We start from the raw sequence: 72089 nt of genomic DNA on the forward strand, positions 1-72089 counted from the left end.
TAGTACTTCCAGTGCAGTTCAACACATACAAACCCATTCTGTGAATAACACCAATTCAATCACACACTCTGAGAAGATAAATCTGAGAGTTCATTTTAGACGGTTTCTACTTGTCCACCCCCACTAGAGCAAGCATGTGCAGAAAACCATTTTTAGCACGCTTCATTTTTGCATGTCTTTCATTCATGTTTGACAGGCGGCACAGACACCATTTCTGCATCCTTCATGTTTACGGTCTAATTACAGCATCTTCTGGAAAGACTGTCCTGCTGCTAGTGAATTCCACATGATACGTTGTACAAAACAGTCGAGGAATAGCACACTGACAATTATCAGCTATAGATTATTACTGATATATCAATGGCCAATGTATCATCCACTGAAAAGAGCAGACTATTAAGAGTGAACGGCTAGGAAGACTGTCATTATTACTGAGATCAAGAACAGGCTAGTGAGATATTTGGAATATGAGTAACCCAATCTGCTTCAGAAAATCTCATAGTTTAAGGCAACCGCACTGTTGAGTCACTGTGATCTTTAGCCTTATGAAGGTCTAGAATTTAGGTCTATAACTAATCAGTTTTGCCAACCAGTCTCCTCAGGGAATATGAAAAACTGTGATTGTTTCAGCGCCTTCTCAACTTGGAATCAAAGCCAGATGAAAAGTGTCTCCATGGCTGCCATTAAAACAAACATTTTGGAAGTGCGTCCCCACCTTCCAAGATTCCATTAGGATTCAGAGCGGACCACTCATCTCACATCATCCAAACATGGATCCAATTACAACTGGGACTCTCCTCAGCAAGTGATAATTGAAACAAGCTGGAACAACCTGGAATGGATACAATAGCCCACCACAACCACAATCCTTACATACATGAAAAACTCCCCCCAGGCTTGTCAGCTCCATCTTTCTCTCTATAGTCCAAGCACTGACACTTCAGGACTACAGCAATCACTGGTGTTCACTGACATGCATGCCTAGAAAGCTTGCTTGAGGGAATAAAAGAAAGAAAGATGATTTGCCTGATAAAGATAAGCAACTGATGTGATGAAACCAAACAGTCTGACATCTCTTTAATTAACAGAGCTGATAATCTATACATAGCATTTTTAGGCATTAGGGCATTAAATATGACTTGGAAAGGATATTTACCCAAATATGAAAATTCTTCATACAACGGACCAAAAATACACTGTTTACTGACAAGCTGCGTAAAACATGTACAAAATATGATCGTGGTTTTGCACAGCTTGTCAGTAAACAACGGCTCTGTGTAGTTAATTCTGCTCCATGTGAAAATGCGCAGGTGATGGAGATTTACTGCTGATTACAGAACCGGCTTTACTGACAAGACGCACATTAAATATTGCATGCTATTTATCGTGCAGCCCTAATTCAAATAGAAAATATAGATTTTTTTTCACAATATTAATGTTTTAACTGTATTTCAAATAAATACATTCTTGGTAAGCACATTTTATGCTTTTTAAGAGAATCACATGATTAAAACTACTGAAGTCAGTTGCGAGAACAAATTTTAAATCGCTCAGTGTATGCTGAACTATTACTATTATTTGACTAGAAATGACACTTTAACCCTACTATTTCCAAGATTTCCATGATCGTGGAAGCCCTGACACTGAGAACAATTACCTGTTTTACCTCCATTTGAGACAATATGATTACCAGTGCAGATACTAAATACTATGTGAATAAATTGTAGTGTGTTATACATACCGTATTTAATTGAAAAAAATGTCAATTATTTTTTATTACTTTTGACCAAACTCATTTATTACATTGATTAAATGGGATAATCTCATATAAAATACAAATAGAAAGAGGTTTACAGTTGTCGCTTTTTACTTAATAAATATAGGTGAAGGAGAATCTGCTGAGAAAAAAGTTTGTGAATCCCTGCATTACCTGTAAATAAGAAATGTGAATTTGTGCATTTTAACGTGCAATTAAAATAAATCTGATTATGAGTATTTTAAAATGTAATATAATCAAATTACAAGTAGGCTACTTATTTTTTTAAAATCTGATTAGGTTATCCGGATATATATTATATTATATATTATATTATATATATATATATGCATGCTTTATATTAATCATAGTTCCCCTGCTACAATATTGACATCCATCCATCTAAACCTAGAAAGACTGGAAATGGGTGTTCAAGCACAATTAAAATCCTTCAAATTGAGGCTTATGCACTGACTTAAAAAAAAGAAAAGAAAACTACTTTACTGAAAATCAGAGTTAAAGAACGCTCTATAGACACATGACACGAGTTTGGAAGAATTCCAGTAAGCCTCCAGCAGGCTGTTGGACACTTGTTTGCCCTCTCGATCGGATCACGAGTACCAGAAAGTGTCATCTTTCCACAAATGTGATAAAACAAAAGGTGAGCTGATTTGGACTGTATTGTCAGTTGTTTTACAACATGGAAAAACAGTTCAAAGTTTCCCATTGCGCGCGATTATCGTGTAACGTTAATCACTGTTATCCACGCGCTACAATCACTGCAAATCTGAGCGGATCTCCTGCGACGTGGCCTTCTCTTAGTTTACAGCTTCACCTACGAATACTTTAAACTTTTATGGTATATCTCAACGAGGGGAAGCCGCAGTCGCGTCCATGCATTTAGTAGTTGGTGCTCGGCTTCAACAGATGATCAACAGCCACCGCACAGACACTCACAGCTCCTTCCCCACACATCAACTCCAGAAACAGCGCGCACGGGCACTGCTTCGCCACGCTTCGTCCGCTCACCTGTACATAGTTACTCTCGCAGTATTCGGCGACTCTTTCAAGGTTGGTGAAACTGTCCAGTAACGCTCTGCGACCCGCTGGGATTTCCTCCTCCAGCAGCATCTGCAGCTCCGCCATCTTTACATCCCTCCACTCGACCGCCTCGCGCAACTACAGACAGGAAGTAGAGCGGCTTCACCTCCCGCGGAGTTTGAGGAAAAGCCAGGGAAGCGCGTTCACGTTTCGTACTACGGTGAATGAGTTCGCGTATTAGTGATATTACGAAATATAATATAATATAATATAATATAATATAATATAATATAATATAATATAATATAATATAATATAATATAATATAATATAATACTACTGGTTAAAAGTTTAAAATAATGTGAAATATTATTACAGTTTAAAATAACGGTTTATACTTTAAGATATTTTAACATTTGAATTATTCATATGATATCAGTGTCTTCAAGGTTTTTTTTTTGTTTTTTTTGTAGAGACTGTGATGAAAGTTCAGAAGAACGACATGTAATGGAATTGAAATGGAAATATTTTGCAACAAATGTCTTTATTGTCACTCTTGAACAAATAAAATAAACAAAATCTTACCTCAAACTTTTGAATGGTAGCGTATCTTAGTTTCCACAAAAATATTTAGCAGCATTTTATTTCTCAGAATTTATAATAAAAATGTTTATTGAGTTTATTAATATTTTAAAACGTATATAAATATAAAAGAGTTATTTTAAATTGCAATAATACCTCACAGTATGAAATGATTAATATTGATCAGTCCTGGTAAGCAAGAGACGACTTCTTTCAAAAACAAAAACTTTTGTGGCATGTATGAAAGAGTTCCACAATATTTATTTATTTTTGTTGTTGCCGTTAATGATTTAAGCATTACAGTAAAGGCTTTAATATAAAAAAATGCTAACTTTATTAACCTAAATTATCTGAGCATGAAGCAACAGATAAAAAAAAAACCTTCATCATATCTTCCTCTCATTCCCGTTAGTTTTGAATTTATTACTCTTCATCACGTCTAGATGCACTTTCTGTCTCGCATTCCTTTGGAAATTGCGCCCCCTGTGATGTCATCAAATCAGACTTTATTCGCCAAGTGTGTGCGAACTCGAAGCTCTTGGTAACATTCAGTATTTATTGTGTATACAGATGTAGAAATAAAAATATGTCTATTTGTAACATAATACTTGAGAGAGAGACAATAATTAGTTATTAAGAAATGAAATTTTAGACAGGTGGTGATATCTGTTTAAGCTGGATATGGCATAGGAGGAAAGATGTTCTAATGCACAGAGATCTGTAACGTCTGGGTTTGTGAGAGGGGTCTGATATGATGTAACCTGTCCGCTTCTTCACTCTGGAGATGTACAAGTCCTGAAGGTTATCCTTTCAGCTGTCTGTTGCAGTCTTCTATCTTACATCGTCAGGAATTATTTCACTCCTTTAATCTCTAGTTAGAAATGACAGTATTAAAAATCAAATTTGTGCTGTTATTTCTATATGTACTCTTTAGTGCTGTGTTTAGTTGTAAATGGGTATTTGACATGAAACATCAAAACGTGCTGGAAAATGCATTGTTCTTCACCAAACTGTTGTTGGAATGTTGGGAGAAGTTGCTGTTGGAGGGTGTTTTGGTACCATTCTTTATTCATGGCTGTGTTTTTGGGCAGAATTGTGAGTGAGCCCACTCCCTTGGATGAGAAGCAACCCCACACATGAATGGTGTCAGGATGCTTTACTGTTGGCATGACACAGGACTGATGGTAGCGCTCACCTTTTCTTCTCCGGACAAGCCTTTTTCCAGATGTCCCAAACAATTGGAAAGGGGCTTCATCGGAGAATATGACTTTGCCCCAGTCCTCAGCAGTCCATTCACTATACTTTCTGCAGAAGATCAATCTGTCCCGGATGTTTTTTTGGGAGAGAAGTGGCTTCTTTGCTGCCCTTCTTGACACCAGGCCATCTTCCAAAAGTCTTCGCCTCACTGTGCGTGCAGATGCGCTCACACCTGCCTGCTGCCATTCCTGAGCAAGCTCTGCACTGGTGGCACTCCGATCCCACAGCTGAATCCTCTTTAGGAAACGATCCTGGCGCTTGCTGGACTTTCTTGGATGCCCCTGAAGCCTTCTTTACAAGAATTGAACCTCTTTCCTTGAAGTTCTTGATGATCCTATAAATTGTTGATTTAGGTGCAATCTTAGTAGCCACAATATCCTTGACTGTGAAGCCATTTTTATGCAACGCAATGATGGATGCACGTGTTTCTTTGCAGGTCAACATGGTTAACAATGGAAGAACAATGACTTCAAGCATCACCCTCCTTTTAACATGTCAAGTCTGCCATTCTAACCCAATCAGCCTGAAATAATGATCTCCAGCCCTGTGCTTGTCAACATTCTCACCTGAGTTAACAAGGCGATTACTGAAATGATCTCAGCAGGTCCTTGAATGACAGCAATGAAATGCAGTGGAAAAGTTTTTTTGGGATTAAGTTAATTTTCATGGCAAGGAAGGACTATGCAATTCATCTGATCACTCTTCATAACATTCTGTAGTAAATGCAAATTGTAATTTATTGTATTATAAAAACTTAAGCAGCAACTTTTTCCAATTTCCAATATTTATGTAATTCTCAAAACTTTTGGCCACGACTGTATATGCAACACAATTCTTCTGATAAAAGTACTTAAAATAACAGTTTTCTAATTGTTGATTAATTCTATTATAAATACAGTTCCTATATGAATCCACAGATATGAAATTCAACACATCACAGGACTATTTAAGTGGACTACACTTATAGAGGATCAGTAAAAAGAGTGAAACAGGAAACTTAACAAAAGAGTTTATTCATATGTTTACACAGTTATTATCTACAGTACACAGTATAACAAGCTCAATAACAAAGGAATATACAAAATGTTTACTTCAAAACATTTAGCACAAAACAGTGTTCATTTCTGATCATTGATAAATGTAAATAATGTATCAGTGTCAGGCATGTGATTTAGTGAAGTACACAACCCTGCGCTACAGATCAATTCCACTTACAGAACGATACAGTGATTGTTGCAGTAATGTTTTAAGGATATTATGCTGGATTACATTACGCCTAGATTGACCAACTCACCAAAGTGTTTCATTGGCTGTGGGGTGTAGATATATATGATCACTGGTCATCTGCTGGCTCAGGGACAGGATGAGGGCAGCGAAGTATACTAGCACAAAAAAAAACAGAAGGTTTACTCAAAAAAGCATGTCTACCTTTGTGTTGTCAGAGGCAGTGTTATTGTAGTATTGAGATTAAAATGAGAAACACTTCCTTGATTTGCATATGTTTCTTTCTTTCTTTTTATTGTTTTTAGTTTTAGTATTATAACTATAATAACTCTGGTAAGAGGTAAGTGTTGTGTTGATACAGTTTATTGATTTTCACTTACAGAGGGAAGCAATACAGGGTACAGGGTACACTCTGAACATGAATCACATTTTCAAACACTCAGATCAAGAAATTATACATCAGTTAGGTTTTGAAACATTCTCTTATCAGTTGTCTTATAAGTCGGGGATTAGATTTTAGTGCAGGTTTTCCCAAACTGGGGTCTGCAAACACATGGTGGTTCATGAGTTGATGAAAAAACTGAATAAATAATGAAATAATGAAAATGTAAATGAACACTTCAAAATAAAAACAATCAAACCAAAACACTTACTAAAAAAATAAAAAAACTTTGTTTAACCGCATATCATGTGACCATTAATCAACATCAGAGAGCCATAAACATGCAAATGTGTTGTTAAAGTATTAATTAATATAAACACTATAATAATGTAATATTAAATCTCTATGTTAAAGGGTATCGGCTGACAAAATGTATGGGTAATCCCTGGTGGAAGGACTTATTTATTCATTTGGAATCAATAAATTTGCTCATTGATATACAATTTGAAATTGCTTGGAGTATGATCATGTATTGTTTGTACTGTTGTTGCTTGTGCTGACACTTGTGTTCACACTCCTGTCACAGACAGACACGGTGCTGATGGCCAGCAGCAGGTAGAGCAGAGACTGTGCAGGGTACGACAGACTGTGATACTGCTGGAGAAGGTTAGGTAGAGTGGTCATCTGCTCTCCAACTAACACATACACTACAATGATGTTCCACACCATATATCCTGACAGAAACCCATGAGAGAACAGTCCAATGATCCTACACAGAGAACAATAAACATTTTAGCACATAACCAGTCATCAAGCTCCAACAAGAAAACCACATGAAAAGGACATGGCCATGAAGAGTACTGGACAAACTCATGAAACCCTGTTCTGAAACTGAAGCACATTAGAGTTTATAAGAGCTATTAGACAATTTGAGACCATCTCACAACCAAACCCACCTGAAGCCGCTGTGGACCCTCATTTGCCACATCTTGTGTATTACACATGGGTCAGACCTTCTTGTGCTCCTCCGGTCACGGGATAAATCCAAATGATCAGTCGCCTGGAAGCGGCCTAGGCCAGAGATCACACGGGATTTTATTAGCTTTATTTTATTTTCCTATTTTATTGGCTACATTTACATATTCTTCACATTATACTGTATAAGTATTTAACACACACACACAGTCTTTTTTTTAGAGAAGTAACTCATTTCTTAATGAATGTAATAACTAACATTGATAGCATACAGTATATAGATGTATAATGAAAGTATCATTACATGTACAGTCGTGGCCAAAAGTTTTGAGAAATACATAAAAATTGGAAATGGGAAAAGTTGCTGCTTAAGTTTTATAATAGCAATTTGCATATACTCCAGAATGTTATGAAGAGTGATCAGATGAATTGCATAGTCCTTCTTTGTCATGAAAATTAACTTAATCCCAAAAAACCTTTCCACTGCATTTCATTGCTGTCATCGGAGTGCCACCAGTGCAGAGCTTGCTCAGGAATGGCAGCAGGCAGGTGTGAGCGCATCTGCACGCACAGTGAGGCCAAGACTTTTGGAAGATGGCCTGGTGTCAAGAAGGGCAGCAAAGAAGCCACTTCTCTCCAAAAAAAACATCAGGGACAGATTGATCTTCTGCAGAAAGTATAGTGAATGGACTGCTGAGGACTGGGGCAAAGTCATATTCTCCGATGAAGTCCCTTTCCGATTGTTTGGGGCATCTGGAAAAAGGCTTGTCCGGAGAAGAAAAGGTGAGCGCTACCATCAGTCCTGTGTCATGCCAACAGTAAAGCATCCTGACACCATTCATGTGTGGGGTTGCTTCTCATCCAAGGGAGTGGGCTTACTTGAACGAGTCTAAGCTAGTGCCGTACATGTGTCCATTATGCATTACAAACTCAAGAAATCTGAATATAGTTAAAAAGACACACACACAAAACAAATCTAAAGTAAGCTGAATCACAAAAACAGATCATCAATTAAACAGTAAGAAAATTAAACAAACAAAAATATTACTTGTGATTAAACACCATGTATGCAAACACTTCCTTGGTCACAAAGTGATATTCCCACAGGTTCTTTTCACCCATTTTTTGGGACCTTGTTGTGTCTAGAGCAAAACAAGAGACATGCTGTAACATCAGACTGTTTTGATAAATAATGTTAGATGCTGTTAACAATTTCAGACGTTTTGTTAACTTCAAAGTCACTCTTTAAGATCTAGACGTCCAAACAAAATTTCAGTGCCTTGTTTGAAACAGTTATTACTCTTTGTACTTCTACATATTGTAGAAAGTTTCAGTGATATACAGTAGGAGGGCAAGCGGGACATTTTTATTCCAGAAATTATTCCAAAAATAAAAACGAGAGCATCTTCAAGTCAGAGGTTAAAGGAATCATATAGACAACATACGAGATATTGGTCCCTGGTATGTATTTTGATTAGCCTCCTCCGTAGTTCATTTACACCAACTCCTGATGGACCTGTGGAAAAGTATCGAGGCTTTAATGGGACAAATTTAAATCAGCCAATGAGACAAATGATTGTTAGTTATTGTCAGTTCATGTTTGTATATGATAACCCTGCACATAGAGGAACATACCAATGAGCACAATGAGACGGGTGGGATCATCTATGTGGCGCTGGTAGTGGAGTGGAGGTGTTATGACAGCTGCTGACCACACAGGAATAACACGACGGCTTTCGTTTGCTGTATGATTTCCTCCTCCACAGGAGCAGACTGTGTCGGAACCCCACTGATTCAAACAACTGAACATTTCACTTTGATATGCATATGTGCTCATACGAGCCTAAATTTAAATTTATCATTAACATTTATCATTCAGATGTCATACCTATATATAATCCCTGCATGTGTTCACCATCCTCACCCTCCTCTGACACTGGACAAAAGTTTGAGTTTATTAGTTTATAATAACGTGGACAATCCCTTTTAACGAAAAGAGCAGCTTTAGCCTCTACGGCTAATTTCCAGCTTTAGTCCCCGGCCAGTTGTTAAAAGTCATACAACAAATAAAAAACAATACAATTATATTTACAACAGGGATAAGCAAGATGGAATAAGACATACAAACATGTGGCACACAAATGAGACAAGCACAAACAAACAAGCAGAAATTGCAAAGGCATATAAGCAGTTCATGCATTAAAACAGTACAAAGCAACATACACGATAATAACACAGACAAAACCTAACATTGAAACAGACAGCAGAAAAATCTAATGGCAGCAGCATGACCATGTCACATCAAATACACATCACAACTTTCAGATTAATGCATGCAGTTATAATTGTCAGACAGCCAGTTTTTAAGGTGTGTAGCAAAGGTGGAATATGTATGTATGTCTTTAATTATAGTGGGCAGTGAGTTCCAGTTTTGTATTGCTGTAACAGAAAACGATAATTGACCAAATGTGCTTTTCCTGAATGGGATTAGAAGGTCACCTCTTCTAGTGATCTGAATGCCATTATTACGTCGGATTACAAATGAATTAAACGGAGCAGGAGCGGTATTATGCAAAATTTTGTAGACCAGGCAGATGTTTTTATATTTGATAACATCTTCCCAGCTTAACAGTTTATGGTTTTTAAGAATAATGCAATGATGTGAACTGTTAGGCTTCTGGTCCAGAACTTTGAGAGTTTTTTTTATAAAGAATAGCTAATGGCTTTAGTGATAAACTGTTAGTTTGTCCCCAGCTTGTCAGACAATATGTTAGATGTGACATAATCATGGCATCCATAAATAATTTGGCAGCATTAAAAGTAAGTGCATTTCTAATATATCTAAAATTAGCTAAGCTGAACTTGACCCTATTGCATACTTTCTTAGTATGTGCTTTAAAAGAGAGATTAGAGTCAATAATGACGCCCAAATACTTAAATTGTGTCACAATACTAATGTTTTGACCTAAAATCATTATATTTGGCACAATGTTACATTGTCTCTTTGTAAAAAACATTCCCACAGTTTTGTCTAGATTTAGTTGAAGGCATGAACAATTTAGCCAATTGGTGATCTTATCCATAGCTATGGTCAGTTTGGCAGCAGCCAGATGTTTTGTCTTGGCATGCGCATAAATTACAGTGTCGTCTGCATACATTAATGTATTGATATCAAGGCAAACTGATGGCAGATCATTGATATATAGACTAAACAAAAGTGGGCCAAGTATCGATCCTTGTGGTACCCCTGTGCATAGATTAAGAGCTAATGAACAATGGTTGTTCACAGAAACATATTGAGTTCTACCAGTTAAATATGACTCAAACCATTTAATTGCAGAAGTGGAGAAATTAAAAGTAGAGAGTTTGGCAATAAGGACCTGATGGTTGACGGTGTCAAAAGCTTTACGAAGGTCTAAAAACACAACGCCAACAACACCTGCCTTGTCAACCATTGCTCGTACATTCTCTAAAAATAAACAGTTTGCTGTTTCTGCAGAGTGATGGGCCCTGAAGCCAAACTGCATCGGATAAAGAGTAAATGGACTATTATTTAAAAAAGAAACAAGCTGCTCTGATACACATTTTTCAACAACCTTCGAAACCACAGGTAGAAGACTGATTGGACGGTAGTTAACTATGTTCAAAGGGTCATTTGACTTAAATATGGGAGTTACAATTGCAGTCTTCCAGGTAGTTGGAAATATCCCCTGTAGAACTGACTGGTTAAAAATTTGTGTAATAGGGTAGGATAGATGTTCATTCAGGGATTTAAGCATTTTAGAATCCATTCCATAAATATCTTTTGATGTTGAAATTTTAAGAGAATTAATAATTGCCTGGGTTTTAATTTCAGAGATAGGTTGAATACTAAAAGAAGGCTTACTTTCATCAAAACAAAGAGTTGCTCAAAGTAAAGAGCATTGCCATAGGTTTTAACAACTAATCTTTAAATCAGCAAATCTATATAAAATCTAAATTATTCTCCCATTCAGTGAAATGCTCTTTCCTCAGAAAAGACTTACCTACCGAACTCAAAATCTTCTACATCTGTAAAAACAAATAAATGAATTAAACATTGTGCTAAAACTCTTCATACAACCCAATCTACTACTATGGAAGCCTGTTTCAGCAATGGAATTAAACAATTAAAAAGGCAATTATCACTTTTTTGATCTTATAATTCTGACTTTTCTGAGTTTATATCTTGCAATTCAGAGTTTCTTTCTCAGAATTGTGAGAGATAAATGCAAAATTGAGAGACATATACTCGCATTTCTGAGAAAAAAAAAATCTAAATCGCAAGATGTTAATTAAAAATGGCTAAATATAAACTCAGAATGGCAAGAAATGAAGTTGAATTTTAAGATTATAAGTCGTTATATTTTTTCTTTTATATATTTCCACACAGAATAATATTGTAAATAAATGAAGACATTAATTCCTTGGGATAATCACCTGTTTCAATGCATTTGTTCTCATCCATGATCTCCTCTTCTCCTTTAGAAAAAAAAGAGTTACACTCAATACACACACCCAGCACTATGCCAATATGATCAACATGGAATCAAAATAGGCCCCATTTACTTCATGCACACCCATTACAATAAATTCTAATAGACAAAAACAAGTTGCACCATACATTTTTTTTCTCTTTGCATATTCTTTTATAAACTCATCACATTATGAAACAGTGAGCAGTGATGTACACTGTGTACTCAATAGTGAAGATTTTATGAAAGCAATAACTGTGGCATATGCACCACATTGCAAAGAGCATAAAATATATTACAAATAGGACACATGGACTAAACTCTTTAATTATAATGAAAACAGTATAAACATAAACACAAAAATCACAGAGAAAGACAAACGAAGATACATACCAATATCTGCTGCACTCACTTTGGATTTCAAAGCAAAGAAAATGACAAAGAATTAGACTAGCAATCAATAGATATTAAATATTAATAATATTAATGTAACATTGTGGGTCATCATATGAACAAACTGCAATTACATCATAAGTGGACACAGCATTCTATCATACTATTTCTTATGGGGTAAGCTTGTTATTCCACATGTAAAGATGACTTTTTATGTAAAAATGACTATGACCTTGAAGCTGTTTCTGCTACTGCGATTTTAAATTATGTTTAAAATTTCATGTCTTGAGCTGCAGGATTGTTGTGACAAGTGTTATATAGTTTTAACTGTTTCATCCTTCAATAATAGCTTCTACGCATTACCTGCATTACACTGAGCAATCTATCGTAAAGGAAGGATCATGCCAAGAACAGTTACTATCAAGCTTCTTTAAAGTAATTAGATCAGGATTGAGACAGGGCAGGGTTAAGAGGCTTATGATGCCAACTAACATCTTAAAGAGTGCACAGAAGTTCATACATCTGTGTGTGTGTTATAACATACCAGGTGCGAGCTTGATAAGGTTGGGACCACCACAACTCCCTTTGCTTACTGCAAGATAAGGAAATAAACATCAGCCTTGCTCCAAAATTTATCAATGGCATAATTTTGAAAAAAATAAATAAACTTAGCATAATTCAAAACTGACCATCTGAATTGGATAGTGGAGGGTATGAGGCCACAACACAATGAGGCACTATGGAGTTTCCTGGCCTGCCACCATCTGATGTCCCTCTGGTCTACAATCTCCAGCAAGTCTCCTTTACTGAAAGCCATGCCTGCATGTGGGCAGGGGATTGCAGGGTCCTGCAGAGGACTTCAATTTCAAGATTAAACCTATCAGAACACTTGACAAGTGCGAGCTCAAAGAACAAAAAGTATATAAAAGAAGTATATATATGGTTACTTACCACTGTGGTCTGCAAGTCCTCCATGTATTACCCTTGCGATAAAGATGTTCCCCGTTCTTTCATTCTTCCTAATAGTTGCCCCCTAAAATTGTGAAAACAGACAAGAATGGTCAATCAGTTGGTTGTCAATGTTAACAGGCATCACATGGTGATTCCCACAGAAGATCATGCTCCTGCACATGAGTGGAGGAAGGCTGTGGTTGCAGTGGACATCATGTCATGATGAAATATTAGGAAGATGAACACTGCGGTAATGAGATTGCGGAATCCAGTCATCTCAAACAGAAACATGCCTGACTTGACCTACTGTAAACTAAAATTGTGACAGAGGTCAAAGAGGAACTTAAAGTTTGGGAACACATAGGGTTGATGAATGGGTTGATAAATGAGCTTCAGATGAAGAATGCAGTGTTTTTATTTGAAGGCACAAGCACCAATCAATGAACCGTTCCATGGATCTTGGTTGTGGATGGGATGAAGAGGAGATACAAATAAGAAAAATATCAAGTAATTGCCTCTTTGTAGTGTAGTTCCATTGTAGTGAACATCACAGCATTCGGTAAAATCAAAACCAGCAATTTCAGCAAAGAGTAAATTGAGGACAGAGAAGTGGGAACACAGTCACTCTTATTTCCTCATCTTCAATTTTTTTTCTTCTTGCTAGAGAGGTAGTAGTGGATGTCATCAAACTGTTAGATAGGGAAGTCTGTCCACTCTTACTTCATGGTGTGGCAGACCTGTTTCTGCTCTGGCATGATGAAGACTTGTATGAGTTCTATTGGGTGTGAAAAAAATCCATGTTACAGCTTAAAGAGGAGGATGAAAATGGCGATGTGGTTGAAGATGAAGACGATGAGATGGAGGATGAGACATGAGGAGTGTCGCTGAAAGATTTCTTGGCTGGCGCAATCGGCTGGCCAGGCAAATTGGGCACATTTGCCATTTTTTAGATGTGTTGGGATCTGGAAGTCACTCCTGGAGACTTGCTGGAAATAATAAGACCCTGCAGTTTGTCCACCACTTCCACCAACAGACTCAATGCCTGGGCATTTTCCTTTACACTGTCTGTCATTCTCTCTGTTACAGCTACCATCTTCTGCCTGAGATCTCCAGCGTCACTGGTGCTCTGGTCCATTCTGCTGGCAACGGTATGGATGGCTGACCTCAGTTCATCCAGGCTGTTTTGCTTTCTGAACACCAGAGGTGGATGAGAGCAGGTGACCTCTATGGAGTGGTGCCGTTGAAGCTGAGGGCTGGAGGGGGCTGTCTTGGAATGGAGGCCACATCCAGGTGGGCAGCATGAACACGGGTATGCTAGAGATGAGGTGTTGCAAGCTGTGCATGTATGGTGTTGATCTTCGACTTCGGTTTCTACACCATCTGCACAGTTCTCTTCAATTATAATAGACAAAACAGGATAGATTAATTTGGTTTCAGAATTAAACACTGTAAGACAGTGCTTGGCCTTGTCATGCCAACAGATGTCTTTTGGACATGATGAGCCTTACCCATAATCACAGAGTCATAAGCTGAGAGGTTCAGACCTCCTCCCGAGAGATGGGCAGTTTGGCAGCACAGGTTACAGCTACCGGTGGACTGATACCTAGGGAGCGAGTGTGGCTGTTCTGAGGGTATGGAGGACAACAGACTGGTGGAGGACGACAAACCGCTTGCAGACCCCAGGAGACTCTGTTCCCCTGAGCCAAAACGCCTGGCTAAAGCCAGTTTCTCCACTGTGAGTCGCCTAAGGCTGTTCCAGTAACTGGGCTCTCCCTCTTTGACAGACTTGGAAGTGAGAAAACAGGTTGAGCATGTTAACCAACAAACATTAGACCATGAAAAAGCTTGGGTATCTTGCAATATGGCATAAAATTCATATGGGGGTCATATGATCCAATTTAAATTTTTCCTTTCTCTCTGGAGTGTTACAAGCTATTGGTGCATGAAGAAGATCTGTAAAGTTGCAAAGACTAAATTCTCAAATCCAAAGAGATATTCTTTATCAAAGTTAAGACTCTGCCACGCCTCCCTAAAACGGTTTGTTCAAACACGCCCCCACATGTCTACATCACTGTGTAAAATTTGCATTATGCTGCCCAAAAGTTCACTCAAAGAAAGAAGGCGTGGTTTCAGTAACACAGTTAGTGTTGAAGCAGCATGTCAGGAAGATGCTGTGTTTATCTAGGTGAGAGCAAAAGCACTTTATTTGGCCTTCGGAATGTAGATGCATTTAGGAATCTTTAAGATTTCTTACAACAGAAGAGCAACTCATTTTAAGGATGACCATTTTGTGAACCCAGGAGAGGAGGTCATTCTGACTTTGCTACGATAACCTGGAAACAGTATGTACATTTATTTTGAAAGAAGAAGCTCGCAATTATGGAAAGAGGTGTTATATTTCCAATGAGTGCTTGCGGTGTTCAGCCAATCACAATGCACTGGGTCAGTTTGGCCATCAGAGCAGACTGCGCTTGTTGGAAGGAGGGACTTTGTAGAAAACAACTCGTTTGAGAGAGGCGGAGCATAGAGGAAATACAATCATATACAGTATTTGAAAAATAATGTTTTTTTGCACATTAAAGCATGTCAACATATTTTATTACACCAAATACACTATATAATGAAATTAAAAAAAAAAAATCATCATATGACCCCTTTAAATAAGACTCAAACATCTGATTTCAGTAGGTTTTAAAACCTGTTATTACGTAACCATACAGCTCTTACCATTGATCAGAAAAATATTTAATGCCATATACCCTTTACATGATATTGTACTGTAGTCCTACAAGGGACAATTTAGTGGGATTACAGATAAGCTGTTCACTAACATATCTGAAATTGCAGTGCTATTTATATTGTGATGCTCACTAGAGGCTGTTTATTCTTCACAAGGCAAACAATCCTCATGGCCTCCTCATTGTCAGGCAGTTTGTCAGGAAGAAGCACTGGACCGTAGTCCCTCTGGGCCACAGAATCATGAGCAGAGAGCAAAGCCTAGGGAGAAATACATAATTAATGGTAATAAGACAAATAAAACAAGACTGATTTAACTTTTATTTACATACATGTACAACAATGAAATGATTAAACAAGCAAATTAGACTCTTACCTGCACATGAGGGCATTTCAGTAAAATATAAAGCTCTTGTGCCTCAGAGGAAGGAGCAGCCAGTCCTCGCACACTGGCCATAATCTGTAGGAGAGTAGAAGACAGACAATAAAAAGAAAATAGAAACTGATAGGATTACTTCAACCTTTACTCAACCTCAAGTATGGCTTTAGAAGACTTGGAATATACTTAAAATGAATTATACACTGTAAAACCAAATGAGTTAATGTAACATTGAAACATGAAACATTGCATTAAATGAAATAAATTCACTGAACTTATAACTATTGTTTTTTAAATGCTTTAAATGGTTTTGTGTATCCACAAAAATAGAGCTCTCTTAATATTATATTAAAACATAAATACATAAAAATACTTTGTACTTAGCGCAAGCACACATCCATGTGCTAATGTAATTATAGAGACCATCACTCTTATGTAATGAGTAGTCAATGCTTTTTAAATAAAGCAACATACTTTATGTATGTATGTATGTATATATATATATATATATATATATATATATATATATTACAATGTATACACAGATTGTTAAAGGAGACTAAACTGTTAAATTTATTAAATGAAATCTGTTGAGTCAGTTCCAGCTTAATATAATCAGTGAGTTCATGTAACTTTATTCTATTAAATACAGTTTTATAGTATAGTATTTGAGTAACATGAACATGTTTCAATGATTATATTATATTATATTATATTATATTATATTATATTATATTATATTATATTATATATGACATGAGAGTTTCATAAGATTGATGACTGATCACTGTGAAAAAGCCCTTCAAAGCAAAGTCAGTAATAAAATCCATTAACTGACCTCGTGAGACAGTCTTGAGGAATAAGGCAGGTATGGGCTTGGGGCATCTCGACCGTGCTGCACCAGACACTCGTATACCTGCAGGAAATATCAAATCCTTTACGTGCAAGACAACGCCAAACTTTTTTCACACTCGGTGTCCAATGACCTGTCCCTGGGATAATGTCAAAACTAGATAGTCACTGGTGTAAGTATTGAATGAACATGTCTTACCCTGAGAAGAGAGTAAAACCAAGGAGCACTGAGGAGATTGTACAGAAGATCAGCACCATTAGTCTCTCTGTCTATGGAGAGTCTCACTTCCTCAATTACTTCTGCCAAGATCTGAGCCAAACCTACACATGTGAAAGAGAACAAGGCTCAAATTACTGTAGTATTTGATTTGCTGCTATACCATTGTGCATGTCAAGGCACAACATCACTGTTCTATGTACAGTATTTGCAAATACACACCATTGTCATCTTGTCCAGGTTGTGTCACTGGCTCCTCGTCCATTTATTGTCGCATGATAAACTTCTCTATTCAGATCACTGCAGTCCTAGAAAACAAATCAATGTCGAGAGTACAAGGGCACAATCTACATCTCTGCTGCAGAATTATATATCATACATCTTCAGTGCAAAACCGGCTGAACCACTGCACGTTTAGTTGGCTACAACATTTTAAAGAAACAATAATGTTTTGCTTATATATATATATATATATATATATATATATATATATATATATATATATATATATATATATATATGTAGCTTTAACTGGTCATTTTGACTCTGTATTCATAACATCTTCAAGTGCCTGGGAAATAGAAAATTACCCATGTATAAAAATATTAGAAAACTAATAATAACCTAAAGAGAAAGATGCAGAATTATAAAATAATGTTGGAATAAATAATTCACCTGCTATAAAACAAATCAATGTAAAAAAATAAGACCATAATTTGCATTTCTAGTGCATAATTATAAATCATGAATTATGAGTGCAAAACTGACAGGAATGTTACACATTTAGCTGATTACTTGTTTTAAAGAACAAATTGTAATAGTTTGAACTAGTCATTCTTATTCATTATTCCTAACACTTTAAAAATGACAAATCTTTAACATATTTAAAAATATATATTTATTTATTTGTATTTAAGACAAAAAATGTTAGAATGAAAAATAAAAATGGTCATAAACAAACCTAGTTACTTTATAACCTTGAACCTGGAGATATAAACAATATGATGGTCAGCTAGTGTCATCTATTACAAAGATCATCTACATCTACACAATTAATGCATGTCAAATTGAAGTAATCTGAAAATTGTTCAATTCATTTTAAGAATGAAACTGCACATCGATTGTGATCTCTGAACTCCGTTACGAAAGCAGGTCAAGAGTCCGTCATGTGAAGATTAGATTACGATGCCGCACTTACCTCCTTCCGTGTCCTCCTCCAAACCACACTGATGCTTCTTCGTCCTACGTTTAGACCAGGTAGCTGTGGAGCATCTTGTTAGCTGAGCTTTATTTTAAGGGGATCTGCTTCTACGCTGCCAACATGCATGCGATTTTACTATAAAATGTCTCTGGAAACTCAGATTGTAATCCTTTTCTATCGCATTTAATCCAGCGAGGGGCCGGCCTCTCTCTGGGAGCAATTCCATAGGAACGCCTGCCACTCAAAGCTTCTTACATCCTCCTGCTTTTAGAGCTCAATAGACACAACTGCACTTACACAATACAGCCAACCAACTTTACAGTTAAAATGGAAACGAAGACACATAAAACATCTCATAAATCCAAAAGACTCAGCTGGTGCCACATACTTTTAACTGACATTATTGTTAAACAACAGACAAAGATAAAAATATATCACAATGTCAGAGACTTAACAACTTAAGAATTGCAATCAAATGAATAGATTAGGGAAAACATATTTAAAGAAGCAAATGTGCATTTAAAAAAAAAACAAAAAAAAAACCCAATTAATCCAAAACTGAATATTTGCTGAAAATCTACTCAGGTCATCCAAGATGAATATGAGTTTATTTCTACGTCTGAACAGATCTGCAGAAATTTAGCATTACATCACTTGCTCACTAATGGATCCTCTGCAGTGAATGGGTGCTGTCAGAATGAAAGCAGAAACAAATGATTAAAAACATCCCAATACAACATCACAAAGGTCTTGTGAAGTGAAAAGTTCCTTGTTTGTAATAAATAAATAAATCACTAAGGTGTTTTTAACTTCAAATTACTGCTTCCAGCTAAAATACAAGTCTTTTATATAACTTTAATATTGCTCTCTTCTGTAAAAGTCGTCTTGTCTGAATCAGGAGAGAAATACGCACAAATCAAGAACGGTTTACAAGCAAATACATTCCAAAACAGTTCTAACCAAATATGTTGGTGTATTGTGAAGACAACAGGGGGTGGACTTTTTCCACTGGATGAAGAGTTATTATGGACTTACAGTATATTTTGGTGAAAAGTGATGGTTTAAAGTTGAAAACGTTATAGTAATAAATTTGTTTCTTATGAACAAACAGATTTTCACTTCACAAAATGTTAGTTGATGGACTGGAGTAATGTGGATTACATTCTGGACTATTGTGATGTTTTTATAATTTGTTTCTGCTCTCATTCTGACGGCACCCATTCACTGCAGTGGATCCAGTGGTAAGCATGTACTGCTAAATTTCTCCAAATCTCCAAAAAGACAGATTCTAGAAATTCTCATCTAGATTTTGGATGGCCCGAGGTTGAGTAAATATTCAGCAAATTTTCATTATTGGGTAAACTATCTGTTTAACTGTAATAATGTCAGGACATCACATTGCTGATGGTCACAGGTTACTTGACCAATGCTAATGGTCTTAAATTGAACCTCATTATTTCTATTATCTATATTATTATCAATTCATAACTATATAAGAAAGGTGACAGAGAAGAAAAACACAACATAAATATAATCTAACAGGTATGTAATGTTTATTAAAGTAGTGAAAGCAGTATGCTAGAAAATTGTTTACAAAAACCGTTCAATCACTCCTTTTTTCATGACTTCATCTGTACAAATTGTTGTCAAACTGTGTTTGACTAATTCATTTTCAAGGTGATGGTAACATTTACAGAAGATCAACAATGAGAGTACAAGTAGTTTATAAAAACCAGTAACCTTCTGAAAAATAAAAAGTCAAATAAAATCTGCTATTGTATTTACCAGAAAAAGTGCTGTTGTCTTTACGATCTTCATAAGCAATACTTTAGTAACCAGTCAAGCCAATGACAATGATCTGCGAATAATGGCACCAGCTAACAATTGGCTGGTTTTCAACACTTGGCAATTTTATGATTTTCAAAGATTTTAGTATTTTGCGCAAATTACTGTGTAAAGTTATTGTTTGTTTCATTTCTTATCAGTAAGTCACATACTGTATATAAATGTTGAGCCATCCTGCTCTCTAGATTTTGGAAATCAGTCATTAAAAACCCACATCTGCCATTCAGATCTCATAACAAGCCTGTGTGACATCCGCAAAACTCTTTCAGTGCACGTTCAAATGTACAAAAGATGCATTCAGAGGAAAACACACACACACACACACACATACAGTACTTTGTCACAAGTTCTTGATCGGTTTGATATAAGTGAAATAAGTTCATTCATTAATAAAGGCATTCGTGAAACAAGCAAAATGTAAAGGTTATCACTAGTTTTGCCAGTGCAAAATACTAAATGTTGAGGTCCTTTAGGGGCCCTGCCATTGCAATTATTATTCCTTTATTGCATAGTGTTGAATGCCACATTTTCAGTCAACGGCAAAAATACACTTAAATTCACTCTGGTACAGTCTAGTAAGACTAGATAATATAATTACAACTAAATCAAATTTCAAATAGCGAAAAGCTTCATGTCAGTGTGCTGTCATGCTGAAATGGAAACCTCATATTCTCTCAGAATATCCATGGAGTTATAGTCAGATGGATTATACAGTTACTTTATAAAACACATCATGATTATCTGACTTTAATTAGGAGCTAAATTATTTGTTCACCATTGCAAATTACATTTACATGAAGGGGGTTCAAAAACACCATTAAGTCACAAATCCCTCCTTGCAGTTTATAATACCTACATTGCAAGACTTCAATGTATTTAAAAACACTGCAACCCTGCGTAATGTGCAAAACGACAACAAAACCAGTAACCCAATAAAAAGCTACTTATTACTAGGGATGCAGCTATAGGATTCTTTAGCACTGAAGTTAATAGTAGCGATACTATAAACTTTCAGAAGGGTGACAGTAACTATTTTCAAAGCTTTTGCAGTAACAAGCTACATTATCTAAAAACACGCCACTGCTTTATAACAGTGCAAATTAACTAAATAATAATAATACATGCTCTTCTTGAATGCCATCTCTCTCTTAAGTTCCTTAAGAAGGATCATTTATATACTGTGCAACCGTCCAAGAGTTTGGGATCAGTAAGATGTTTTGAAAGAAATTAAACAATTTTATTCAGCAAGGATGCATTGAAGGGACAGTTCACCTTCAGTTGCTGGTCCATAGATATATACAAATGAAAGTCAATGGGGACCAGCAACTGAAAGTGAACTATCCCTTTAAATTGATTAAGTGACAGTAAAAATGTCAACAGTATGTGCAAAAGATTTATATTTTTAAATAAATGCTGTTCTTTTGAACTTTCTATTCATTAAATCAGTATATTAGAGTGATTTCTGAAGGATCATGTGACACTGAAGAGTAGAGTAATGCTGCTGAAAATTCAGCTTTGCATAACAGAAATGAATAACAGAAATTATTTTAAATTGAAATAATATTGCATTTAATTAATATTACAATTTTTTTATGCATTTTGATCAAACACATGCTGCCTTGCTACACATAAGAGACTTCTTTCAAATCTTACTGACCTCAAATGTTTCAACAGTAGTTTATGTATGATAGCTAAATATTTTAAATACTTCTGTTTATCGCTGTTGCTTATAAAATAAGCGTTGTTTAAGTTTATTAGTTCTATACAGAGAAAATATATTTGGTCAAGTTACTGTAAATCTGAGATAATTCATTCAAAAACCCTCATTGCTTTTGTGCCATATAAGCACTGCTCCGATACAGTTACATCTGATTATTTTTAAATCAGAATATCATCATTACTTTAAGTATAAATATATAAGCCTGAGACAGAATTATACAGAATATAATAAATAGCAATATGAATGTCAGTTATTACTGAAACTGCATGTAATAACCTTGTGACAACCGTTGAGTGCTTATTCTTATATAAAACTGAAAACTTTCTTTTCTGTCCAGGTAATATGAGTGTTGAAATGTACATGTTTCTTCAAGGGGTAACTGTACTGGCAGTCAGATGGTGGTGATGTAAGAGTCTCAATAGTAGTAATCTCTGTAGAACAGTGCTTAAGGGAGATGAGCGGAAAGTGAGCTTATTTTTGAGACCTGAAATAAATGAGCACATCTTGACTTGACCTGTAATTCGGGTCTCTTTAAATGGCTCTGTAAGACGGTGCGCAAGTTGGCAAAGCTGTGGCTGCTCCACTCGCAAACAAACCCTTCCTACGTTGTCTTCTCAAGCTGAATCTGGTTGTAGCAGGCCTAAGGGCAGAGAAAGAGATTCAAGTAAAACATGGAAGAGAATGAAACGGGACTAGTGCCTGCATGTGATGATGAGATTACCCTTAAAATCCATTCAAATCCTTAAAGGCTTTAGCTTTACAAATAAAACTTTTGGTCCATAAAACCAGCCCTCAATATTAAAAGGGGTCATGTCATACATTATTAAGTTTCAAGTTCTTAAATTCACATGAAGTGATCAAACTAAGAATCTGTCAAGAATTTTAAATGAACAAGGTAAAATTGATATTTTAATGCCAACTTTATGATTTTGAAAGTATAATAATGCTACTTGTCCCTGAAGTTGTGTGAAAACAACTCACTTTGACAGTTGTTAACATGAATCCAAGGTGTCCCAGCTGTAGACTGCCGTCTGTTAAGTCCTCTATCAGACTCACTTCAGAGCCCAGGTTTCTGATCCTACACATTCACAAGCGACAGGTTCTTTACACTGGCAGACAAACTGCACATACATTTATGTTTTAACTGAGAACTTCATTGCAATGAGGTCTATATGCAGTGAAAGGTTTATAAAAGTACCGTGCGCGGAGCACCACATAGAGGAAGATTGGAAAGAGGTCATCCATGCACCACAGAAACTCTTTCCCAAGCAGAGCCTGCACATCCTGAGTGACCTCCTCAAAGGTCAGCTGTATCACTTGCAACTTGTCTGAGGGAGTGAATGCTGTGCTGTAGAAGCAGAGAAAAATAAAAAGATTGCTACTAAAATCTTATTGTTGTTGTCTTCTGCCTTTTTTACACACATGACTATCTTCACCTGATCTGTTGCAGGGTTTCAACAGCAGTGGCAAAGCAGGCGTCTTTAGTACTAGGCAAGACCTGTCCATTAAATTCAAATGAACCAATAAAGTTATATATTTTCACAGCAGTGTCATTACTGATTATTTTCTTAGAAATGACAGAAAGCTTCACCTGCTTTTTCTCTCCCAGTACAGAGATAGAAACTGGCCAGAACTTTCTGGAAAACAAAAAGACATTCGACTGAAAACTGTAAAAGCCACCGTCCATATCATAATATGTTATAACCACACTTTTTTTAATTTAGAAGGCATTATGCATGCATTATAATGAAGGATACTCTTTTAAATCCCCATTTAAAAACACTGCATTATAAATACAGTCTTGTGTAGATTGACTACTGTAAATCGTGAAAGTGAATTGAATACTACTAATGCATTTTTGCAATGCCTTCTAATTAATTAACAATATTTTGCTTTCCAGATATAATTTGTCTTCATTTTTCATAATTCATCCATTGTTTATCAACCAAACTTCTTCTCATGATATTTTCATGACATGTTCCATTTGAAAATTGTGTTTGTGCTATACGTTTAACATAAATGCCCGTTTATGTTACGTGTCCAAATACCTTTTAGGGTCAGTATAATTGTATCATCAACATTGTTATAGAATAATATTTCATACTGTTACTTTTGTCACTTACTCTTGAACTGCAAGGAAGGCTAGAAGAGCAAGATCAGGCTGTTTGTTGAGTCTTAACACACAGTTCCAGTACACCTCCTCCTCTCTCTCTTTCTCTAGTGTGTAGAGGGTGAAGAGAGGAGGGTAAAGCCTCGGCAGCAACACCGGCAGGAGAAGACTTGAGCTGCTCACTAAACAACTGCAGCACAAACAACACAAGACTGTTATACTTTCAGAAAGTAACTATATCTGTTTGTATATATCCATCAAATGTAATACTTTTATTCTGCAAGGATCTATTAAAATGATTGAGAGTCACAGTAAAGACATGCACAATGTTACTAAATATTTCTATTGCAAATAAATGCTGTTCCTTTGGACTTTCTATCCATCAAAAAAAACAAAAAAATGTATCATGTTTTCCACAAAAATATTAAGCAGCAAAACAGTTTCAATTTCAATGTTTCTAAAACAGCAAATCTGCATATTAGAATGATTTCTGAAGGATCATGTGCCAATGAAGACTGGAGTAATGTCAGCTGAAAGTAAATAATATTATAAAATATATCAAAATAGAAAACTACTTATTTTAAACTAGTAATATTTAACAATATTACTGTTTTTACTATTTTCTGTTAGATCTGTCTATAAACATACAAATAGATGATAGGTATATAGATCAATATAAGTAAATGCAACTTAAATGAGCAAAAGTCAGAAATAACAAAACAGTGTTTCAGTCATAGTGATGCTGTCTCACCCCTGCTGCGGAGTTTCTGAGTGTGTACTGCTGTTAAGAGAGTCTGTGCCCTCGTCTGAAGAACTGGAGGAATCCAGAATAAAACCTCCGTCCTCAGGGAGACCAGGAAACAGAAACCTGCCGCAAATATTTGTAACCCAAATATTTGAAAAACAATGGCCTTAAAAGGAAAATCAAGTGATATGCAGTGGTCTCTGAGACTGTAATGAAATTAACAGTATGCCTCATTATTACATTTAGCCGAGTTCATTAAGTAATGAAGTTGTTAAGCTAAAATAAAAAAAGAACCTTCACAATGAGTAAAATGCTTCCTATCAGCTTTGAAAAATGCTCTGCTGGCTTTTAAAGCACTATGGTTTCTAGTATCACAGAAAAGCCTGAACTATGACTACCTGACTATTTGAAATATGCGTGTTAGGTATGACTGGATCTCCTCCACTGCCTGCTGTAGGAGGCGTCTGTTGGAGCCCACACCAACATAGGTCATCCTGTACACAGTCACAAGGGTCTCCAGCAGCCAGCCAAGTGGGTGAAGAGAGGTATCACAAGCCTAAAGAGAGTCGATACACCAAGCCCCCCCAAAAAAAGTAGTAAGACATTTTAAAAAAAGTATGAATCTACACTACTATTCAAAAGCTTTGGGTGTTTTTTCGTTTTTTTTTTTTTTAGAAATTAATATTTTTTATTTAGCAAGGATTCATTAATTGATCAAAAGTGACAATAAAAGACATTTATAATGCTACAAAAGATTTCAAATATATAAATTTATTATTACAAATATTTTTAACTTACCAAAAATTATATAATATTATATATATATATATATATATATATATATATATATATATATATATATATATATATATATATATATTGCGGTTTCCACAAAAATATTAAGCAGCACATTTGTTTTGACATTGATAATAATAATAGATGCTTCTTGAGCAGCAAATCAACATATTAGAATGATTTTTGAAAGATCTGAAGACAGGAGTAATGGCTGCTGAAAATACAGCTTTCCCATTATAGGAATAAATTACATTAAACAATTTGATAATAATTAAGAATTACTTTAACTTGCAAAATATCCCAGAATTACGTACTATGATTACATAATGTAAGAAATTACTAAACCAAATTTAACAACATCTAAATCAAGACAAAAACTATTTTAAAGAGACACTTTATGGATGTCGCATGTTAGTGGATCATGTCCACCTGTGGTCACTGTGCTAAGACACCTGTGATATATATATATATATATATATATTTATATATATATATATGTATATGTATGAAGTCAGCTATCTTTAATAGTTTGTTCAAAGTCCTTGCAAAAATGGCTCAGAAAAGTAGATCAGTTCTGAAAAAACTCTAGCAACAGGTGTTTGCAGATGCCACTTGTTTTGATTTTTTCTTTATTTTTTTTTTTATATGATTAAGTTACGTCCTTTATTGTGACCCAAGTGTCCAAATCTTTTTTTGAGGCATCTGTACAGCTGTGCGGACTTGGTGTTAAGCCTTTGGAAGTCTCACCTTCATGAGATATCGCCGGATGTTGTTGTAGGAGTCTGCAGTAACAGGGCTCACATGTTGAGGAATCACCTCAAGACTCTCCAGCATCTTAGTCTGAGATCGGCTCAGCTCCTCTGGACTATAGACAAACATACGTCACTTATGATTTCTTCACGCACTTATTCACGTCTTTTGTGCACCAAAGTTCAAGTTTTGTAAACTATTGAATTAGTATTAATTTATTTATTTTTTTCACTTTAACTATTTGTTGCAGAGTATACAGCATTTTGTATGTTACAAGCCTAGTGCGATCACAACTTTATTGTTCATTCTTCTCTGTGTGTGTGTGTGTGTGTGTGTACACATACCGATCTTTCTGTTGTCTGCGTCTGGCAGTGAGGGCGATGGCGATGTTCTCCCAGGCTTTCTCATGAACTCCTTTACCAGGAGTTTCACAGCCTAATCTGCTCCAGCACTCATCAAACACTGCCTTCCACTTGTCTTCTGCAGGCACTGCGTGTTGACCAGCCAAACTACACACATACACAGACACAGATTAAAAAATACTTATAAATATACAGCAGGCCAAACCATTATTCATGAATCAAGACACACTTACGGAATCTTTCTTTCTCTCCTCAGAGCTTCAAAGGGTTTTGTAAATGTTCCAGCCACTCTCAGACCGTCTCCCCAGTGACCGTCAAAGACCCCCTCCAAAGAGTCACCATTAGGCATGAACAGAACACCCTTCACATCCATAAAACCACAGGAGATTCAAATACACAGAAGGATTAAGATGCACAAATCACAAATAAGGTTTCTACAAATTTACTATGACTGGAAACGGTCACGTTATTTCAAAGACACCTTTCCACACAGAGTCCAGTCTTCTGAAAACTCGCCCTCAAAGACAGTGTCATCATCACAGAGAAGAGTCCCATTGCCCTATATCAGACAAAAGTCATCAGAAGTTGCTCAAATAATAGTACACACTGTATCTAGTGCCCAAACAGCTAAAGAAGTGTATATACTGTATAATATAAGCAAATTACAGGCACTTCAATGCAGGCATATAATAACATCTCAACTTACCATCATCTTGTTATTACAGAAGTTTCCTTCATAATACAATCCAAACTGAGTAATAATGACTCCGTCTCCATGACGCTGATCATCAAGCCACATTCCCATGTATTTCTCTCCTCTGGGAGATAAGAAATGAATGAGTTGTTTATGCAGGAGGATGTTTAAAATCTCAAATTTGGTAACTGTGATGTACATACCTGCTGAAGTCATCGCACACCCCATAGCCCGTTCTCTTCCCTTGAACCCACTGGCCCACAAACACACTACTGGAGGAAGGAGAGGCCAACTTTCCACTCCGTAACATGCCGTGACCGTGACGCATGTTGTCCCTGAATGAGCCCTCGTATACCTCACCTGAAGCATACCTGCAAAGACACAACAGTCAGGCCATGGGTAAGGTACTAGAAGGCGATTCTACCAATTTAAGGTGTTCAGGGTCCCCCATTAACTGATAATGTTTCAAAGAGCTTTTTTTATACACACATTTACTTAACCATTACCAAAATGTGCCAACGCCATGTATTTTCCCCTCCTTCCAGTGACCTTGGTAACGCTCAAACTTGTTGAAGGTCGTGTTGGGCATCATAAAATCTCCAAATCTACAAAGAGAAGAGAAATGGCGAGTATAAAAACATAAATAGTACATTTGGGGTGGATAAGATCTGTAATGTTTTTGAAAAAATGTCCCTTACAATATGTTCATCAAGGCTGCATTTATTTGAACAAAATACAGTGAACACAGTAATTTTGAGAAATATTATTACAATTTTAAAAAACTGTTTACTAAAATTGTTAAAGTTATTTATTCCTGTGGTATCAGGCTAAATTTTCAGCTGTCATTACTCTAATCTTCGGTGTCATTCTAATGTGTTAATTCTGTGCTCAGAGACATTTTATTGAATTACCAATGTTGAAAACAGTTGTGCTGTTTAACATTTTTGTGAAAACAAAATGGTAGTGTATATAACAAAGAATCTGCAAGCAGAGGCATGTTCATCTTACTGACCCATCCTCCAACCCGTTCTTGAATGTGCCGCAGTAAACTGTCCCATCTGGCCACTTCAGGCTCCCTCTGTTTAAAGAGAGGACAACTGACAACATTAATTCAACGAGCACCAGTGGATTCAAAGAAAATGATTTTGGCATGTTAGGCAGTACTACCCCTGGTGTTACCTGAAACATAAAGGCATGACAGCCCTGCTTGTGTGATTGAGAGCAATATTTGAAAGAATGTTTTGTATTGTATAAAGCGTCAAAAAAAATGGGCCATTATGGGCATGTACTTACTTGCCATGAAGTTTGCCTGACAGCCAACGGCCCTCATACGTAGCATCTTTGAGACGACCCTCTTTGCTGAAAATGTAGGTGGAAGTACGTGACACAGAAGGTTCACCTTTCTGGCTGCTTCTAGACAAACATGTCCTCCCATTCGGGCCTACAGTAAGCACGTCCTCAATGGCCTGGTTAATGGCTTTTAGCCACTTCCCCTACCAGAAAGCCAGTGGGCGGCAGAATTAATTCAGAGCAGAAAAACTTCTCAATCAAACTCTGACTGCATCAGTGCATTACCTTTTCCAAAGGGGACACTGCCAGAACAACAAAGCTATCTTCAGGTGTGGTCACTTTAAGGCCATGTCTAGTAATGACAGTCATAGATTAAACTGGGGCAGAAGCTTAATTTGTTGGTTTATGGCAGGGTTGGGCAACTTCGGTCCTGGAGGGCCACTTCCCTGCAGAGTTCAGCTCCAACCCTAATCAAACACACCTAAAAATACTAATCAATGTATTCAAAATCACTAGGAGGCTACAAGCAGGTGTGTTTGATTAGGGTTGGAGCTGAACTCTGCTAGACAGTAGCCCTTCATGACCGATGTTGCCCAACCCTGGTTTATACGGATTTATTATTATTTTTTATTTTTTTTGGTATAGTCACAACAGTGTCATTAAAGCTTCCATACAGCAAGTGCAAGACCATTTCAGACCATTTAACAATTAATGAAATATCATGTGCTAAACTAAACATTACTAAAATGTACTAAAGCAGCAGAAAACTGAATGAAAGATAACAAAATGTTGAGATACTGAAATAACTTACTGGCCCACATTTTCATCTGAGATGGGCTCCACCCACAGTGTAGCAAGTGGATAAATGTAATGAGATGAGAACTGTAGAAACAGAGAGAATTTAATAAGTTACCACTCTCTCATTTACAGTACATTAAGAAGGGAAATGAATAAAACAGGTTTGCCTGAAAGAAAAAAAAAACACATTAGCCATATTAAACACTGTCAGTACCTCAAGGAGCTTCACGCACACCCATGTACAGTACCTACATAAGAAATATAATATGCTGTCTTGAAAAAGGGAATCCACATCCAACAGCCAAACATATTACTACAACTGAGGCATAAATCAGTTAAAAAGATCAATTTTATTTTATGGAAATAAAAAGTATGTAATGAAATAGTATGATATGATGTGATATGATATCGTATATGATGTGCTATGAAATGATATGATAGTATAGGTGAAATAGTGCCCCTCTGATGTGTGTGATCAGTCTGAAATTGTGAAAACTGTTATTAAAAGCTTGTGTAGACAAGGGAGGAATTTAAACTTTTAAATGTTATCGTCATTTTTAAACTGGCAAAATAGACCAAGAAGAAACGCAGACCAAGCAAGCATGCAGAGAAAACAGCAGAGCATACACAGTTCAAGTTTCAAAAACCACAAAGCAATATGAGGCAATATGGCAGCAGTCTTTAAAACAAGCACGCACACACACACACACACACACACACACACACACACACACACACACACACACACACACACACACACACACACACACACACACACACACACACACACACACACACACACACACACACACACACACACACACATTGGGGTTTTGTGTTTTAGGCTGACTCTCCATAGACATAATGATTTTCACATGGTACAAATGCTATATCTTCTATCCAATAACCCTACACCTAAACCTAACAATTACAGAAAACGTGCACTTTTTATTTTTTTTCAAAAACAAAACATTCTTTAGTATGAATTTATTTCGTAACCACAACATACAGTAAAAAATTGCAGATTCTACTGTGGAGACATTTGATATATACCTGGACCACACACTCACATACTTGAAAACAATAATTTGATATAATTGTAAAGTTAAAATGGAGCTTCAGTGTAAAAAATGAAAATCCAGTTGTTTAAAACCGGTTTTCCTAACTACTTTGATTCCATTTCTGGTTTTCTAGTGCTTTAAAGATGTAAAGATAGTATCATTAGTAAATGTACCATTATAGTATTTACTGTATTAACATTTAAACTAGCTTATATCTTTATGTTTTCTTTTTTTTTTTTTTTTACTTTTAATATGAGCTTTTGTCTTTTTAAAAAATACATATATTTCTATATACAGGAGCTTTATATTTATATTAGTTTTAGAAAATATTTTCTAAATATATTTAATAGATTAGAATTATAATATATTAGACATATTTTAAATAGATTTATTACATTATTTCAGTTACCTGCCAAAACATTTAAAAAAAAATTGTTTTCTAACATTTGCCTTTTGACTAAGCTTTACTTCAATTAAATGTACGATAACAATGCTAGCTAATAATAATAATGAGAGTGAGAATGTGCTGCAAATGACACAAGCTAGACTTGAACTCATGTTGGCACACTATCTGCCAGGCCATATCTTCTACACGCTAATCGGTTTTAAACAAGTTTAAAGTTGGTCACAAAATATGTAGTACATAAAGATTCCACATTAAAGCAAGGTTTTCATTCACACTATCATCTTTGTTGCCCACTCTTTCTGTAAACCTGATTACAACATAGCATGACTCTACATACATCTTTCCTCAGCAGAATAATGAACTTCAGTAAGCCCGAAAAAAAAGAAGCCCCCCCAAAAAAACACTGCAAAAGAAGCCAGCTGATGATTCAGAAGGGAGAAACAAAAGGCCTTTTTGCTTTTCAATGTCTCAAGTCTTAAATTACACAATGATTCTATAAAGGCAGGAACTGAAACACACAATACTCACAAGCTTCTTTGAGGGAATAGTGCCCTGAATGAATGAAATCATTAAAAAATTAATTTAATAAAAAATTAGTGTAATGAAAATAACAGGGTGGTAAAATGTTGTGCTAAAATGAATTAACCTGTGCATGAACCAGCACATCATTGAAGAGGATGAACCAGCTGGCTGAGAATCTTCCAGCATTCTGTAACGCCAGAGCTTTATTACTGCTCTCACAAACCAGACGACGAGACGGCTTACGCAGGGATTCCTGAGAAAGAGAAGATCACATATAGAGACCTCCACACATGCAGACACATACCATGTACACATGCATCTGTTCGGCCACACAAAGATTTCCACATAAACCATACAGAAATGTATCTGAAACTTGTGGTCATATCTGACACTGTTTGGTCTTGCAGCATGCTGAGCAATTCAACTTCATTAAAGGAAGTAGTAACTAGGTCGACTTAACCACATTATACATTATACATTATATATATATATATATATATATATATATATATGTAATTTACTGTACAGTAACAATTGCTGCTGTCAGGGTGGGAAATTAACACCAGCCAAACTAAATTTTTTGCAATTATTTTGTCAACCATTACAGCAGGCAAACATTTCTTCTTATTATTTGTTAATTAAAACAATTCTCAGATTGACCCAGAAACTGTTGCTTAGTAAAGAGAACATGTGTGGTATAAATGAAAAGTTAATCTGATTTAGGGCTGTCACTTTTTATTCGATATTCGAATATGCATTTGAACATGACGTGAAATATCCGTAATCGAACTATAAATAAAATATCCGATATAAATATAAAATATTTTTAAAATGCCATGTGTAGCGCATTTTTTACAGTCTATGATTAGACCGTTTGTTTTTTATTTTATTCTTTGCCATCTTATCCAGTAGAGGGCACTCTAGACATATTGTAGCGTAGGCCCATGAACAAATCAAGCAAATAATACCTAGTAGCCAGGCACGTCTGTGTGCTCCAAACGAAGTCAATTAGAAGCAAGCACTTCCTGGGGGTCGGGCGTACTGCGCAGACTCAAACTGAGCTTGATGACGTAAATGTCACGTGAGCAACCTGTAAGTCTTCTAATCGCTGTGCCAAGAGAAATCCGAATCACCCACCGAATCTTCCAGAGAAGAGGCGAGCGTGAACAGGAGCAAATTTTGGTAAGTATTCTGATTAATTATCTCCCTTGACCTCATGCCTCCATGTCCCCCCAGTAGCCTCATAGACAGTAAAAGATTGCCTGCGAGCTTCTCCTCCTGTCCATACGGTAATTTCTCTACTGTGCGACAGAGAGTCGCTGGTTATGACGCAATCGTTAGCCTATTTTTTAAAAAAACTGCTTCTACGGGAACATAACGTAACATACAAGGTAATGGAGCCTTTTATTACATTTTCGTGTTTCTTTAGAAATTATTAATGGACAAATGGAGTCTTTAAACGCCTCAGATGTAAAGTTATTCGCTGTCAAAGTGACGCCAAAATGAATGGGAGTCAATGGAATGCTAACAGCAGGTGGGGGTCCGGCGGCACCCAGGGGTGCTTCAAAAAAATATGAAACCCTGCCCCCCTGGTTCTCCACCGCGGGGAACATTGTAAATAAAAAGAGAGCCACACTTAATCCAGATCAAGTTGATAGACTGGTGTTTCTTGCAAACAATATTAAGAAATGAATTAGGGTGACTATATGCTTTACTCCTGCTGCTGTTTAAGTTGTCACGTTATTCTTTGTGCCTGTTCTGAATGTTTTTTTTCTTTTTTCATTTAGCCTAATGTTGTGTGATATGCATAGTGGCACTTCATATAAATTGATATTCTAAGTTAATAACCTGTTGTTTCAAACATTAAGTAAAAAAATAATAATAATCCAGATAGTCTTGTTTATGACTCACTGTTAATACATTTGTGATTGAATCTCCATTAGGCTACTTTTTTTTTTTTTTTTTTTTTATGTGCGTGGGGGCAGGCACGTAGATATTCAAATATATTTGAATACATTGCATGATATTCGATATCCGTTCGAATTAGATTTTTCTCAAAAGTGACAGCCCTAATCTGATTTGCTTCTAGTTTGGATATTGATAGATTGTTAGTGCTCAAATGTACAGTACAATGCAAGTACTCTTCACACTCACTCGCTCACTCGTGAGAGTGTTTTCACACTTGCTATATTTCTCAGAGCATTTAAACTGTGTTTTATTTATGTGAATGTTTGAAACATCAGTTGTCAAAACTTCATATGCTTTGTGTGTTTGCTCAATTTCATTCACAGAAGAATTCTTTTAATGTTTCTTGAGCAACAAATGATCATGTGACACTCAAGACTGGAGTAATGGCTGCTGAAAATTCAGCTTTGGAAATACAGGAACAACTTTTAAAATACATTCATATTAATAATAAAAACATAAAAAATATTGCCAACCCAAACCTTCTGAACAGTAATGCCCATATTCTTTGATTTATATGTTGCTATACAACAAAAACAATGTAAGCTATGGGAAGCTGTACATTGACCTGTCAGGTAGGGCTGGGCGATGTGAGGCAAAAAATATATCTCAATATATTCTGCTATATCTCGATATACAATATATATCTCGATATCTTTACAGGAAAAATAATCCCCCAAAAACTACTGTAAACACAAATATGCCAAATATTACGTTTAGGGCCCTATGAAATGTTTTATTTTTTTCTTCACCATATGTTTTATTGTTATCTAATTCTGTGTTTAAGCAAGTGTAATTATTTAAATGCATAAAAACAACTTAATTTGATACATTTTTTTCTTAAAACACTCATTTAATTTATCTTTTAATTACTGAAAATTAAGCAAACTTTTTTTTTGGTAAACAAAGTGGATTTACTATTAAAAATAATACATGGAAGAAATGTTGTGTGATTATTCCTTAAATTATGTTCGTTTCATTTTAATAGTAGTAATAGTGGGCTATGTACATTCTGCTGAACAATAGGCTAGTAATTGAAGTCTGGCAAATACTTTTATTTTGACGGGTTTACCTTTACAGTTCTGTGTATTTGATACTACAGTCTATGATGTGATATGACGCTAGTTTTACTCAAATCAAACGGTCAGATAATCATGAAGTGACTCTCAGTGCAGTTCTGGAGATGTTCCTCATGTGTTCATGTCTTTATTTAGTGAAAGGAAAGACTCTGAAATCACACGAGCGTCACACGCGCTTCCGTGTGTTTAATGAATGAAGACGCGCTTCTGCGCCATTCATTAACACAGACACGCAGAACATGCAGGATTCATATTTAAATAGACTTTTCCGGCTTAATATTCGTAGATATTAGTCCATATCGTGATTTGATGTGAGTGCAATGACCTACTTTTGATAATTCATTTAAAATTTGACAAATTCCGTGACATTCCATGTTAAACTGTAAATTCTGTTTTTATGACTGGATTCCGCGATTCCGTTTTTTACATCGCGGAAATCATAGAGCCCTTAAGTAGACATCTGCCTGCTGTTCGCCCGATGCCTTAAAACCGATGTATCTCCATATAATGGAGCCAGTTGTCTTTTTTTTAGACTAGTTCTGTAGCCACCGGGCTGGTTGAGGATGCCGCCATGTTCAATGAGACAACACGCGAGGGGAGGGGGAACAAAATCAAGGAGGCGGGGGCGAGCACAGCACAGAGAAGACAAACAAGCAAAGTGGCGGAATCAGAATTAAATATAAACAATATATCGATATATACGATATGTCAAAATCAATATCTTGTTTAAAAAAATATCTCGATATATTTTAAATATCGAGATATCGCCCACTCCTACTGTCAGGCAGGTACTATCATCAGAAGCCAGGACTGCAACTACGTATCTGCTTTTGAATTAATTGGCAGCAACAAAATTGTATATTCTGCACCACACCGAATTCTTTCCTTTGAAGTTCTTCCAGAAACTGAAAGTGGCCTCAGCATCTCTTCTCTGCTTGCTGACAAGGCGAGCTAAATCTTCATATTTGGAGCAGCCATTCTGAATCCATTCATATTCCTCAGTGCTCTGAGACACAATAAAAGAATGTGTCATGTATATTTAAGCCACTTGAATTCCTTTAAAGAGCGTAATGAGAATCACATCGTTTTCTTACCACTTCAAAGCAGTGGGCTAGTTTCAGAAGTAATCTGTTATACCCATGCAGGTGCTGCAAAGGCATATAAAACAAGTTGACTAACAGATCATAGGGTGATGTGCTCTTCTCCTTGGACTCTAGTAGAGTCTGTATCAGCTCCAGTTTCTTCCCAAAGCATTCTCTGAAGAAACATATCATGCATGAGCAAATGTATTTTTGCATATATTATTATGATGCCAATAGATACTATATTAATGATTATAACAACGCACTGTGAGGGTTTCAGCAATGACTGGAATCCTCCCATAACAAGAAAGTTTCCTACTGGGTCGCAGTACCTGAGGATAAATATCATCTCTGGTGTCATCACAGAGAATGTAAAATATAAACGATGATATTCTATTTGAGTTTGCATAGTACTTACTCTTTATATGTGTCCATGAATATGTCTGTGCTCTTGATCAAGACCAGTGTTTTGATCACTTTGCCTCGCTGCAAGAAGTTGGTGAGGGATACTGAGTGCTGTCCCGTCAGATGGCAAAGCTTGCTGAAACTACCAGCCATCTCTTGAAACAGCAACATGGAGGACGGACCCAGAGACAAGGCCAAACCCACTACATTATGGCAGAGCAGATGCAGTCAATATTCAAATATATAACCCAATAACAATCTATTATCCAAACAATCCAAAATGTGCAACGAGTAAATCAATCTGTTACATACCACGCGCTAACAGGGGGCTCAGGATCTGGCTCTTCACCTTACTGAGGGTGCAGTAGAATTTTCTCTCTGCCGAAACGAGTTCATGGATTGTAGCTATGAAACCCATTGCGTTCTGATCAGCCAAGGCCAAACAATTCAGTCCTCCTCCAAACACTTTGCTCACATATCCAATCTAAAGAAAGGACACAGCCAATTAATAGCAAATTGCTCCTTTACATAAAAAACTACATCGCAATTATGTGTTATATTTTACGTTTTCATTTTAATTTGTACCTTAATTTGCAGTAATTTTATGCTTTTGTCATTTTAATTAGATTTTGTTTTTAAAAAATAGCTTTTTATAATACTTTTTATTTCAGTTTAAGCATTAGTTTGATTTAATTTAGCAATTTTTGGTACTTCCACGTTTCTAATTTTCATTTAGTTTAAGGTTTTCATCTATTATTTCTATTTTCTTTCAGATTTATTGACAAAAATAAATCTAGAAGTTATATAAGTTACAGTTTATAATATTTACAGTTACAGTTTATAATACTCAGTTTATTTTATAGATATCTTTTGGAATGTCTATTTTGTCATTATTTTGATTATTAAAGTTTCCCCCCCTTTTTCTTTGTTACTAATTTTGTGGTATGTACTGTAATGATGTACAACAATCTTCAGTAAGGTAGGATGGCATCAGTCTATGATAATCATAATTTATGAGTTTGTGTAAAATGAATAAATGTAGATGTTATTTTACAAAACGTCTTACACACAGTAAAAAATAACTATCAACAGAATAAACTTTCATAACCGTCTGTACGAACATTGATGCAGAAAGGCAGAAGGGTGGGCGTCTGGGTGCAGGTCCCGGAGAGGGGATAAGCACTGACAGTGTTCTCCAGCACCTGCTCTCCGCTGTAGTACAGTATGGGCTGATAACAGTCCCCATCAGCCAGCAGCAAAGTGTGTGTTTGTCCTGCTGCCACGTCCCACACACGGATACCCTCAGAAATCTAACGTCACACAAGAGCACATTCATTTTTATCCAGGGAACTGCATTTATTAAAAGGGAAGGTCTGCAAAAAGGTGATTGCATATCATAAAAATATTAAAGGAGGTATACCATGGTGAGATTGGGAACTGTGCTGGGAGCATTCATACGACCCAACTGTCCAAATTTGTCACTTCCCCAGGAATAAACCTGTGAGAGACAAGAAATAAACATTTATTGTTAATGAGAAAGAGGTGACAGAAGGGACAGACCATTTAGGGATCCAGATGTATAATAACAATGTAATAATGGTGTTCAAGGTGTTCAATCAACCTCATTGTCCAACCTAAGGTTTTTAAAAAGCAAAAAAAACCATTTAAATGCAATAACACAGTTTCAGATGAGAAAACAATATATTAAAATTAAAGAAATGAGACCCAGGCTGCAGTGATATCATTTGCCAGGCTTTACTGGATAATTAGTAATTTCCTCATAGATATACAGTCTCAAACTTTGAGTCTTTTTTATATTCAAACATATATTTTTGCTATGAATCAGTTCGGGCCTATAAGTCTAAATTTTGCAGTCACTGTTGCAGCCTATAATCAATTGGAGACATATTTTGAAGTCCCTCCCTACCTGACATTGAGCCGTCAGTGCCAAGGAGTGATTTGCTCCAGCAGTAATCTTGACAACTTCCTTTTTACTTAAGCTTTTGATGCAGAGAGGCTGTAACCTGTAAGGGTAAAACCCAAATATTTTTCCAGTCATGCACAGTGGTCAAGGACATGAACAGTTAAACAGACAACACACTTATTTGTTTATGAGGGCTCTACTGTACCTGGGCAAACAGTCTCCATGACCTAGCTGACCTTCCTGGCCACTCCCCCAACTCCACACCTCAGTGTAGAGTGAAGGAAGGAGATTTCTGGATTCTGAGGTAGAAGTACAGGTAGTAGTCAGGGCACCCACTGCTGCTCTTAAATGGTTGATTCGATGACAGCCAGAAGGTGACACTGAAATTCAACAGCATATTAAAAATGTTCGTCATGCATATGACCAAATACATCAAATTTCTACAACTGTAGTTTTCAGTTCACTCCAAAAGGACAATTCTGTAATCTACTTACGCGATGTTGTTTTCAAACCTAAAGATATTTTGAAGAAGTTTTGATGACCTTTAAATTCCATTGTAAAGACAAAAAACACTTCTCAAAATATCATGTTCCATAGAAAAAAGTAAGTCATTCAGGTTTTGAACAACATCATGACATGAGTAAATGATGACAGAATTGTACATTTTGGGTTAACTATCAGTAAGCGTGTCTTGCTGTCCAACAAGCAGTGTTGGGAAGGTTACTTTGGAAATGTAATAGGTTACAGATTACAAGTTACCCTGTTTAAAATGTAATAGTGGTGTAACTTTTTCAATTACTTTATTAAAGTAATGTAACTAATTACTTTTGAGTACTTTTTGATTAATTTTCTAAATTTGTGAAAATTAAAGAATAATAAATAAAAGCATATACATCAACTTAAATACAGTTATCTAATAAGCATGTGACGTATTCTGTGTAATAAACTCTTGAAATATTGGTGGTTTTTTTTAAACTGCTGTCTCTTTGTATATGATGATAGTTTTCTCAAAATAAGTAAAATGCACATGAAGTGACACAGAGCAGTTCTAGAAATTATGAGGAATATTGAGGCGGCAGAGGTTGAAAACACTGCGAGTTTCAGTAGGCCTATGTGTAGTAAATGAAACCATGTCTTTGCCATTAATTTACAGGAGGGGCGGACTGGGAAAAAAATTCAGACTGGAAAATTCAAACTCATACAAACCAGTTCAAGGACAAAACTATTTTTTGTTTGGACCTGACATAAAAAAAAGGTTTAAATCTTTAATTTGGGGACAAGCAAAATAATTAAAAGTTCTCTCCTGAACTGCACCTTCACTTCCATTTTTCTCTTCAGTCTCTTTATTTTGCCCTGTTATCTCTCTCTTTCGTGACTTTAATACTCAAGATTGAACAAAACTATACTTAACAATACAATACTCTACAATACTACAATATCTTTATAGAAAAATCCTAATACTGTACACGAGTCATGTTTTTCCCTTACAAAAATTAAACATGCTTTTATTAGCCTATATAAAAGTAAAATAACCTTGTTTTTTTTTTGTTTTTTTTGCAAATGGATTTGTATTTATTTTTCAATAAATACATTTGTAAAATAATTTTACATTTTTGGTTATCACAGTTAAACAATAGTAACCATTTTCTCTGGATGTATAGTTAAATATTAAAATGTTAATTTTCGTAAGGGTTGTGTTGTTGTCTGTCGTAGCTTCCCCTAAACCTATTAAAAAAAATCAGATTTTTTTTTTCAGCTAAATTACTACTGTAACATTACAACAGATAATAATGATGTCCTTTATATAGTATTTTGAGTGATGACTGATGAGCAACGTGCTGCTGCTTGATTAAATAAATAAAAAAACAAAGACAAAAAAGCATCTTTACAGATGAAACTGACCTGAAACCCTGAACAGGAGTTCTGCTTCTCTGCTCCAGCAGTAGCCTACACTCTATTCTCTCTCTCTCTCTCTCTCTCTCTCTCGCATTGATTACTCTGAGTCTGATCCAAACCGTTTGGCGGAGGTGCGGAGAGCGCGCGAGTCACGACTAACAATTCATGACTTATTAGAGATTTAATTATCAAATGGCGGTTTCACAAATGATCGCTTTAGTACATTCGGCAGGCAATTATACAATAATGATATTAAATAGCGGGCCAAATCGGCTGCCATGCCACCGGGAATTGTCCCGGTTCTCCCGGTGTCCAGTCCGCGCCTGATTTCCACAGACTGACAGAATGTGCAAGTCATATATTGCATTTGTGGGGCTTAATATTCAAAGACACTAGTCCATGTCATGTTTTGATTCAAGTGTACTGACCTACTTTTGATTTAGTCATCCAAAATGTGGCATATTCCGTCCGTTTTTATGAATGGATTCTACGAACCAGACTGTGTTTCCGCATCCTGGAAATTATTAGGGCGGTATGTCTCAGAATAGTCAGTGCAATTTGGTAAAGAAATCAGTTAAATCTGTATGTGGATGTGTGTAAATATTCAAATGTAATCCCCTTTGTAATCGTTAAAAATTTCATAAGTAACTGTAATTTAATTACTAATTTTTTCTTAGTAACTGTAACTAATTACAGTTACAATAATTTTGTAATTAAATTACGTAACGCCGTTACATGTAACTAGTTACTCCCCAACACTGCCAACAAGACATCAATGAAGATCAATAAGACCATTATGGATGCAATATCATACAAAAGAAAAGCTTTCAGTAACCAATGCCATTGTAGAAATACCCTGTGTGCAGACATCTATGATTCATTTCTTCTGTGAGCAAAAGTGTTTTGCATGAAATGGGGTTACCAAGATAAATTAGCATTATCAAGTACCAAGATAAAGCAAGTAGTATTTGGCAGGTCATGCTTTACTATGTTCTTACCATGACTCAACAATGTGGATGGCGAGCTAAAGCCGGCTGACGAAAAAACAATTGCTGCATTGCTATTGAAACATTTACATTCATCTTTACATTTTTATTGCAAAATAATGTTGTTGTTTTTTGGCATGTTGTGCATTTCTACACAGTTTTTTTTTGCAGGTTCTGCTAATGTCTCACCAATAAATTGATATCCAGCTAGATAACATAGATAAGGTTTTTCCAAAAACTGCAAAAAATTACTGTAATAATAATGACAAATAATTTCCAGCTCGTTGCAAACATTATTTTTTGTAAAAAAAAAAATAATAATAATAATAAATAAAAATACTTTACTAAAGATACTTATGAATTAATATTAGCTGGGCAACTAAAAATCTAAACTACAGAAAAAAGAAAAAAACAACTTACTGCTGAGCCCTGAATGCTATAGTCCCTGATTTATCATTTTATAAACATTTTAGGTTCACAATACCTGGAGAGAAGCCAGGTGAAGACCCTCTGTGACTATGTGCTTCAGTGTCCTCTAAAATGATGTCTGTCAGACTGGTGCTCTTCTTGCCTTGAAGAGGATTTGCTGGACAGAGGTCCATTCCAGTGGGCTCCACTCCTTCCCCACAGGACTCAAATAAACATCCATTGCTAATCACAAGGTCACTGATGCAAATGCCTCCATCCACACTTGATTGCTGTGAAGAATCGTCAGAAGTGGACTCCAGTGTTGATATCAAATGGAGCGAGTGTTTCCGGTCTATGATAGTATCTGATGCACTGCGTTGTCTGCCAGAAGCTGTGATACTATCAGTTCTACTCAGTGCTGGTGAAGAGGGACGTAGTGTAAGCTCATCTCTTTGGTCTGATTGGAAAGGACATGTAAGTGATGTCTGATGGCTCGGAGGATGGGAACCTCCCAAAGTGGTGGCCTCGGGTTGCTCAACGAAGGTCTGGTCTGAAATTCTTTTGAGGTAGTCTGTCAGAGCTTGCTCATCAGGGTAGGGAGTGTTTTTGGTACGTCGTAGACGTGGATGTCCAGTCTCAGTTAAAGCAGGATCTGGCTGAGCCTCCTGGCTTGTTGCATTTTTCTGAGATCCGACTGAAGAACATGGGTCTTCGCAGATGTTCTTTGAGGACAACGGGGATACTTCGAAGTGGGGCGAGGAGCTTTTGCTTTGTGGTGTCTGAGCTGGAGAACTCGGTCCTGACCGACGACCTTCTTTATAATCATTCAGTTCCACTCCAAGTGGGCAGTAATGCTCATCAGAGATAATAACATGGTCATCCTTGTCAATCATGGTGTAAAGGCTCTGCTTACACTGCCCACATCTATCCCGAGCATGCTGACTGTCCTCTGGGGGAGAAAGAATCTGAACCAGAGCCAGGCTATGGAACCCACCACAAGCGATCTGAACCACATATCTTCCCACAAGATGCTCCACTTTCTGGGGTTTCCATACCCGGAATACACTGGTGACTAGTCCCAGCTGGCAGCCGCTACCCCAGGCCCACACCTCATGCTTCCTTGACAGGGCCAGAGTGTGCTGTGCTCCACAGGCCACATTCAGGACTCGGACCAGTTGCGGAGGATGGGTCTCGCCATCCACCACACTAACGGGAGTGGGACTGGGTACCTGGTCCATTCCAGAGACGCCACACTGGCCATTAGAGTTCTCCCCCCACATGTGGATAAGGCCATCCTCCGTTACAGCAGAACAGTGATAGCTGCCCGCTGACACAGAGATCACACGCTGACCGTTCAGGACACTTTCTATAACAGGGCCAGCAGGCTGAGATTCGACTCGTTTCCACGGCTGCTCGCCAAAACTATACACATGCCCATCTGAGAGAAGAACATATTAACATGTGACAATTAGACAATTACATCCAAGAGATCATTTTATGAAAGTTTCTAGAAGAGCATTAATTGTAACCATGCAACATACAGTCGTGGCCAAAAGTTTTGAGAATTACATAAATATTAGTTTTCAAAAAGTTTGCTGCTAAACTGCTTTTAGATCTTTGTCTCAGTTGTTTCTGTGATGTACTGAAATATAATTACAAGCACTTCATACGTTTCAAAGGCTTCTATCGACAATTACATGATATTTATGCAAAGAGTCAGTATTTGCAGTGTTGGCCCTTCTTTTTCAGGACCTCTGCAATTCGACTGGGCATGCTCTCAATCAACTTCTGGGCCAAATCCTGACTGATAGCAACCCATTCTTTCATAATCACTTCTTGGAGTTTGTCAGAATTAGTGGGTTTTTGTTTGTCCACCTGCCTCTTGAGGATTGACCACAAGTTCTCAATGGGATTAAGATCTGGGGAGTTTCCAGGCCATGGACCCAAAATTTCAACATTCTGGTCTCTGAGCCACTTAGTTATCACTTTTGCCTTATGGCACGGTGCTCCATCGTGCTGGAAAATGCATTGTTCTTCACCAAACTGTTGTTGGATTGTTGGAAGAAGTTGCTGTTGGAGGGTGTTTTGGTACCATTCTTTATTCATGGCTGTGTTTTTGGGCAGAATTGTGAGTGAGCCCACTCCCTTGGATGAGAAGCAACCCCACACATGAATGGTGTCAGGATGCTTTACTGTTGGCATGACACAGGACTGATGGTAGTGCTCACCTTTTCTTCTCCGGACAAGCCTTTTTCCAGATGCCCCAAACAATCGGAAAGGGACTTCATCGGAGAATATGACTTTGCCCCAGTCCTCAGCAGTCCATTCACTATACTTTCTGCAGAAGATCAATCTGTCCCTGATGTTTTTTTTGGAGAGAAGTGGCTTCTTTGCTGCCCTTCTTGACACCAGGCCATCTTCCAAAAGTCTTCGCCTCACTGTGCGTGCAGATGCGCTCACACCTGCCTGCTGCCATTCCTGAGCAAGCTCTGCACTGGTGGCACTCCGATCCTGCAGCTGAATCCTCTATAGGAGACGATCCTGGCGCTTGCTGGACTTTCTTGGATGCCCCTGAAGCCTTCTTTACAAGAATTGAACCTCTTTCCTTGAAGTTCTTGATGATCCTATAATTGTTGATTTAGGTGCAATCTTAGTAGCCACAATATCCTTGACTATGAAGCCATTTTTATGCAACACAATGATGGCTGCACGCGTTTCTTTGCAGGTCACCATGGTTAACAATGGAAGAACAATGATTTCAAGCATCACCCTCCTTTTAACATGTCAAGTCTGCCATTCTAACCCAATCAGCCTGACATAATGATCTCCAGCCTTGTGCTCGTCAACATTGTCACCTGAGTTAACAAGGCGATTACTGAAATGATCTCAGCAGGTCCTTTAATGACAGCAATGAAATGCAGTTGAAAGTTTTTTGGGGGATTAAGTTAATTTTCATGGCAAAGAAGGACTATGCAATTCATCTGATCACTATTCATAACATTCTGGAGTATGTGCAAATTGCTATTATAAAAACTTAAGCAGCAACTTTTCCAATTTCCAATATTTATGTAATTCTCAAAACTTTTGGCCACAACTGTACATGGCTGTGTGCAACTTTTTTTAAGGTGGCTGCCAAAGAATGTTAATCACTGTCCTCATGTACATGACTATTTGGTGTTCAGTAGACCAAGTTCTGTATTTGCAAACAGTGATTTTTCTTATGGGCGGAGTCTATCTGGTGGTAGAAAATGACAGTTTTAAAGTAGCAGTCTATGGAAGCCATGGAATATAAAGAATAAAAAAAAAGGTAATATTTAGTTTATATTTCAGAATTCTGGCTTTTTTTCTCGAAAATCTGTTAAATTATATCTCACAACTCTCTCTCTTTTTTTTTTTTTTTTTTTTTTATAAATCAACTCGTCATTCTCTCTTTTTTTTCCATCAGCTCAGAATCAACAGTTTCCCACACTTCTGGCATTACCTCCCCCCCCCCCCCCCCCCCCCAGAACTGACTAACTCACAATTGTAGAGATATAAAGTCTGAACAAGGAGCTATAAACTTGCATTTGTGAGAGAAAAAAAAAGTCAGAATTGTGAGAAAATAGGTAAATGTTATAGGTTTAAATAGCTATTTCATATTGTAACTGTAAGCTAATAGAATATGCCCCCTATGAACTGCATATGTAAATATTATGTAGATATACCATTTAAATTTAATTTATGCTTTAAAAGTAGGGTAACCATAGCAGGTGTCATCCATAGTCTGTTGTTTAAATGTCTGCGTTTAGCTTCAAACTGAGTCTTTGACAACAGTATTCTATAAAAATTATTTGAATTCAGATTCTGACATCCAAAGGCACAAGAATAACTGTGACATCTGCTCCAAATTGGTCTATAACTGGTAAGGAAGTAAGGTAGAAGTAGGATTTATACTATTTCTCAACAAAAAAATTAATAAAAAATAAATAATTAATAAATACATCCTGCAGAAAACCCCCCCCAACCATTTTAAGAGTCAGATAGAGGGTCTAAATTTAGCCATCATAATGTTATATATTACTGATTTGTCACTGAAAAAAAATAAGTAAAGACAAATCTAAATGGATTTTAGAGGAATAAATTAAATGATGTAAAATAATAGATAAATTTAATCCTATGATGTATGAATTACACACCTTGCAGAATCTATATGCTTTTTAAAACGTTTAAAGTCCTCACTGTGAAAATATGGATTTCAACATCAAAATAAAAACACTAGGCAAGTTTTATGATATCTCTCATTTTGTTAAAATTCCAGATTTTCCAGATTCTTCAAGATGTCTGAAAACTCATGACTGGAGCTATAAGCGAGTTGTTTCCTCTTCATTTCCAGCTTACTTCTCTTGTCAGGAGATCTTACCTGTCAGCAGAAGTCCATGTGAAGTGCCCAGTGCAGCATGAAGCACTGGCCTGGAAAGCAGCAGTCTCTCCGGGGTCACCCTGCAGGAATAGCCCTGCCATCTGTAGAGCACACCTTTCTCTCCAGAGCCCTCCTCTTCTCCAGAGCTGGAACAAACACATTCGTTTAGAACGTGCATGAACAACAGATGCAAAAAGCTGGGTAAACATCCTTCAAAGGTAATTTAGCGTTCAACTGGACGGGAAAATAGCATTCCGGATTGTAACGAGAAGAGAGGGAATAAATAATAACACAGTACACAGTTACACGTTATAACAGAAATAAGCACACACCTGCTTTGTTCCTCCATCAGCATTATTTACTCCATTTTAGACGGTGTGACTCCAGCACCTCAATGGCATCCAGGAGTTATCTAAACGCACTTCACAAGCGAAAGTGACTGACATACGCACTCACGAGATGTTCTTATCGAAATTCAGCTCGTCACACACTGAAACCGGCCAAGAGCGGATTTACTAAACTTGGCACACCGTTTTTAGTTAAACGTGACATCCTGCAGTAGCTCACTGGAGAACGGCGCTCCGCTTTGATATATATGATACGCTCGCGACTCAACTTGTCATAAGAATCACTCTGAAGTTTGTTGTGGGAACTACGGGAAGCGCGGAAGGTCAAAATAGCCTCATTGTGCAGATTTACATAAAGCGGTTATTTTGTAACGCTATTAACTACATTTCTGTAACTTTGGTAATGCATGTATAATCAGGAAACTGTGAAAAAATAATTTAATAATCATGCTAGCAACAAACTAGTAACTTGCTAATCATGCTAGAAACATGCTAGCAACATTAACGTGCTAATCATGCAACAACGTTAATCATTCTAGAAACATGCTAACAACATACTAGTAACATGCCAATCATGCTAGAAACATGCACACAACATACTAGTAACTTGCTAATCATGCTAGAAGCATGTTAGCAACATACTAGTAACTTACTAATCATTCTAGAAACATGCTAGCAACATACTAGTAACTTGCTAAACATGCCAACAATGTCAGTCATGCTATAAACATATTATCAACATACTAGTAACTTGCTAATCATGCTAGAAACATACTAACAACATAGTAACTTGCTAATCATGCCGACAACATTAATCATGCTAGAAACATGATAACAACATAATAGTAGCTTGTTAATCATGCTAGAAACATGCTAGCAACATACTCGTAACTTGTTAATCATGCCAACAACGTTAATCATGCTAGAAACATGCTAACAACATACTCGTAACTTGCTAATCATGCTAGAAACATGTTAGCAACATACTAGTAACTTGCTAATCATGCTGGAAACATACTAACAACATGCTTATCATGCTATAAACATGTTAGCAAAAAATTAGTAACTTGCTAATCATGCTAGGAACATGCTAGCAACATACTAGTAACTTGCTAATCATGCCAACAACATTAATCATGCTAGAAACATGCTAACAACATACTAGTATTTCATTTCATTTATTTCTAAAGCACTATTCAAACAACAAGGAGTTGCACCAAAATGCTATACAGACATTAATAAAACATTTTGGTAAGGGAAAAATCACATCGTAAAACAACAACACAAAACCATAAAAGCAAAAAAACTCAACCTTCTACATTTCCAAAGGCTATAGAGAGTAAATGGATTTTTAAGCGACTTTTAAAAATGGCTAATGTAGGAGGAGATCTGATATAAAGTGGTTGGTTGTTCCATATCTTAGGGGCAGTTACAGCAAAGGCCCTTTCACCCCTTCTCTTTAATTTCAGAACAAGCAAATCCCCTTTGTCTGCAGACCTTAAACACCTAAGTGGCTTATAGACATGAAAGAGCTCAGATAAATATGATGGAGCTAATCCATTTAGGCTCTTATAAGCAAAAATTAATAAGCAAAAATATAAGCAACTCTGGCTTGAGTGGGTAACCAACCCAAAGAGGCCAAAATGGGAGAGATGTGGTCATATTTGCGGGTCCCAGACAAAAGTCTGGCTGCAGCATTTTGTATTATTTACAGCTGACTCAAAGATGTTTGGGAGACGCCAACAGTGTTAATCATGCTAGAAACATACTAACAACATGCTTATCATGCTATAAACATGTTAGCAACATACTAGTAACTTGATAATCATGCTAGAAACATGCTAGCAACATACTAGTTACTTGCTAATCATGCTAGAAACATGCTAACAACATACTAGTAACTTGTTAATCATGCTAGAAACATGCTAGCAACATAATAGTAACTTGCTAATCATGCCAACTTCAATCATGCTAGAAACATGCTAACAACATACTAGTAACTTGCTAATCATGCTAAAAAACATACTAACAACATGCTTATCATGCTATAAACATGTTAGCAACATACTAGTAACTTGCTAATCATGCTAGAAACATGCTAGCAACATACTAGTAACTTGCTAATCATGCCAACGTCAATCATGCTAGAAACATGCTAACAGCATACTAGTAACTTGCTAATCATGCTAAAAAACATACTAACAACATGCTTATCATGCTATAAACATGTTAGCAAAATACTAGTAACTTGCTAATCATGCTAGAAACATGCTAGCAACATACTAGTAACTTGCTAAGCATGCTAGAAACATACTAACAGCATACTAGTAACTTGCTAATCATGCCATTAATCATGCTAGAAACATGCTAAAAACATAATAGCAACTTGCTAATCATGCTAGAAACATGCTATCAACATACTAGTAGCTTGCTAATCATGTTAGAAACATACTAACAACATACTAGTAACTTGCTAATCTTGATAAAAACATACTAACTACACACTAGTAACTTGCTAATCATGCTAGAAACATGCTAACAACATACTAGTAACTTACTAATCATGCTAGAAACATGCTATCAACATACTAATAACTTGATAATCATGCTAAAAACATACTATCAACATACTAGTAACTTGCTTATCATGCTAGAAACATGGTAGCAACATACTAGTAAATTGTTAATCATGCTAGCAACATGTTAAATAAATGTTAATCATGCTAGCAATATACTATCAACATGTTCATCATAAAAAAAGATAGCAACAGGCTAATCATGCTATAAACATGCTAGCATCATACTAGTAACTTGTTAATCATGCTATAAAAAGGATAGCAACATACTAAATGTTAATCATGCTAGCAGTATACTATCAGCATTTTAATCATTCAAACATGATAATCACATAAGACACATGCTAGCAACATGCTAACTACAGGCTTATCATGGCAAAAACATATTAACAACACGTTAATCATGCTAAAATATGCCAGTCATGGTAGCAAAATGTTAAACATGCTAGAAACATAAAGGGTCAAAATAGTCTCATTGTACATATGTACAGTACATAACGCGGATGTTTCTGCGAATCATCTAAAACGCTATTATTTCCATTTCTGTAACTTTGGTGATGCATGTATAATCAGGAAACTGTGAAAATAGTTTAATAATCATGCCAGCAAACATGCTAATCATGCTATAAACATGCTAGCAGCTCACTAGTAACTTGCTAATCGCGCTAGCAACATGATTGAAACATGCTAGCAACATACTTGGGCTAGGCTTTCTCATGCCAACCTAAAGTTTGTCTTGACAAAATGTTTTATCTAGTTTAATTATATTTTTGTGTTTATTTAAGTTTGTGTGTTACAGTGTACACGTGTTGGAATTTTGTCAATATTACGTACGTCAAACAATTAAACAATAAATTGCTTTCAGACTGATATTTGTATAAATATGTCATAGTGCCTTTATGTAGGTTACATTATATAATGTATGTTCTAATAAAATCTTTAAAAAAAAAATCATAAACCACCTATTAGTACGTCATCTTCATGTCACCATGAAGCTCGTTACAAAAAATAATTTGCGCTGGTTCGACACATGATTTTTTTTTGTTTTCTGCAAGTACAAATAATATGTTTGTTTCTTAGAAGGTGTGGTTCCTTTAAAATCTATAGACCAGTGGTTTTCAACCTGTGGGCTGCAGCCCCCTAGTGGGTCGCAATGGTATTACAGGTGGTTCGCCAATTACTATTCAAGATTCAAGATTTTTATTCGTCACATACACAATTATATAGAGCATATATATAACATATATATAACCAGCAGTGAAATGTGAGTCAGGTCCACTCCATGGACAGTGCAATTATTAAAGAATACAACACAGATGAAAATATACATAAATATAGCTATGAAAGAATTAAATAAAACTAAACAATAAAAATATTAGAATAAAATGTAAAAAAGAGATGCATACTGTAGAATTAAATATAGAATGAAAAATAATGTGCATGAAAAGTACACTGTAGTCTTAAATATTAAGATACCCAGGGATGTATAAGAGGCAAATGTGCAAACAGGTTGACACTTTCAGTATGTCAGTGTGAGGCAGTGAATGATAAATATCTTACTGATAAAGTGAACATTAAGTGGAGACATGAAGATGTTAAGAGGCTGGTTTTGAGATTAGGAGCCTGATGGCCTGGGGGAAGAAACTCCTCCTGTCTCTTGGTTTTTGCCATCAGGCTACAGAAGCACTTACCAGATGGCAGCAAAGTGAAAAGATGGTTATTGGGGTGGATAGAGTCCTTGAAGATTTTAGCAGCTCTGCTTTTGCAGCGTTTGAGGTAGATGTCCTGCAGAGAGGGGAGAGCAGACCCGGAGATGCGCTCAGCTAAGCGCAAAACCCTCTGCAGGGCTTTGCAGTCTTGACTGGAGCTGTTCCCAAACCACACTGAGTCAATACACTATTGTCAATACACTATTAAAAGAAAAAACAATATTGTTCATATATGTAAAAATGTCTAAGTCATAACTTAATAACATCATTTCATATATATAATTAAGATTTTTTTAAAAATTGTTTTAAATATTAAATATTAAACTGTAACTATGCTTCCAATATTCGAGCTCGCTGATTGGTTTAAGAATTAACTGCCAATTTATCTTAGATATTTTTGCTTTATATGCTACAGAACAACAGCAGTTGTGCCAAGCGGTGCCAGCCCGATTTATTTTCTGTTCATTGCCAGTTCATTCAGCAAAGACAGTTAACAATCTAGCTTCTGATTACTAAGTTATTAACCCAACAATAGCGGGGTCAATTAATTTTTTTGCAGTGGGCCGCGCAAACATATGTGTTTGGTTGTGTGGGCTGCGAGTTGAAAAAGGTTGGGAACCACTGCTATATAGTTTTTAGTTACAATAATATTTGAACAAAAAATACTTAAATTAATATTGTTTGCACACACACGTTTATTTCACATTTTAATCGCATTATGTTGAAGGTTTATCCATTTAGCATTTCTCTAACTGTGAGTATCTTGTAAAAGCCACTTGACATATGAAATAATACACCTTTCTATTGTTTGTTGAAGGTTTATTCATAAAATAATGTTATATCATATAATAAAGTAAGCATATATGTGTTTTTGAGAAGCTAAATCAGTCTTTTATGGCTCATATTAATATAGTGAAAATATGAAAAAAATATGAATAATCAAGTAAACCTGTTGCTTAAGTCCAGTGTTGTTCCTCTTGAAATATTACAAAAAATAAGTTATTATTATGTTACAATAAAGATATCACAGCAAAAACACATGTACAATGACCTGAAAGGAGGACTATATCAGACAACAAAAGGCACGTAACTGATTGTGTGCAACAGGTTTTTCAGCAAAGTTTTGATCCTGTTGATAATTTGAGGCCTGAAAAATGTGCATATCATATATGATACAATATACTTTCTCTCCATCCTCCTGCGTCTACATGCATAACATTCTACCCATTCTAACTGTTTCTGAGGTCCTCTGTGGTTTAACATCCATGTTCTACATTTCACTGTCCATGAAAAAACCCTGTGCTTTAAAGCCATTGATTACGTCTCAAACTGATATCATGTGTAACTCTGAATGATCAAAGGCATGATATGAGAAAATGAGTAAAGTGTTTTTTTGGAAAATGCAATGTGCACGACTAACCAGCAGGGGGCACAACACTACCAGTATATTCATATTAGCTGGACTCTCTTTCTTTTTTTCAAGGTGTAGAGCCACACCTGAAATCGTGAGATGAAGCTCCTCACATAATGCTAAAACCTACCTTATGTCATAACTGCCAAATGACCTCAGTTTGTGTTCAACAAACCAAAATAACAACGATCTGTCTCACAAAACAAGACAACCAGGCTCTAAAAAACTATAATGTCAGATATAAGTTGGCTTTAAGGAGGAAAAAATGGTCAACAGCAAGTAACATAAAATAGAAAACAGTAAAACAACTTGGGTTTGGGGAGAAGAAAACAGGAGCAGTAAAAAAGCCAGCGAAGGATTGGCAGGTATGAGATATCTCTGCAGGACACCCACAGGAGTCCGGACTCTCACACGCACAACATTCACATCTCCTCCCTGAAGCTCTCGTTCGTGATCTCAGCTTGTTTTCACTTTTAGTGTTTTCTATATAAAACACACAGCTTTGCCCTGTGGAACTTGGCCCTGCATTTTAGTATGTGTGGTCATTAAACACTAACATGAAATAGTGGGAGAAGAAAGGGGTGTGCTATAGACAGAGAGAGAGAGAGAGAGAGAGAGAGAGCACATGATGTTGTACTTCTCAACACATCTGTCCTGGTTTTGTAAGTGGACCCATCAGGCTGAGCAGACTAAAGCATGTGTAATGGTCACCTTGTCTGTTTGAACCAATGTCTGTCACTCTCAGCACTTGTCAGGCCTGTTTGACCTCTGCATCTGTTCTCTTTCAGGCTGAGGAGATAATAGGGGAATTAGTTAACTCAGCATTGATTTAACTAGACAAGCGCTGGATGGGAATTTTAGGAATGTTTCACACCCAGTGCAGAGCGTTTATACTATATAAGTATTTTATAAACTCCTTTACATATAATTAGAACCTTCCCAAGTTCACTGCTTTAATAATTATAATATATATATTTTTTAGTTTCAGTTAGTATTTGTATGTTTTCCAGTAAAAAGAAAGAAAATAATTAAATAAACAAACATTCTGAGAAATGCAAGGCTGCATTAATTTTTATTTATTTATCAAAATTTGGTGAAATATTATAGCAATTTAAAAGAACTGTTACTGTTAGAAGATATAATGATTTCTGAATGATTATGTAACACTGAAGACTATCACAAGAATAAATTATATTCTAAAATATATTTAAATAGTTTTTTTAAAAAAAACTGTTATTTTAAGTTGTAATGATATTCTACAATATCACTGTTTTATAAATGATGCCTTAGAAAGCATAAGAGACTTCCTAAAAAAAAAAAAATCTTGAACTAAGTGTTTATTGAGAATATACAAACAATTAAATAATAAGACTTTTCATAGGTACTCTTGAATAAACCTAAAATAAATAATCATAAAAAAGTCATATAAAAAAATATTGATATTATTTAGACATTTGCTAGAAAAAAAGGGAATTCTAGAAAAAAATTATGAAAAAATGCTGATTACGAAAATAAATTTCTCATTTAAAAGTGACTGTTGCTTTGTCTTACAAATTGTAGGATAGTAGATCCTCTTGTGATTTCAAACATCACGAACGCGATTCTTCTGCTATGCACCATTCATCAGTCATGTCACTTAGTGTCTGTCGTCATGCTCTCCCACAGCTCTTTGCTGTTCTTTATTCCATCAGCATGTGCTTCTAATACAGCCCCTGTATCAGGGCTTATCTGCAGCTGGTTTCCTGTGCTCATCTGTGTGGGAACAGAATTTGTGTTCAATGTGTTTCAGCATTAATGACTGAGTGGGAACCGCAATAAAATCATGCACTGACTGTGGTCCAGCCTAAAAAGACCTGGGCCAAAGATATCGTATGAGCCAAATTAAAGCACTTAACCTGCAGCCCACCTGGACTGTTTACTAGGACTCTTCTGAACTATCGAAAATGAGACTTCAGTTTAGCTGCATTCCCAGTTTCAGACAGATAGATAAATTGGTCCACTGAGGAGTAGAGTGATCAGAGAGCAACACTGGAGAAACTTCACATTGTCTCTAAGAGGAAGCAGCTGTGGTTTATCAAAAATTGGTCTTTAACCTGTCCTGCTGAAAAAATTAGTACTGTCCGATTTAAACCATATAAAGTAGTTTTGGTTGCATAATTTGTATTTAGGATGTTTCAGCAACATTAATACTTTTGACTTGAATAAATGTTTCCAATTTTAGGTAACCATTTTTTTTTCAGTGTATACACTCACACAGTGTTTTATTTAAATTATTTACCTATGTTCAGTCATTTCTCCAACTTGTTTGGTGTTAATGTTTTTTTTTTTTCATTTAAAATGTGTAAAACCTAACGTGGTAGCTTGTAACAACAGCACTCTATAATAATTTACCCAGTTAAGGTATAAGGAGTAGATTTGAAAACAACTTTGATATGTAGCGGATAACAGTGGGGAAAATTATTTTTGAATACAACTGTGAAATAAATATCACAAAAAAAAGAAAAAACATCCCTTGTCTCTCCTATAAAAAAAACAAAAGGGTGTTTTGTTCTAAATGTTAGGGCACTGTGGAGGCGGAGGCGTGGTTTAGCGGAGCCTGCAGCGGGAGAGAGAGTCGGGAGACGAACGGTGAGTGAGCGGGTTGAACAGAAATAATCAACACCTGTCTCTTGTTTTAGTAATTGGCATGGAGAGAGTATTTAACGCCAGGGGAAACCGGAGTATTTGAGAGAGAGAAGGACTACTGACGAGCGCACGAGCCGGAAGCCGCAACCCGGAAGTCTGAAGAGTTTTTGTTGTTGCCGGTGTGAGTGACACCGTTTAGACATTGTTTATTTAATAAAACCGTCAGCAGTTAAGCCGACCCCTCGTCCTCTTCCTTTCCATCCTTGAACTTTTCTACACTGGTGCCGAAACCCAGGAAGGAAGAAGGACCGCCGCCGCTATGCAAAACCCGTCCTCCACGCCACTCTCGGACATCATCGCATCCCTCGCGGTCCTGCATCGCGAACAACATCAGGCCCTGCTGGACTTGAGGACCAACCAGGAAAGGCCGTTCCAGGCCATCGTACAAGCCCAGCAGGAGGACCGCGAGAGGTTCCGGAGCTGGATCGACCGGGAGGTTCGCGCCGAGGCCACCGGGCCGCCCACGGCCCCGGTGCATCTGCCCTTACACAAGATGGGGCCCCAGGACGACCCGGAGGCGTTCCTGGTGCTCTTCCAGAAGTCAGCGGAGGCATGCGGGTGGCCCCGCGAACAGTGGCCAGGGCGCCTCATCCCCCTGCTCTCGGGCGAGGCCCAGGTGGAAGAGCAACAGCTCCCGGTGGCGAACCTCCTGGTCCTCGACGACCTGAAGAGGGCCATCATCCAGCAGGTCGGCCGGAGCCCCGAGCAACATCGCCAGCGCTTCCGGTCCCTGGACTTGGGGAAAGCCGGTCGGCCCTTCGCGATGGCCCAACAGCTCCGGGGCTCCTGCCGCAAGTGGCTGCTGGCCGAGGGAAGTGACGTGGACCACGTGATCAATCTGGTGGAGCTGGAGCAGTTCATCGCTCGGCTGCCAAAGAAGACCGCCGAGTGGGTCCAGTGCCACCGTCCCACGTCGGTGGACTCGGCCATCCACCTGGCGGAGGACCACATGGTGGCGTGCCCAGGGGTCGGCGAACCCCTACCCTCTGTCTCTCTCTCTTCCTCTCTCCCCCGTCCTTCTCTCTCTTGCCCTGTCCCTCTCCCTAGGTCCCGGCCACCCGGCCCACCTCGAGACCTGCCCCGGGGGTGGGGCGGGACGGACCAGGGGTCCTACGTGGGTTCAAGAGCCCCACCCAGGGGAGCGGGACTGAAGGCCGCCGGAGGGGACAGTGCTTCGGTTTCTCCGCTCTCTCCACGCCAATCGTTCAACCCACTCCCTGTCACTGGGGCGGGGGAAGGTCTGGGCTGGCCTGTTGGCGTTGTGGGGATCCATACCATTTCGTGGACCGATGTCCAATGATGGAGGTGGGGACAATGATCCCGGTCCCGGATGTCCCGCAGGTCACCCCCGGTCAGGCCGGCGAATACCAAATACCTGTGAGTATCAAGGGGGGTATATATCCGGCCTTGGTGGATTCAGGATGTAACCAAACCTCAATCCATCAAAGCCTGATTCAACCGGGGGCATTGGATACCAGCCGCGTGGTTAAGGTGCGGTGTGTACACGGGGATGTAGTGGAATATCCGGTAATGCCTGTTGTTATCCAATTTCGGGGTCACAAGCATAGCGTCGAGGTGGCCGTTAGTCCGCACCTCTGGCATCCGATAATTTTGGGTACAAATTGGCCTGCTTTCGCGGCTCTGTTGGGGTCTCTGTGCGTGGATGCCTCTTGGGGAAATAAGGCCCGGAACAGGGGCGCGGGTGCAAGAGAAGATGATGAAACTTGGAGAAACTGAGCCGGGACCGCCGGGCTCTGCTCCAGGGGAACCGCGTGAAGTCGAGAGATGGGGTCTCTCGGGGCGCGATGACTTTCCCCTGGAGCAGACTCGGGATGAAACATTGAAACATGCGTTCCAACAGGTCCGTACCATCGACGGCCAGCTTCTCCAGCCTATCCAACCGCTCTCCTATCCGTATTTTGCCATTTTAAAAGATCGGTTGTATCGGGTGACCCAAGACGCTCGAACAAAAGAAGATACAACCCAATTGTTAGTTTCAAGGAGCCGCAGAGAAATGCTTTTCCAAGCGGCTCATTCTAATCCAATGGCGGGCCACCTGGGACAGGCTGCCACACTAAATTGCCTCATGACCCGTTTTTTTTGGACGGGCATTCACGAGAATGTGCGCAGGTGGTGCGCGTTTTGTCCTGAACGCCAGTTGGTCAATGTCAATGTCAATGTCAATGTCACCTTTATTTATATAGCGCTTTAAACAAAATACATTGTGTCAAAGCAACTGAACAACATTCATTAGGAAAACAGTGTCAATAATGCAAAAATGATAGTTAAAGACAGTTCATCATTGGATTCAGTTATGTCATCTCTGTTCAGTTAAATAGTGTCTGTGCATTTATTTGCAATCAAGTCAACGATATCGCTGTAGATGAAGTGTCCCCAACTAAGCAAGCCAGAGGCGACAGCGGCAAGGAACCGAAACTCCATCGGTGACAGAATGGAGAAAAAAACCTTGGGAGAAACCAGGCTCAGTTGGGGGCCAGTTCTCCTCTGACCAGATGAAACCAGTAGTTCAATTCCAGGCGGCAGCAAAGTCAGATTGTGCAGAAGAATCATCTGTTTCCTGTGGTCTTGTCCTGGTGCTCCTTTGAGACAAGGTCTTTACAGGGGATCTGTATCTGGGGCTCTAGTTGTCCTGGTCTCCGCTGTCTTTCAGGGATGTAGAGGTCCTTTCTAGGTGCTGATCCACCATCTGGTCTGGATACGTACTGGATCCGGGTGACTGCAGTGACCCTCTGATCTGGACACAGACTGGATCTGGTGGCCACGGTGACCTCGGAACAAGAGAGAAACAGACAAATATTAGCGTAGATGCCATTCTTCTAATGATGTAGCAAGTACATAGGGTGTTATGGGAAGTGTTTCCGGTTCCGGTTTACCTAATTAATGCAGCCTAAAAATCCTTTAACGGATTTGGATAATAAAAGCATATTAGTATGTTATGTGTATGCCAGGTTAAAGAGATGGGTCTTTAATCTAGATTTAAACTGCAAGAGTGTGTCTGCCTCCCGAACAATGTTAGGTAGGTTATTCCAGAGTTTGGGCGCCAAATAGGTAAAGGATCTGCCGCCTGCAGTTGATTTTGATATTCTAGGTATTATAAAATTGCCTGAGTTTTGAAAACATAGTGGACGTAGAGGATTATAATGTAAAAGGAGCTCATTCAAATACTGAGGTGCTAAACCATTCAGGGCTTTATAAGTAATAAGCAATATTTTAAAATCTATGCGATGCTTGATAGGGAGCCAGTGCAGTGTTGACAGGACCGGGCTAATATGGTCATACTTCCTGGTTCTAGTAAGAACTCTTGCTGCTGCATTTTGGACTAGCTGTAGTTTGTTTACTAAGCGTGCAGAACAACCACCCAATAAAGCATTACAATAATCTAACCTTGAGGTCATAAATGCATGGATTAACATTTCTGCATTTGACACTGAGAGCATAGGCCGTAATTTAGATATATTTTTGAGATGGAAAAATGCAGTTTTACAAATGCTAGAAACGTGGCTTTCTAAGGAAAGATTGCGATCAAATAGCACACCTAGGTTCCTAACTGATGACGAAGAATTGACAGAGCAACCATCAAGTCTTAGACAGTGTTCTAGGTTATTACAAGCAGAGTTTTTAGGTCCTATAATTAACACCTCTGTTTTTTCAGAATTTAGCAGTAAGAAATTACTCGTCATCCAGTATTTTATATCGACTATGCAATCCATTCGTTTTTCAAATTGGTGTGTTTCACCGGGCTGCGAAGAAATATAGAGCTGAGTATCATCAGCATAACAGTGAAAGCTAACACCATGTTTCCTGATGATATCTCCCAAGGGTAACATATAAAGCGTGAAGAGTAGCGGCCCTAGTACTGAGCCTTGAGGTACTCCATACTGCACTTGTGATCGATAGGATACATCTTCATTCACTGCTACGAACTGATGGCGGTCATATAAGTGCGATTTAAACCATGCTAATGCACTTCCACTGATGCCAACAAAGTGTTCAAGTCTATGCAAAAGAATGTTGTGGTCAATTGTGTCAAACGCAGCACTAAGATCCAATAAAACTAATAGAGAGATACACCCACGATCAGATGATAAGAGCAGATCATTTGTAACTCGTAGGAGAGCAGTCTCAGTACTATGATACGGTCTAAATCCTGACTGGAAATCCTCACATATACAATTTTTCTCTAAGAAGGAATATAATTGTGTGGATATCACCTTTTCTAGTATCTTGGACAGAAAAGGGAGATTCGAGATTGGTCTATAATTAACTAGTTCTTTGGGGTCAAGTTGTGGTTTTTTGATGAGAGGCTTAATAACAGCCAGTTTGAAGGTTTTGGGGACATATCCTAATGACAATGAGGAATTAATAATAGTCAGAAGAGGATCTATGACTTCTTGAAGCACCTCTTTTAGGAGCTTAGATGGTATAGGGTCTAACATACATGTTGTTGGTTTACAACCCGAATTCCGGAAAAGTTGGGACGTTTTTTAAATTTTAATAAAATGAAAACTAAAAGACTTTCAAATCACATGAGCCAATATTTTATTCACAATAGAACATAGATAACATAGCAAATGTTTAAACTGAGAAAGTTTAAAATTTTATGCACAAAATGAGCTCTTTTCAATTTTGATTTCTGCTACAGGTCTCAAAATAGTTGGGATGGGGCATGTTTACCATGGTGTAGCATCTCCTTTTCTTTTCAAAACAGTTTGAAGACGTCTGGGCATAGAGGCTATGAGTTGCTGGAGTTTTGCTGTTGGAATTTGGTCCCATTCTTGCCTTATATAGATTTCCAGCTGCTGAAGAGTTCCTGGTCGTCTTTGACGTAGTTTTCGTTTAATGATGCGCCAAATGTTCTCTATAGGTGAAAGATCTGGACTGCAGGCAGGCCAGGTTAGCACCCGGACTCTTCTACGATGAAGCCATGCTGTTGTTATAGCTGCAGTATGTGGTTTTGCATTGTCCTGCTGAAATAAACAAGGCCTTCCCTGAAATAGACGTTGTTTGGAGGGAAGCAAATGTTGCTCTAAAACCTTTATATACCTTTCAGCATTCACAGAGCCTTCCAAAACATGCAAGCTGCCCATACCGTATGCACTTATGCACCCCCATACCATCAGAGATGCTGGCTTTTGAACTGAACGCTGATAACATGCTGGAAGGTCTCCCTCCTCTTTAGCCCGGGAGGACACGGCGTCCGTGATTTCCAAAAAGAATGTCAAATTTGGACTCGTCTGACCATAAAACACTATTCCACTTTGAAATAGTCCGTTTTAAATGAGCCTTGGCCCACAGGACACGACGGCGCTTCTGGACCATGTTCACATATGGCTTCCTTTTTGCATGATAGAGCTTTAGTTGGCATCTGCTGATGGCACGGCGGATTGTGTTTACCGACAGTGGTTTCTGAAAGTATTCCTGGGCCCATTTAGTAATGTCATTGACACAATCATGACGATGAGTGATGCAGTGTCGTCTGAGAGCCCGAAGACCACAGGCATCCAATAAAGGTCTCCGGCCTTGTCCCTTACGCACAGAGATTTCTCCAGTTTCTCTGAATCTTTTGATGATGTTATGCACTGTAGATGATGAGATTTGCAAAGCCTTTGCAATTTGACGTTGAGGAACATTGTTTTTAAAGTTTTCCACAATTTTTTTACGCAGTCTTTCACAGATTGGAGAGCCTCTGCCCATTTTTACTTCTGAGAGACTCTGCTTCTCTAAGACAAAGCTTTTATAGCTAATCATGTTACAGACCTGATATCAATTAACTTAATTAATCACTAGATGTTCTCCCAGCTGAATCTTTTCAAAACTGCTTGCTTTTTTAGCCATTTGTTGCCCCCGTGCCAACTTTTTTGAGACCTGTAGCAGGCATTAAATTTTAAATGAGCTAATTAAGTGGATAAAAGTGTAAAATTGATTGCAATTTTATCTCTAATAGTATCGATTTTAGAAGTAAAGTAGTTCATAAAGTCATTACTGCTGTGGTGTTGGGAAATGTCAACACTTGTTGAGGCTTTATTTTTCGTTAATTTAGCCACTGTATTGAATAAATACCTGGGGTTATGTTTGTTTTCTTCTAAAAGAGAAGAAAAGTAATCGGATCTAGCAGTTTTTAATGCTTTTCTGTAGGATATGTTACTTTCCCGCCAAGCAATACGAAATACCTCTAGTTTTGTTTTCCTCCAGCTGCGCTCCATTTTTCGGGCTGCTCTCTTTAGGGTGCGTGTATGCTCATTATACCATGGTGTCAAACTGTTTTCCTTAACCTTCCTTAAGCGTAAAGGAGCAACTTTATTTAAAGTGCTAGAAAAGAGAGAGTCCATAGTTTCTGTTACATCATCAAGTTGTTCTGAGGTTTTGGATATGCTAAGGAATTTGGATACATCAGGAAGATAACTTAAAAAGCAGTCTTTTGTGTTAGAAGTGATGGTTCTTCCATACTTGTAACAAGAAGTAGAATTTACAATTTTGGCTATATGAATTTTGCAAAGAACTAAATAATGATCTGAGATATCATCACTTAGCTGAATAATTTCAACACCATCAACATCAATTCCATGTGACAGTATTAAATCTAGAGTATGATTTCGACAATGAGTAGGTCCTGAAACGTGTTGTCTAACACCAATAGAGTTCAGAATGTCTATAAATGCTGATCCCAATGCATCGTTTTCATTATCAACATGGATATTAAAATCACCAACTATTAAAACTTTATCTGCAGCCAGAACTAACTCGGATGTAAAATCACCAAACTCTTTAATAAAGTCTGTATGGTGCCCTGGTGGCCTGTATACAGTAGCCAGTACAAACATAACAGGGGATTTATCATTAACATTTGTTTCTTTGGATAATGTTATATGAAGTACCATTACTTCAAACGAGTTATACTTGTAGCCTGCCCTCTGAGAAATCCTGAAAACGTTGTTATAAATTGAAGCAACACCTCCACCTTTGCCTTTTAGACGTGGCTCATGTTTATAACAGTAATCTTGGGGGGTGGACTCATTTAAAATAATGTAATCATCAGGTTTTAGCCAGGTTTCTGTCAAACAAAGTACATCTATATTATGATCAGTGATCATATTATTTACAAAAAGTGTTTTCGTAGAAAGGGATCTGATATCCAATAAGCCAAGCTTTATCATTTGTTTATCCATATTGCTTCTGTTTTTTATTTGTTGAACCTCAATTAAATTGTTAATCTTAACTTGGTTTGGACGTTTTTTGTATTTTCTAGTTCGGGGAACAGACACAGTCTCTATAGTGTGATATCTAGGTGAAAGAGTCTCTATGTGCTGAGAATTAACTGACCTCTGTGACGGGAGGCAGCTAGCAGACGGTCGGTTTAGCCAGTCTGTCTGCTTCCTGACCTGGGCCCCAGTTAGGCAAGTTGGTAAACCCACCGGCCACCCCAAAAGCGCCATTGCGCCCCCTCCCATTAATGCAGGTCCCCTTCGAGAGAATTGGCATGGACCCTTTTGGGCCATTAGAGCGATCCGCAAAGGGACATCGTTTTGCATTAGTCATAGTCGACTATGCAACACGATTTCCTGAAGCAGTGGCCCTCCGCAACATTTCGGCTAAGAGTGTGGCGGACGCACTGTTTCGTTTAATCTCCCGGGTGGGGGTTCCGAAAGAAATCCTCACCGATCAAGGCACGGCGTTTATGTCACGTACGTTACGTGAACAAATTATTGGGCATTAAATCGATTCGGACCAGCGTCTATCACCCACAGACCGACGGCCTGGTCGAATGCTTTAATCGCACGCTTAAGTCAATGATTCGTAAATTCGTGCAGGAAGACGCCAAAAATTGGGATAAGTGGTTAGAACCCTTGTTGTTCGCCATGCGAGAGGTCCCGCAAGCCTCCAAGGGGTTTTCCCCCTTCGAGCTTCTCTACGGACGGCAGCCCCGAGGGATGCTGGATGTCCTGAGAGAAACTTGGGAGGAGGGACCGTCTCAAAGCAAAAATGAAATTCAGTATGTCCTGGACTTGAGAACAAAACTCCACACTTTGGGGCGGCTATCAAGGGAGAATTTGTTACAAGCTCAGGACAGACAGAGCCGGCTGTACAACAGGGGCGCTAAGTTCCGCAAATTTGCACCGGGAGAGAAAGTACTTGTATTGCTCCCAACATCAAGCTCCAAATTAATGGCAAAGTGGCAGGGACCGTTTGAGGTCGCACGACAAGTCGGAGAGCTCGATTATGAGGTTATACGTTCGGATAGGAACGGGGCACGTCAAATATATCACCTCAATCTCTTTAAAAAATGAAAGGAGGTGGAGCCAGTGATGTTGGCGACGGTGATTAGTGGAGAGGACGATCTTGGGCCGGAGGCGAATGTCAAATCTCAACCCCTCCCCCTGGCCCCAGGTGGAGATCACCTCTCGCCGTCCCAGCTCACTGACGTAGCAAGACTGCAGGCTGAATTTGCCTATGTGTTCTCGCCCCTACCTGGCCGTACTAACCTGATTCAGCACCATATCGAGACGGAGCCGGGCGTGATAGTTCGCAGCCGGCCGTATCGCTTGCCTGAGCATAAGAAAAAGGTAGTTCAGGCTGAATTAGGCGCCATGCTTGAAATGGGGGTAATAGAAGAATCCAACAGTAACTGGGCGAGCCCGATAGTTTTGGTTCCGAAAACGGACGGCTCAGTCCGTTTCTGTGTGGATTACCGCAAGGTGAATGCTGTGTCGAAATTCGACACGTATCCAATGCCGCGGGTTGACGAGTTGCTTGATCGGCTAGGCACGGCTCGTTTTTATTCGACGTTGGACCTAACAAAGGGATATTGGCAGATCCCCTTGTCTCCTCTATCCAAAGAAAAGACAGCTTTCACAACGCCGTTTGGTTTACACCAATTTGTTACCCTTCCGTTCGGGTTGTTCGGGGCTCCGGCCACCTTTCAGCGGCTCTTGAACAAGATCCTGCGACCCCATGCTGCATATCCGGCTGCCTACTTGGAAGATATCATTATATTTAGTAATGATTGGCAGCGGCATATGCAGCATTTGAGGGTGGTCTTGAGGTCGCTGAGAGGGGCTGGACTCACGGCCAACCCGAAGAAGTGTGCGGTTGGGCGGGTGGAAGTAAGGTATCTGGGCTTCCACTTGGGGCATGGGCAGGTCCGTCCCCAAATTGACAAGACAGCCGCGGTTGCGACCTGTCCGCATCCCAAGACCAAAAAGGAGGTGAGACAGTTCTTGGGGCTGGCAGGATATTATAGACGGTTTGTGCCTCATTATTCGGACCTCACCAGCCCCTTGACTGACCTTACTAAAAAGGAGGCACCAGATACAGTCCAGTGGATGGAGCCGTGTCAGCAGGCCTTTACCCAAGTGAAGGCTGCTCTATGTGGCGGGCCGTTGTTACACGCTCCAAATTTCTCTCTCCCTTTTCTGTTGCAGACAAACGCGTCGGACAGGGGGCTGGGGGCAGTCCTGTCTCAGGAGATCGAGGGAGAGGAACGGCCAGTGCTGTACATTAGTCGTAAGCTCTCTAGGAGAGAGACTAAGTACAGCACCATTGAGAAAGAATGCCTTGCCATCAGGTGGGCCGTCCTCACCCTCCGCTACTATCTCCTGGGATGGGAGTTCACCCTCTGTTCAGACCACGCCCCCCTGCAATGGCTCCACCGCATGAAAGATACCAACGCGCAGATCACTCGGTGGTATCTGGCTTTACAGCCTTTTAAGTTTAAAGTGATCCACAGACCGGGTGTTCAGATGGCTGTGGTCGACTTCCTCTCCAGAAATGGGGGGGGGGCTGGGGGGCTGCAGGCCGGATGGCTTCCCGGCCTGAGTCGGGCGGCGGGGGTATGTGGAGGCGAAGGGGTGGTTTACGGAAATAATCAACACCTGTCTCTTGTTTTAGTAATTGGCGTGGAGAGAGTATTTAACACCAGGGGAAACCGGAGTATTTGAGAGAGAGAAGGACTGCTGACGAGCGCACGAGCCGGAAGCCGCAACCCGGAAGTCTGAAGAGTTTTTGTTGTTGCCGGTGTGAGTGACACCGTTTAGACATTGTTTATTTAATAAAACCGTCAGCAGTCAAGACGACCCCTCGTCCTCTTCCTTTCCATCCTAGAACCTTTCTACAGGCACATTTGCACCAGGACAAAAGACAATAGTCTCAATTTCACATTACACAATGGACCAAAATCATTTGACAAATGACTAAAACGGCTTATTCACAACAATCAAAGCATGTTTATCACTTCGCTTGATTCCAGTACACATTCTCTGGTGTGCAGAGCATTTAGCGGCTGCATGATGCAATAGCCATGGGAGGCATCATTTTAACAAATGCTGCTCTAAGCAAATCGGTGAGTGATGCGCTGAACGCTCTGATCCTGCTCGTTTCCATCATTCTGCAAGCAGAGGAAGCAGCTGGGCTCAGAAGAGCGCTGAGGTCTCTTTGGGGAACCAGGGAGAGAGAGTCTAGGCCTCTACACTCATCACAGTCCCACAGCGGCAGATCAGTGATCAAAGCCAGATCCATGTGGAGCGGGTGTAATGGGCAGAGGGAAATGAGGTGGATTTGCGGTACGGATGGGGTGGATGATGTAACGCATCAAGCCTTGGATGGAGAGGTGTAGGACAACCGGTTGAGGAATGAGCGCATAGAGGTCGAGGGTGAAACAGAGGCCTCAGTGCAACATTGAGGGGACAAATGTGAGGAGACGGCTGTAGAATTAATTGCTTTAATGTGTGTTAGACAAAGAGCAGAGGTGTGTGTGTGTGTGTGTGTATGGGAGAGACATATAACTAATATATGTAACTGAGGTTAAAGGGTTAGTTCACCCAGTTTGCAAAATTATGTCATTAATAACTTACCTTCATGTTGTTCCAAAGCCATAAGACCTCCGCTTATTTTTGGAACACAGTTTAAGATATTTTAGATTTAGTCCGATAGCTCTCAGTCCCTCCATTGAAGCTGTGTGTACGGTATACTGTACATGTCCAGAAAGGTAAGAAAAACATCATCAAATTAGTCCATGTGACATCAGAGGGTCAGTTAGAATTTTTTGAAGCATCAAAAATACATTTTGGTCCAAAAATAGCAAAAGCGACTTTATTCAGCATTGTCTTCTCTTCCGTGTCTGTTGTGTGAGAGAGTTCAAAACAAAGCAGTCTGGATATCCGGTTCGCGAATGAATCATTCAGTTCACCAAATCGAACTGAATCGTTTTAAACGGTTCGCATCTCTAATACGCATTAATGCACAAATGACTTAAGCTGTTAACTTTTTTAATGTGGCTGACACTCCCTCCGAGTTCAAACAAACCAATATCCCGGAGTAATTCATGTACTCAAACAGTAAACTGACTGAACTGCTGTGAAGAGAGATCTGAAGATGAACACCGAGCCGAGCCAGATAAGAAGAATCGAGGAGCTGATGATACTGCGCATGTGTGATTCAGTGTGAAGCAGACAGACACACAGAGCGTCTGAACCGAACTGATTCTTTTGGTGATTGATTCTGAACTGATTCTGTGCTAATGTTATGAGCACGGGTAAACCGAAGGCTTGCAGTCATCGCCAATGACGCCATTACGTCGAGTGCAAAAGAACCGGTGAACCGTTTTCTTCAACCGGTTTATTGAATCGAACTGTCAGAAAGAACTACTGGATGGTAGTTACTAACCGGTTCTTGACTCGTGAACGAGTCATTATCTGGCTCGGCTCATTGTTCATCTCTCTCTTCACAGCAGTTCAGTCAGTGTACTGTTTGAGTACATGAATTACATGCATGCTCTTGGAGGAAGGTAAAGGAATCATCTCCTGACGAATTCTCACAGACGTGCTGGACGACTCTGTGCGGCAGACTCTCACATGCCTGACCAGGAAATGAGAAACAGGTGCACAGATGAAAGAAGAGAATCTAGAGAGGGGCCCTGAAAAGTGAAGGCCTCAACCCTACAGTACTTCTCCTTCGCTCTTTCGCTCATTTCACCTGTCATACATACTATGTCTCTCTCGCTGAGCTGACATGTAACCCAAGGTCACCGAATAAAGCACCATACATTGGTCTTTTTTTATTGGACTAGTCACCAAAGGGGAACTTCCCGTCTTCTGTTGCCATCTTCTCTGCCTTCTTTGGGTTAATTATTTTCTGTTTGATTCATGCTGTATGTTCTCTGATTTTGACTGCTTGAGGCACAGTTGTATTTCTGATCCATCACATTATCCTACCGTACAGTGGTTAGGAGAATGTCAAGGCTTTAGACTTATCTCATTGGCCAGCTTCATAAATCGCTGTAAGGAGCTCAATATGTCACTTCTTTTCAATTGTGGGTGTGATGTTACATAAATTGAATGTTGATATGATTCTCTTAACAGTGGGTGAACCTCATAAATGAAAAGTAAAATGTCTAGAAAAGTTCAAAAACTCTTCATTTATAATTTTATTATGATTTTTTCCTTTTGCTTTTATGTTGAAATTGTGATCTGGACATGTTTTTTTGTCAGTTTCCCCTCTCAGTGTCAGTTCTTCTGAATGTGCTGTAAAACAAATTTGTCAAAAAGATGTAAAGGATTTTAAAGGATTTCGAGCAATGCAAGGTCGGCATGCTCTAAGTGCAATACCAAGGTTCCATCAGAGAGGTTAAAATTTTTTTTCTGTTCTGTCCACCTCATTATTTTCACATTTGGAATGCACATCTGTGGTTGATGTGACATTTAGACCTGATTAAAGCTGAGGTGGTATGAGCAGTTCTTCCCTCATGCTCCATGTGACCCGCAATGCTTGAGAATTCCATCCAAACTTATAATCCTCCAGTCCAAACCTGAGTGCTGGGGCTTTACGAGGTTGTCAGGAGGTGTGTGCGCTGTGTGAGAGCAGTAATGTGCCAGCAGGGATTGAACCCAGCCCAGCGAGGAACGGTCCTCCTGAGGCCGAGCACATGGCAGGAATGCTGAGTCATGTGGAGGGGACCAAACTCATCAAGGCTGACAATGTCTTGTGAATGAAGAAATTTTGGCCCATTAGAGAAAATAATATTTCAATTCCTATAACAGATCCTTAAATGTCAAGCATTCAGTCAATGGTGCCATTTTTGTATTTGTTCTATTTTGTGTTATTATAAAACCCTATGACACGTGTATCTTAAAGTGTAGCAGTAACTGATAATTATTTCCAAATCATTAGTTACTCAAACACAATGATTCAAAGAATACCGTTCACAGGAGCAGAAACCAAATCAATCAGTTTATCAGTTTAACAAAGGCTTTTCCATATCTAAGGATAGATGAACTAAAGGTAAAAGTAGCTCTTTTGTTACAGAGAGTCTTGCTGCTCAAATAAAAAGTCGGCTTTTGGCAAGAGTACACTTGTACTCTCTGCTTTCAAGTACATTGAAAACACATGTCTGGAAGCTGATAAAAGGCACACTTTTCCTTTACATTCCTGTACATTCACACACATATATAAATTAATGGACTAACCCTTGCAGTATTGTCATCAAGCACATTACTCTTATTTGGATAGCTGTATCGTGACCTCTCTAGGAACTGTGTATTTATGAGCCCTTCAAAATCCCTGGCCATTGCAAGAAAAAATTATGAAGATAAGCAATGCATGGCCTGTGTTCAATTCATTCCTCCGGGGCTCCTATACTGTGTTTACAAGTGTCCAGCCTAATGACAGCCACACTGTTAACCAAGTGTATCTCAGCTACAGTACACACCATAAATCATCAAGATTTTTGGTACTCGGGAAAAATGCCTACAGTCATATTCCAAACAGGAAAGTATATTGCTTTCATAACCTACATTAAGGACTGTATACTTTTACTGTTGGATTCAGAGCAGAGTTGAATTATGTTCCTATCATTCATTACCATATAAGTCCAACAAATCCAGTATAGAATAAAAGCATTATCTTTATCTCAGTATGTTTGTTGGGTAGTGCCTAAAATGGCAACACTGCAAATGCAGCACATAAGTTACAAATAGAGCAGTATTTATACTATGTATCAAACATGTGGACCTTTCTGGTTAAAAGGTTTGGCAATTCCAGTAACTCCAGTGTGAAAATGTGCAATACAGACTGTTTAATACTGCAGAGAGACAGCACAAATGCATTTATACCATTTCCAAACCAGACACACATTATCCGTTCAGAGCTTTTATTATATGGTACTCATCCAAAACATACTACTTTTTCTGCAGCATGACTGAATATTGGTTTATGACAAATAAGGCAGCTTTTTAATCTACTAATAAAATTATAATAAACAAAATAGAAATAAGAAATCTTATTTTCACTATTAGATTTGTGGCATGTAATAATGTCTAGGCTGCATACTAATTTAATTACTAATTCATATTAAATTAACTATTAATAAAGCATGTACAGCCTGATTGTAACAAATATCACAGTTAAATAGTACGCTTTCATCTGGGCATGTGGAAAGTAGTATAAAGTAGATCTTTAAAATCTGGATTTTCAGAAATGATTGACCAAGCTATCAGTTTTCCCCATGTGTAAAATGTATTCTCTTCTAATGATGATTAATATTAGGAAAAACCTGGCCTCCGGATATTCCAAGAGATTCTGTAAATCATTAAGAGTCTAGGAATTTAGCATTTTAGTAGAAGAAAATGTTAAGTAACTTCTCATGGCAATTTGAAGTGGAAGATTCTGAAAGGTTCCAGATGCTTAGGTAATATACCTCATATTTCCTATGCAAACAACTTGCCATAGGTGCTAGTCTAGCCGGCAGCCATATCACCCTGGAGCCCAAGACTGGTTTCCCACTGAAGCTAAGCAGAGCTGAGTCTGGTCAGTACCTGGATGGGAGACCTCCTGAGAAAACTAGGTTGCTGCCGGAAGAGGTGCTAGTGAGGCCAGCAGGGGGCGCTCACCCTGTGGTCTGTGTGGGTCCTAGCGCCCCAGTGTAGTGATGGGGACACTATACTGTCAACAAGCACCGTCCTTCGGATGAGACGTTAAACCGAGGTCCTGACTCTCTGTGGTCATTAAAAATCCCAGGATGTCTTTCGAAAAGAGTAGAGGTGTGACCTCGACATCCTGGCTAAATTCGCCCATTGGCCTCCGACCATCATGGCCTCCTAACAATCCCCATATCTGCTGATTGGCTTCATCACTCTGTCTCCTCTTCACCAGTAAGCTGGTGTGTGGTGGGCGTTCTGGCGCACTATGGCTGTCGTCGCATCATCCAGGTGGATGCTGCATACTAGTGGTGGATGAGGAGATACCCCCTGTCTATGTAAAGCGCTTTGAGTACCTAGAAAAGCGCTATATAAATGTAATGAATTATTATTATTATTATTATAGTCTAGTTATTCTAGTCCATGTCTGGGCAATGCTGGTCTATTACCCCAATTTTTGGACAACTGTCAAGTCAGCAGTCTTCCCCATGATTGTGTAGCCTACAGAACTAGACTGAGAGACCATTTAAAGGCCTTTGCAGGTGTTTTGAGTTAATTAGCTGATTAGAGTGTGGCACCAGGTGTCTTCAAAATTGAACCTTTTCACAATATTCTAATTTTCTGAGATACTGAATTTGGGATTTTCCTTAGTTGTCAGTTATAATCATCAATATAAACATATGAAATATATCAGTCTGTTTCTAATGAATGAATATAATATACAAGTTTCACTTTTTGAATGGAATAAGTGAAATAAATCAACTTTTTGATGATATTCTAATTATATGACCAGCACCTATATCTTATCAAATGCGCATTTTTATTCTTTAGCTTGGGTTAAACTAATTAATTTTACTTGATTGGAACAGCAGCTACGCTAATTAAGTCTCTATTTGTTTCTCTCTTTTGCCACAGGATTTACATCCCGTGGTAACTAGGATTTACACAAGCTCCAGTCTGGATCCAGAACACCTGAGAAGAGATGATGCCAACCCCTCAGAGGACCCCAGATGATGCTTACCGTGAAACAACAAACAGAACTAACAAATATTGTGATTGCATCATATAATAATTGCTGTTAATAGTGTTAATCATCTGGTTGACTACATCCTGTATTCATTTTTCCTACAATTTCTGCCATGTGCAAATAAACTTACACTCACCACTGATAAGCTACTAATAAATATTGTAGAAACTTAATTTTATGTAAAGTTGCTTTGCAATGATTTGTATCGTAAAAAGCACTATAAAAGTAACCTTGAATTGAATTTGAGAGTCACTTTTCTGCAGAGTTTAGCTCTAATCCGAACAAACACACCTGTCTGTAGATTTCTAGTAATCTTGAAGACCAGGTTCTGGTTCATCCCATGGGACTTGTGGTCTTTTCTTTCCCAAATACTGTAATACAGAGTCCCTGAAAAATAACATACAGTACAACAACATGTTATGAAACTTAACTCGAGTAGCAGCTGTTTGCGACTAAACTGACCTATGCAGATCAGAGGAGGAACCGATAAAAGTAGAAAAGGACAAATTAAAAGAGAAAAAAAGAGACTAATAGAAATGAATTAATTTACAAACAAAGAAGACAGAATTAATGTCTGAATAAATACATTTGTAAAAATGGCCTAGAGCTGCTTTATGTTGGTGACATTAGTTCATGGGATAAATTTAGCAGTTTTTGCATTAATGCTCAAGTTATTGAAAGATGTTATATTTATTTCTATTACATTCTAACATTGTCATTGTTCTCTACAGCACATGTGGGAGAATCCAGTTGTTCAGAAGCCCCTGGTGGGCTTACTAGTTGCCAGCATAAGGTAATACAACATCAGTTGAGCATCCTCTAACATGCTACGATTTCTTAATTCGTAGGCAGATGTCATGTACTTCCCATGTAAGTAGTTATTCTGTTATGTTAAAAAAGGACAGATAACGAATTACAAAGGAAGTGAGTGGAATGTGCATTTCAAACATTTGAAGGTTTGACAAATATTAAGTAATGTGACAATATGCACATTTAGCATAAATCCATGAATTGAACAGGCTACCACTAAAAACTGTGTAGTACTGTGCAGATTACAGTTAAACGTAAGAACATACTCACAGTCTATGCTGCTTGAAATTGTTCTAAATGCAAACACGTGAGTTAAATTCCTTTCATTTCAACGAGGTTAATACTGGTAATTCTCAGATAATATGTTCTTATAAATTTAATACAATGATATGTGAATATATATATATATATATATATATATATATATACACACACACAATGAATATATTCAAATTGAATTTTTGAAAGCATTATGAGGGTTAAAGATGGAAAATTATGTTTCCTGTGCAAACATACAATTCAAACTGCAGATCATACTTCCAGGTTTTTAGTATCCAGCCCACAGACAGTCAGATCAAGCCCAGTGCATTATGAGTATATCTATCTATATGAATAAATAAATCACTTCTTATAAAATAAATCAATTTTATTTAAGGTCCATCTTGTCAGCATAGAAATACCCCTTTAAAACAAACTGCAAGCTGCTAACAAAAAGGAATAATGTCTATATTTCATTATAAAATCTGCCACTTTGCACTCTATAAGAAACCTTTGAATTGTGACACAGCATGTGTAATTGAGCAGTTAAACAGCAGAGGGCAGAGAGCACGTTCATGGTTGAATGAGCAGCTGAGGATGTCTGTTTCAGGAGGGAGCTGTGATTGAGCCCCCTGCTGTGCACGGGTGGAAACAGAGC

At 38.1% G+C, this 72089-nt stretch overlaps 3 protein-coding genes and 1 pseudogene across 16 annotated transcripts in view; all 4 read right to left on the reverse strand.

The window, feature by feature from the left end:
* The window catches only part of LOC132152779 (abl interactor 2-like), a 56730-nt gene extending 53730 nt beyond the window's left edge, over positions 1-3000 (reverse strand). For 4 of the 14 annotated variants that reach the window (XM_059561672.1, XM_059561668.1, XM_059561670.1 and 1 more), the window contains exon 1: positions 2786-2990. In XM_059561672.1, coding sequence (XP_059417655.1) covers positions 2786-2902 — 117 coding nt within the window. In that variant the 5' untranslated portion in view covers positions 2903-2990. Of the gene's footprint in view, positions 1-2785 lie in introns of all 14 variants that reach the window. The other 10 variants (XM_059561663.1, XM_059561674.1, XM_059561665.1 and 7 more) reach the window with 7 other exon arrangements.
* A 3767-nt stretch (positions 3001-6767) lies between these two features.
* On the reverse strand, positions 6768-7262 carry LOC132152581 (transmembrane protein 237A-like). The gene is made up of 2 exons (XM_059561332.1): positions 7199-7262; positions 6768-7011 (listed from the first exon to the last, which is right to left on the reverse strand). The coding sequence occupies exons 1-2, from the start codon at positions 7228-7230 to the stop codon at positions 6768-6770; spliced, it is 276 nt and encodes a 91-aa protein (XP_059417315.1). The 5' UTR covers positions 7231-7262.
* An 830-nt stretch (positions 7263-8092) lies between these two features.
* Positions 8093-17503, reverse strand: LOC132152582 (MAGUK p55 subfamily member 4-like; annotated as a pseudogene).
* Positions 17504-22571: 5068 nt separating this feature from the next.
* On the reverse strand, positions 22572-54728 carry LOC132152583 (alsin-like). The gene is made up of 34 exons (XM_059561334.1): positions 54627-54728; positions 53361-53476; positions 45682-45827; positions 41359-42720; positions 38198-38372; positions 37996-38092; positions 37489-37566; positions 37190-37378; positions 36381-36552; positions 36082-36271; positions 35930-35995; positions 35676-35838; positions 35456-35587; positions 31662-31790; positions 31544-31567; positions 29562-29632; positions 29036-29102; positions 28754-28953; positions 28473-28538; positions 27967-28065; positions 27664-27831; positions 27473-27584; positions 27248-27325; positions 27000-27127; positions 26749-26913; positions 26402-26519; positions 25258-25415; positions 24866-24982; positions 24128-24304; positions 23596-23641; positions 23441-23502; positions 23203-23352; positions 22986-23082; positions 22572-22644 (listed from the first exon to the last, which is right to left on the reverse strand). The coding sequence occupies exons 1-34, from the start codon at positions 54726-54728 to the stop codon at positions 22606-22608; spliced, it is 5259 nt and encodes a 1752-aa protein (XP_059417317.1). The 3' UTR covers positions 22572-22605.
* Between the last annotated feature and the right edge of the window lie 17361 nt (positions 54729-72089).

Source organism: Carassius carassius, chromosome 11, assembly GCF_963082965.1.
Source record: "Carassius carassius chromosome 11, fCarCar2.1, whole genome shotgun sequence".
In the NCBI taxonomy this organism is placed as follows: domain Eukaryota; kingdom Metazoa; phylum Chordata; class Actinopteri; order Cypriniformes; family Cyprinidae; genus Carassius; species Carassius carassius.

Coding starts and splice junctions, on each gene's coding strand:
- LOC132152581 (XM_059561332.1), bottom strand. CDS start 7,230: ATGTGGCAAATGAGGGTCCACAGCGGCTTCAG. Junction 7,012..7,198: donor AGGGTCCACAGCGGCTTCAG/GTGGGTTTGGTT, acceptor TTCTCTGTGTAG/GATCATTGGACTGTTCTCTC.
- LOC132152583 (XM_059561334.1), bottom strand. CDS start 54,728: ATGCAGGACCGCGAGGGATGCGATGATGTCCGAGAGTGGCGTGGAGGA. Junction 26,520..26,748: donor CGCAGACAACAGAAAGATCG/GTATGTGTACAC, acceptor GTTTGTCTATAG/TCCAGAGGAGCTGAGCCGAT. Junction 22,645..22,985: donor TCATGTTAACAACTGTCAAA/GTGAGTTGTTTT, acceptor CTCTGCCCTTAG/GCCTGCTACAACCAGATTCA.